Consider the following 72089-nt stretch of genomic DNA (forward strand, 5'->3'; position numbering starts at 1 on the left):
CTCAAATATATACTGACTGACCGACTGAGTGAATGTCACTGGGCTCATTTCTTCGAATACAGCCATAAACAATTAGTACTTGCCTTTCTCTGTTTGCTTGCTTTTAACGGAGAAGTAGGGCACTCAACAAAAACAAGTGAAGCTGGGAGTCAAGAAAATGAATGTCTTTTATTCAGCGTGCCCAATGTCTCTGTAAGTTGGGATATGTTACGACTCCAGTACCTGAGACTTTTATGTCTCTGAATTATCCTCTTTCCTGAAAATACTGTTAGATCCTTAACCTTACGTTTCACTCTATTTTTTAGTAAATGATTATGCCCGGACTTTATATCTGTAACCGTTATTTCAGCCAGCCACAGCCTTGCGGAAGAAACCCAACCCGCTTGCGCAAGCGCCCAGCAGCAGATAACGCAGCGCACAGGGATTTACAGTGCGCATGAGCAATTGGAAGCAGCAACGCGAGAAGTGTTGCGCAGGCGCGTTTGGCGGACTCGCTAGGTGGGCGCTCTCGGAGGCGGCGACGTAGGCCTTTGGGGAGCCAGAGAAATCGTATTCCTTTAAACCGTGAGTTTCCGACGGTTTGCTCCCTGGCGCGGGATTTTGAGGGATTAGAAACGAATTCTGGATCGTGACTCCGGTCTTTTAGCAGCGCAGTTACCCCCCTACACCCCACCCCCACTTCGGATCCCCCTGACCTGCGGCGGGAAAGTCGTGCGCCTGCGCACTAAGCATCCCGTTCGGTCTGGAGTCTGAGGGAAGAAGGTCCTTCCCCGCGGAGCTCGCAATCCGCGCTCGCCGAGGGATCCCATTCATTCCCCCTTCTCTTCCTCCGCCCGGCGCTCGTGAGCCGTGTCGTATCAGTTCTCCACCAACTTGCGTGGGGCCTTGGACAAGCCTCCTGGCGCTCCCTTTCAGCAATCAAACGATCTCCTCCTCCAGCCCTCTTCCTCAGGTCGAACCGCTCTCCCCACTAAGGCCTCTCCCCCCGCGTTCGCTGCCTCTGCAGTTCCCACCGCCGCCCTTGCCCCTGACGGCGGCTGCCGGGGAGACTCCTCTGTTAGGCACATTTCTCTTCGGCCCCCTGCCGGTGTTTCTGGGAGGTGAAAGTGGAGCCCATGGAATCCTTAGAAATGGCTCACAGTTTTCCTTCCTTTGGGGATTTGGACATACGGTGCGTTTTTAATTGTTTGCCCCTTTGGGGACAGTAGCATTTTTTAGTGCTTAGTTCACTGAGTGATTTAAACTTCTCATCTTCTCCAGTATTCCGAGTTTCACAGCTGCTTTGCTCCCCCTGTGGACATGACCCCTTAGCTGGCGTTTTGCGCCGCAGTCGCTTTGCGATGGAGGCTTCTTTAGGGATTCAGATGCAGGAGCCAACGGCTTTTTCTACTCGTGGCCGGTTTCTGGCGGATGGCTCATTAAAACATGAGCAGAATTTTAAACTACCAGGTATGTGTTCATTGCCAAAGATGTACAGGCAACAATTCTGTAATTTCGATTATTTAAAAACAAACAACAAAAAACACGTCCTGAATCTTAAAGTGAGTTGTATGTTTATATAGGAGCATTTTATGAATCAGTGAAGCTTCATAAGATCTAGATTTAGGATTGGATTGCATTTTAGAAGGAGGATTGTAGTCCAACCATGTCATTTTACAGATGAAGTTGCTACAGTCTAATATTAGTCGTTGTCTAAGAACACAAAGTTTGTTGATACCCAAACTAGAATTTCTCTTCTAGACCTGTGTTCTTATTTCTAATCACCATATTGCATTAAGCTTGAATTTAGAAATCGGCATTGGAGGGACTTTAACTTACATATTCAAAGGCAGAATTAGTTGACAAAAGTAAATGAAATGTTTGTAGCAGTAATGAAGGACTATATCTCAGTGTACATCATGAAGTGTTGCTTCACCCTTACCCAGACCTTGAAATGAGAAGGAGAGGGTCAAACAATGCCTAATCTTGTACACTGTAACACGCACCTTCATTCCTGCAGTGTGCCTGGGACATAGCAGGCATTTAATAAATATTGGTTAAATAGGAGTTCCAATTGGCTGTTGTTTTTTTTCTCTTTTCTTAAAATGTAGCTAAATGTTATTTTCTCTTTGTCTTAAGCATATTTAGTGCTTTTTCAAAAATATTAATTTTGACCTTTCGTCCATGATATATACTTATACACTACAAAATAGACTTTAACTCGACCCTAGAAAAATATGACATCCCATACTTTTGCTTTCTGACTAAGGGTAAACTCATCTTTGATGTTAAAATGAGTACCATTCCTGATGTCCCTATTTGATGAAAGCCACTATTATTCCAGTTAAAGTTTCTATGCTTAAAACTTTAGAGTTATCTTTAACTTGTGCTTTGTATTTGCTCCCCTCATCCAGTCACCCAATTTTATCTTACTTCTTTTTAGTATGTATAGTGTTGCCTCTTCCCATTCCCACTTTCACCACATTAATTCATTCCCTTACACTTTGCTCCTGAATTACAACGAAGTTTCTTACTTAAACTGCCTGCTTTCACTTCTTTTTTCATCCTCCAGTTCATTTTGTACACTGCCACTAGAATAATCTTAAAATGCCACTTTCATCCAGTTTCATGGATGCTTTCCCTCTTGCCTTCCATTTTTCTTGCAATTACCTATTTTTCATGGTTCACCTTTCCCTATGTCATCAGACACATAATACAATAACAGTCATTATATTATTATTATTCTTGTATTGTTTAGCACTCTGTGTATTCATTCTGTCTCTTCAGTTATACTATAAGGTCCTTGAAGGCAGTATCTTGTATAGCTCCTGATGTACATTGTGCATTAGGCAGAGTGTATGAATGAATGAATCTGACTTGGCTGTAGCATACGTTCGGGTAAAAATTACTATTCTAACACTCTTCTGAAAACCTGCTAGGAAATGAAGAGTGATGTGAATTTTATTCCAAATTTCCAAAGTTTGGTGGCTTTTACATGTAACAGAACATTGAGCATTATAAACAGTACCTTTGATAATTTATAAAACATGCTGAAATTTTATTCATATGGTTCTTTTTTATTTGACCCTTAATAAAAGCTAAGATTATATCAAAAACATGACTTGAATAAGGAGTAAAGCTGATGAAGTCCAGGCACATAACTGTCTCATGATCTAATATGATTTACTCTCCTTTGATGTAATAACTTTTGAATGGTGGAATTTTTTATATATCTTTGTATTCCCAGAGCCTAACATTCTTGAGCACATAGTAGGTACCTGAAAATATTAGGTTGAATGATTAGATATCATTCATCCAAAGGATATAAAGTAAAATTTTTAGTACAATGCCTGCATAGTATGACCCTTTGTTTTGGGATATTTGTCAGCTTTTTATAACTATTTTTCTGATAAAAATTATACATGCTTATTGAAGAAAATACAGAAAGTCAAAGTAAGAAAATATCCCACTGTACAGGTATTGCTACTGTTGACATTTTGTTATATTTCTTTGGTCTTCCTGTGCATACAGAGATACATTTTTTTAAAAACTGAATTAGGATCACAGCCAACTTATTTCTGATCTCCATTTTTAACTTAGCAATATATATCTTGAACATTTCTTAATGTAATTAAATACTCTGCACTTGGACTGCCTAATGTTCCACTGCATGGTATCATATAATTTATTTAATTGCCTTTTCTTATTGAACCTTTAGATTGTTTTCCATTTTTTCCTATTAAGAAAAATGCTGGTGAACAAAGTACCTGGCAAAGTATTAGCTCAAATGTTTATTCTTTCATTCTTTCAGCAGGCTTTTTTTTTTTTTAAGTATCTACCATATGCCAAGTTTAGTAAGTGATAAAGATCTTTCCAGTGAAAGAATGAAGTATAAACTGTATATATACTGAATGTCTCCTCCATACTGTTGAACTGTACTGGAAGGCTTGCTTTCATTGTGTTATGTGGATGCTCTTAGCCTACGATTCTAAAGTGGGTTATAGGTAACGTCCTGGTTTGCCTGAGACAGATCCAGTTTATACCTGTTGTCACAGTGTAATTATTAGTGCCCCCTTTCACTCTGAAGACTCTCCCAGTTTGGGCTAAATTATATGATCTCCCTAGTTATAGGAAGCATTATTTTAGGCAATACATGAAGCCCCAGAATAAGCATGACATATATTCCTGGAGGTCAATTTTACTCTGTGCTAAGTAATTGAAAACATTTCATTTGTACGATGAATATTTCTTAAATGTCTGTGTCTGTTATGTGCAGGCACCTTTCTAGGTGCTAGGTGCTAGGAATAAATCCGTTCGTAAAACAGACAAAAATCAGTGCCCTCAATCTAGTGGATAGAGATAGAAAATGAATAAATTGTATGTTCAAAAGTGATTAGTGCTGTGAAGAAAATGTAGAGGGGAAGGGGAGATAGGAGGTATTGGGAGAGGAGATTGTGATTTTAGTAAGTGTAATTGGTTGGAGAAGGCTTCAGTGTGGTAACATTTGAACTAGGACTTGAAGGTGGAGAAGGAGTGAGCTGTGCGTGTATCTGGGGAAGAGCATTCCAGACAGAGGAATCAGCAAGTACGAAGGCCCTAAGCTGGGAGTGTGCCTAGCATTTAGAAATAGCTAGGAGGTCATGTGAGTGGAAGTGGGAGAGTGATGGGAGTGAAGTCGAAGAGAGGGGTGAGGAAAGGAGGTAGTTCTTTGGCTTTTATGTGGAACAAGATGAGGGTGAAAGCAGGGAGTATAGTTAAGGATGCTGTTGCTGTAGCCAACTTGGATATATTATGTAGCAGAAAAAAAATTCACTTAAAATTTCAAAACAGAAGTGTAGACCTTCATAATATTTAATGAAGACCTAAATAATATTTTAGTTTGTGGACTTTTTTCGGGGTCTTTCCCCAGTCCTCAAAGTATATATTCATTGGTCTCTGCCTTTAGTAGTATTTTCTAGCTTTTGATATGAGTACTCTCTTTCACTGTCTACTCTCATCTCCCAATTCATAATCTGGGGATTTTTCATTCACTTTGGTTGTCAGGAAATTTTTCTGTTGTTCAGAAACATCAAAGTTGTTCTGCAGTGACAGGAAACCTTAATATAAACATAGTTTGAGTTTTGTAGAGATATGTAAGTGCATAGTAAGTGAGTGGTGGTGTGGAAGCACATTGAGCTTGCATAGTCATTCACATGGCCTTGCATTACAGTATTTTCTTACTACTTATATTTTCTTCCTGCTTATTTCTAACAGTTAACCAGCACCTCTACTACTAACTGCCAGCTCATGTTTATGCAAAGGGAAGTTCCAAAATGTGGAACTCGTAGGAAAAGCATAGAGTATTGTAGTTGGAAGGTAAAGTTCATCTAATCCAGTTCCTTTGTTTTAAGGGTTAAAAACCTGAACAGTAATGTCGTTTAATTATAGGAGTTGAATGAATCCAGACTCTTTAGATTCCAGGCTTTTTTCTGTATCAGCACTGTCCGTTAGAACTTTATGCACTAACAGAAATGTTTGTATGTTGTCACATATGGCTAATGTGACTGAGGAAGTTGATTTTTAATTTTATTTAATTTTAATTTAAATAGCCACATGAAACTATATCATCCTACTACAAAGCTTTTGGTGTAATTAATCATGTATATACAACAAAGCATGCACACAAACACTTCAATACATTTAGTAATAAAGAGACCACAAATGGTTCTTAAAATATTTTGTCATACCTAAACACCATTAATTGTAAGATACACCATTATTTTATGTACTGCTCAGAAATACTGCCAGTTATACTGTGACAGTGCTTTCCTTAACACCTAGAATTTTTTTTTATAGTTATTGGAAGAGTTCTTTTAGATGTAATTAGACAAATAATTGTATATCTCTGGGACATACATGAAATGGAAAATAAAATAAACATTTCAGATCTGTCCCTTCTGAATCACTTTTTATACTCAGACTTGTTAATATCCTATTTTTTTCCCCTCACAATATTGTTCTCATACATTAGTTTTTGTTTTTTTGGCTGCACTGGGTCTTCATTGCAGTGTGCAGGCTTCTCACGGCGGTGGCTTCTCTTGTTGCGGAGCACAGGCTGTAGACGCGTGGGCTTCGGTAGTTGCAGCATGCGGGCTCAGTAGTTGTGGCTCACGGGCTCTAGAGCGAGGCTTAGTAGTTGTGGATCACAGGCTTAGCTGCTCCACGGCATGTGGGATCTTCCCGGACCAGGGCTCAAACCCATGTCCCCTGCATTGGCAGGCAGATTCTTAACCACTGCACCACCAGGGAAGTCCCTGTTCTCAAACATTAGTGATGCAGAATTTCTTTGAAGAATTCATTTTTTAAAAAAGCCATTGTTAATGAGTTCTTAAGAACAACCCAGTTATGTGGAGCTGGCCTACATTTGATTTCTACTTCACCACCTCTACTATTCCTCCCTACAGCCATTTTGGCTCTTAAGGATTAAATGTGAATGCTCCTCTGTGATTTCTTGAATTTTCTTCAGGTCATTGACACCTGTTGTATAAGTTTTGATGCTGGCCAGCAACAGTTGTAAGTTGCATCCCAATTTCAGAGTCGTTAAAATTGTGTCTTAGAATCAAAGAAATGTAATAACAAATTGAATATATCATTGTAGTGCCTTTTCATGATACCTTTCCTATGACACTGGAATTTGAAGCTGGTTGGACTTGACACTCATTAGGAATGATTGTAATTGACTGTGGCAACTATTACTGCTAGAAAGCCAGCTTTTCCCCCAGGCCTTGGTTTTGTTTTTGAGAGAGAAGTAGTGTGGTAGCTGATGGTGAAGTGATTGCTTTTGTCTTTGGCTTCACTCTCTTGTAACTTGTAAACTTTTGCTTTTTTTTTTTTTCCTACAGCTGTCTCTGAACAACCATGATGATAGTAAGAATTCATTCATTCAACAAACATGCCAGGCAGTTTTCTAAGAGCCGAGTGCATTGTGGTGAATTATACAGACAGGGAGCCTGTACTGGTGGAGCTTATATTCTAGTGGGAGGAGGCAGACAGCAAACAAATAAATAAACAGGATAATTTTATAGTGAATAAGAATGCCAAAGACAATAAACAGGGTAATGTGGATAATGGGAGGAGCGCTAATTTAACTAGCGATGTCAGTGGAAACTGTGACAACTGAGCCAGCCATACGAAGTTATAAGGGAAGAGGATTTCAAGCAGAGGGAATAGTAAGAGCAAAAGCCCTAAAGAAATAATGTTAATAATAGTAACCACAGCAATAAGAATCACCAGTATAATTTAATATTTACAATGTGTCGGGCATTGTGTTAGTAGCTGCTCTTGTGTTGTGTATATTATTTCATTTAATCCTCACAGTATTTCAGCGGCATGGGTACTGTTATGCCCCCTTTTCTATAGATGGGGAAATTAAGGCTCACAGAGGATAAGCTGTGTGCTCTAGAAAGGTCATACCTGCTGGGTAATAGTGGAGCCAGCATTTTGATTTAGGCCTGTCATCTCCAAAACTGGTTCACAGGATTACTGTTATATTGCCTGTTATATTGAAATCCATGAAGCTTCTCCAGTTCATCTGCAAGGTAGATGGGAAGGTGAGGGTAATTTAAGTAAGTTCTTCCCATTACCTTAGATGGAGTGATGTAGTGGAAAGGCTACTGGATTAGGTCTTCTTGGCCTCTTATTTAATCTCCACCTCTTAGTATTCTTAGTATTCTTCACCTCAGATTTATCCTCCACTTGTCATCTTCCTGCTTAAAAACTTTACATGGCCTTCCTTTGCATCCTCTGCCTTTCCTTCCTCAGCCACATTGAATTTTATTATCTCTCCTACTCTCCCCTCACTCCACAATAACCCATGCCTTTTTCCTTTTCCATGTCTTTGCATACATAGTAGTTCCTTCCTAAAATGCCTTCTTGCACTTTCTCTACTTGGTGAATGCTTCAAAACACAGGTTAACAGTCACCTGAAGCCACCTGGCACCTTCAGGAGTGTTCATTCCCCTCCCCCCTTCTACCTAGTAATATGTGTATTCCTCTAATATTACAGTTAAAATCTTGTATTAAAAGTGAGCTTTTAACATCTGTCTCTTCCACTAGGCTAAGCTCCTAGAGAACAGGGGCTTCCACCACCTTTGTTCATTTGTATTTTTAATATGCCAATTGCTGGGCACTTTTAAAAACACAGTGTTTGTTAAATGAGTGAGTCTATAAACTTACCAGCAGTACCTCTGTGAAACTGGATAAGTGATTTAATTTCCCTGAATATGGATTCCTTCTCTGAAAGATCAGGATAATTATTTCTGTTCTCCCAATATCACAGTGCTGTTATGTAGATCTGAAAAGATAATATGTGTGAAGGTGCTTTGAAAATGCCTTAAAACTGTTGCATGATGCAGAATGTTATTATAACTTTAAAAGTAGCTGATGCTTGGCCTAGGTACTGTAATAAAATCTGAGGACTCTTAAGTATGTAGTTCTTTTTTGTATCCAGTAGTTTATCACATTTTGTATTATTGCCTCTCTGAATTTTAACCATGTAGGTTTTTGTAAAGAGCTTATATTTATTTAAAAGTAATGATTTTTCTGCTGTCAAGATATAGGATACTACTGGTAATTGGGACAATTTTTAAAGAATATATTTTTTAACATTCTTGAGACCTTTAGTAGACCTTCTTTCTAGAGTATACTGTGAATATTCAATATGTAAAACTTTTCCAAGCCTGTAAGATTTTGTATCTTTGGGGGAAAGAAACAGTTTTCAAGAAGATTGCATTGTGTCCTTGTCATGCCATCTAGTGATCGCAGCACAAATTGTTTAGTTATTTTTTAAATTTAGCCTCTTCATTGTGTTGTACTCTATGCAGTGACAATGTATCTATATGTTAGTATGTAATTTCAGAGTAGCAGCAATTGGGTGTGAGTGATTCAGTTACTTTGCAGTTTTGTCTGTTCGGGAGGTGTGTGAGTTAGAGCAACTTGATGGGGTTTTAGTCTTATCATGAGTTTAAAGTTTATTATAGATACTTTTATTTGTAATGTAATTACTTATGTTTTAGAAATTATTTTATTGAGATTTTTCAACCTAAGTAATTAATTGTACCTAAATTCTTTTTTCCTCGATAGGTGTTAAGAAAGATATTCAGAAGCTTTATGAAGCTGTACCACAGCTTGGTAATGTGTTTAAGATTAAGGACAAAATTGGAGAAGGTAATCTGGGGATATACTTCATTATCTTTATAAGCTTTTTTTTCCTCCTGTTTTCCTTTATATAATCTTGATTTTCATTATTATTTCTTATTGGAAAAATACCCCTTTTAAAAATACTAAGACCATGGTTATATTACTAATTATCAGCTTTTCTTTTTTCCTTGGAAAGAATCTAAGAATAAATAAATATTTACAGTAAAATGAACAGTCCTATTTTAACCTTTATAATTTTATACTATTTAAAGTATTGCTGGGGGCTTCCCTGGTGGTGCAGTGGTTGAGAATCTGCCTGCCAATGCAAGGGACACGGGTTCGAGCCCTGGTCTGGGAAGATCCCACATGCCGCAGAGCAACTAGGCCCGTGAGTCGCAACTACTGAGCCTGCGCGTCTGGAGCCTGTGCTCCGCAACAGGAGAGGCCATGACAGTGAGAGGCCTGCGCACTGCGATGAAGAGTGGCCCCCGCTCGCCACAACTAGAGAAAGCCCTCGCACAGAAACGAAGACCCAACACAGCCAAAAATTAATTAATTAATTAATTAAAAATAAAAAGGAAGATGCTTGCTTTTTTAAAAGTATTGCTATATTAATAATATATTATTAAAGATAATTATTAAAAATAAAAAGTTTAAGATTTAAGTGGGGGGATTTGATCATGGAAAGCTGAATCTTTTTTCTCTTTCTCCATTGCGTTTAGGTAGAATTGTATGTTGAACAATGGCAATTTTTCATGGCAAAATGTTGAAAATAAAGTGGTACAATATTTATAGGATAGTCAGTATTTACGTAAATACCACTGAGAGACTGGCAATCATATTGATTGAATGAAGGGTGAATCTGGCAGACAGATGTGAAGGGATTGAGAAGATAAAAGATAATAGAACTTTTTAGTGACTATACTGAGAAATAGTAAATAAAAACTTAACAGTAAAAAAAAAAACAACAAAACTTCCATTTATTCATTGCTTGCTTTTCACAATGGAAAGTGTGAGATGAGAAAAGGCTGAGTCAGCGAGGGCAGAGAGATTAGAAGATGAGATGATTTGGGATGTAAGAAGCAAATCTTTATATTTTTTTTCTTACCTTTTTTTGAACACTGACTTAGTGTTCAAAAACTTTATTCTGGAAAACTGATGTCCTCATAACAAATAGCAAACTATTCCTGGAGAGGGGGAGGAGTGGAGTGTGTTTTAAGGCTAATAAGTTTGAAAACTATAGCATGTATAGCTCCCTTTTGGTTATTTATGATGTACTTCAGTACATTAAAGTTCTAGAAATAATCTATCAATTTGCTTTAACTCAGTATTTCTCAGATTTAACTGACCACCAAATCTTATATTTTTTTCTCCTTAGTTTCATGGTGAATTTAAAAGTTTAAAAAAACTTTTTAAAATAAAAAATGAAGGTTTTTTTGCCCCCTAAGACTGTTATCATTTTTACTTCTAACAGAACTGAATCCAAGTCTTAAGAAAGTAATTTCCAATGATAATATTGTAGAAAGATACTTGGTAGATTGGGTCATACCATGGAAATATTTTATGCTAACTCAGTTAAACAGATTTACTGTATAGCTTTGCTGAATTAATATACCCCCTAAAGATGTGAGGACAGTTAAGAATGTATTAAAAATTGAAAATAAGTTGTATTTACAAAGGTGTTTGCTTTTTGTATTCAGTGTCATTAAAATATTGATGACAGATTATGATAATTTTATGGGTTCCAAACAGTTTTTAAGAATTATTTTAGCATTGTCTCATAAACATTTTTAAAAACCAAATATTGAAAAATCTAATAAATTGTTTTACAGGCACTTTCAGCTCTGTGTATTTGGCCACAACACAGTTAAAAGTAGGACCTGAAGAGAAAATTGCTCTGAAACACTTAATTCCAACAAGTCATCCTGTAAGAATTGCAGCTGAGCTTCAGTGCCTAACAGTGGCTGGGTAGGCAATTTAAAGATATTTTTAATTGAACTGCTGTATATATTTTTTAAGATTTTTAAGTAGATATCTAATAGGGATGGTGAGATTGTGGATTAAACATATTCTTCAGTCAGGTGTTTGCAGTTTGCTAGCACTTTTCCACTAATCTTGGAATGGCTAGTTAAGTTTATATTAATTTTTAAAGTGGATTTCTCCTGAGGCTCAGCTTGACTTCCTGTTCTCTTACCACTTCTTTTTCTAATCTTTCTGCCAAATCATAAACCTTGGCTTCCATGGTGTAGATATTTTTTTAAATGTGGGGAACTTATATTTCACATCTCCCCAGATATTGAGAGCCTCATCTCATATTTTATTTTGAACAACAGAATCCTCTGGCATGTCTTTCTGTTTGGTTTCTCTCTGCTAGGTCATTCCTGTCAACATAGAGACGTGATGTAGTATCTCTTATCCTCCCTGTACTGCCGTCCCCCTTCCAGCTACTCCATTATTTCTTTGCTTCCCTTCATGGCCAGACTTCTCAAAAATTACCTGCACAGACTGCACTTCCACACCCACCTTTTGCCACACACACACAGTGAGGCTGCTCTCCTCTATGCTAAATGGAAACTACTTTAGGGGCAACCATGACTTTGTTTTGCCGGTTCCTTTTTCTGTTCACATGAACTCCTGGCAGTGTTTAACATAATTGATTTGAACCATTGTCTTTTGACTTCTGTACTACCATATACTCCTTGATTTCTTCCTGCTTTATTTGGCCTTTCATTTTCAGTATCCTTTGCCAGTTCTTCCTCTTCCACCTGACCCCTAAATGTTGGAGTTCCTCAGTGCTTGATCCTGGACTTTCTTTCTCTAGACTTCTTTAGGTGGTGTCATGTATTCCACATGGCTTTAAATATATAGTAATGATTCCCATAAGTGTATATCTAACCTCAGACCTCTTAACTGCAGATTTGTATGTATCCACCTGACGATTTGATATTTCCATTTGGGTACCTAATAAACATCTCAAACCTAATATGCAAAAAACTAAATTTTAATTCACCTTCATCTGCCCCAAAAATTACCTATGGCAACAATCTGCCTTCATCTATCCATCTCAGCAAATGGTACCACAGTCTACCTAGTTACTCAAGGCAGAAACCTAGTAATCACACTCAATTTCTCCATTTCTCTCCTAGTCCACTCCATCACCATGTCCTGGCAATTCTGCCTCCAAAATATATCTAAAATCTCATCCATATCTTTGTCTTCTCAACTGCTATCTCAGTCCAAGTCTAGATTACTATAGTAGCCTGCTTCTTCTCTTCCCCTCCTAATCCCATAGTCACAAAACAGCCAGAGTGATCCTTAAAATATAAAAATATGTATGTATGTAATATAAATTGGATACTATTACTTCCACTACTTAACAGTTCTTCAGTGGTTTCCCAATGTTCTTTGAAAAAAAAATCCAACTTTATCCCATGCCAGTCTTTCCACCTCCTTCACTGTGCTCTATTTTCTTTAGCTTCTCAAATTTGTGTCAAGAGCTTTCTCACTTCAGGGCCACTACCCATACTTCTTCCCTATCCAGGAAGACCCCTCCCAGTCCTTGCATGCTAACTGCTCATCCTTCTGCTCTGAGCAAGAATGGTACCACTTCAAAGAGGTCTTCTCTGAATTAGATTCTATTTTTTATTGTCACAGCACCTTTTGATATCTTTCAAAACCCTTACCATAATTTGTCATTATTTGTTACCTGGTTTATTATCCATATTGCCCACTATTTAGGAAAGTCCATGAGGGCAGAAATCACGTTAATTTTAATTTACCTCCTCATCCTTAATGTCTAACATAGTGTCTCAAGTAACAGTGCCCACTAAATATCTATTGAATGAATAAACACGCCTATTAATTTGTTTTACCCCTCTGTTTATTACAGAAGACAAGAGGATAAGATGGCTTCTGTAAGGCATGATTACATAATACCTTCTAGTCCCCTGAATAAGATTATTCCTTTTTCCACACTTTAAATAACCCCCTCTACCACTTTTTCTTTCCTTGTTGTTCAAAAATGTGCATGCTAAAAAAAGTCTACCTGATCTTGCTTCCTTTCTAGCTCCCACACTGGTTTTTATTCTTTGACAGATATTTCAGGAAAATTATCTTTATGTTCTGTTTCCATTGTATACTATTTTCCCTCCTTAAATCCTGTTTGGCCTCTTCCTTTCCACTTAAACTGCTTTCTGAAAATTAGTTAATTTCTTTTTGCCAGTTAATTCCTCTTTGCCAGACTGAAAGCCTTCCCTCAGTCCTTATTCTAATTGACCTCCTTGTTGATCACCCCTTCCTTGAAAACTCCTCACTTGCGGATGTCCCTATCTGGGCTTTCTGCTCCTTCCTTATTTTGCCCTCCAACATGAGACTTTTCCAAGGCTCAGTTTTCTCTTCTCTAATAATTTCACAGCTTTAGGTATCATTTATCTATAATATTGTCACTGACTTACACTTGACTTCTCACTTAAAATATAGTCTTGTATCTAGATATCTCTATCAGAATGATGAGGTTTTGGTTTTTGATGCTTCTTTTCCTGTTTTCTCTACATATTTTGTTGGTATCCATGTTGTTTTAGTTTCTCAGTCTCAAAACTCTGAAAATCCAGTTTACCCTATTTTCCTCACCTTTCTCTGAGGTAGTGTAGTATAGTGGTTAAGAGTCTAGGTCTGGAGCACACTGCCTGGATTCAGATTCTGGCTCCATGACCTACTAGTTGAGTTACCTGGGGGAAGTTCCTTAACCTGTCTGTCCCTCAGTTTCCTTATATGTTAAAAAAAGGGGGGGATAGGAAATAATGGCACCATCCTTATAGGGTTGTTGTGAAAATTAAGTGAATTTGTTGATAGGTGTGAAGTGCTTAGATCAGAGCTTGGCATGTAGTGAATGTTCAATAAATATTAGCTATTATTAATTTTTACTTGATTTATTTATTACTGTTACCATCTTATCTGCTACTAAGTCTTGTTAATTCATTTTTATTATTCATCTTTTCCTTCCCATTCTGTCACCTCCTCAATTAAAATTATATCACTTTGAATTATAACCTCATAACTGATACTGTTTGTTTAAAAAAAAAAACCTTTATCTTGCATAAGTCAGTTAAATGAGTAATCTCTCCTGTATGGTGATGGTTTTAAGTTAGTTTTCTGGCATTATTTATGCATTGCTAAAACTGCATTTTTTAAAAAACTGCATAAAGTTTCAGTTCATTTGACCTTTCTTCTCAAGTTCGTTGTGCATTTTTCCACTAGGGGGCAAGACAATGTCATGGGAGTTAAATACTGCTTTAGGAAAAATGATCATGTGGTTATTGCTATGCCATATCTGGAACATGAGTCCTTTTTGGTAGGTTTTAATATTTCTTGAATTTTTATTAGCTAAATATTTCATTAAAACAATCTTATAACCTTATTCATAACTTTATTTTAGGACATTTTGAATTCTCTTTCTTTTCAAGAAGTACGGGAATATATGTTTAATCTGTTCAAAGCTTTGAAACGCATTCATCAGTTTGGTATTGTTCACCGTGATGTTAAGCCCAGCAATTTTTTATATAATAGGCGCTTGAGAAAGTAAGTATGGAAAGTTACCAGCAAATACTTAATACTTGACTGAATCTGTGCTGTGGGGTCCATCTCTTAGATGCAGAGCATCCTGTAACAGCCACACACATCTTTTTCTGTTTTAGATTTTCACTGTGGTTGAGGAAGGGAAATACACTCAAGGAGAAAAAAAAATTGTATTAGTAAAACAGTGTACGTCATGAGGTGTACCATGGCTCAGTGGAAATAGCTAAAAGAGACTTAGAAACGGTCTAGTTTTTTGTTTGTTTAACCTTATACATTTATCTCTGGGCTTCATTTTTCTTTTCTAGTAAATGAGGGGATTGGACCACATGATAGCCAATTTCATGTTTCAACACTAAAGTTTTGGTTTTTGACTATTTTTTATGCTGATTATATACGTAGAGGCATTGTAAGCTGAAAACTTAAAAACTGCTGTTTATATAATGGCTCATATTGAGTATAATAAGGATAATAGAACCATAACTTCTTTTCTTGGGCTTTTGTATTCCTGACTTTTAATTTTTTCTTTAATTAATCAGATTTTTAAACCATGATTTTAATTTATTTTTCTTTTAAACTTGTTTAATTAAAAATTATCTGCTATGGTGCCATCTCTGCCACCATCAGAGGACAAAGGATTGTGTTTACATCCTGCATTCCTTGTTGCCTTGTCTGCACAAGCCATAGGAAGAAGGGGAGAAAAGATGTTTTCTTGTGTGGGATACATCTTGCCTTAATTTTCAGTAGTTAGCTATTAAATCCTTACCTTGTCTGTAAAACTTACTTTTCTTTTTTCAAGAATGTTATAAATCCTTAATTTATCCCCCAAAGAATACAGTTTCTGTGTGAATATGGTTTGAGCATATTATGATATTAACTAAGCTTTGTTACAGAGAAGTAAAAGTGCTTATTTTTGTTTCATAGGTATGCCTTGGTAGACTTTGGTTTGGCCCAAGGAACCCACGATACGAAAATAGAGCTTCTCAAATTTGTCCAGTCTGAAGCTCAGCAGGAAAGCTGTTCACAAAATAAATCCTATGTAATCACCGGAAACAAAATTTCATTGAGCAGCCCAGCAGCACCTAAGGAGCTGGATCAGCAGCCTACCACAAAAACTGCTGTTAAAAGGCCCTACACAAGTGCACAGATTCAGATTAAACAAGGAAAAGATGGAAAGGTTCTACCTCTTTTATTTCTTAAGTACTAATACGGTTTTAGAAATGTACTCCATTCAACATGGGGAGTTATAATTCTAGGATATAATTCTAGGATAATGCAACAACAAAAAATGTTGTTTACACGTGTTATATATTAAATTGATTAGATTTCACTAAGATTTACAATGGATTGTTTTATGATTTCAAAACTGAAAATTTTGCTTGGTAGATTTATAATGTCTTTGTCATTATAATTGCATTGTATAACAAAAACGGAAAGTAATTTTCCCTGCATGTTATAAAGTTCATATTAATTACCCTTTTTAAAAGAAAGCATTAGTTACAGGGGAAAAATTCTGAAGTGTCTATCTCCATTTTAGCTGCACAGCAAAATGTAACATCCATGCAGGTGGTTTTAGAATTTTTTAGTTATATATATTTGTGGACTATGATAACATTGTATGGGGGTTAAGAGTTCTGTCTAGACTGTTTTCTCCTTTCACAGAAGTGTTTTGGTGCCTGAGAATGACTTGGATGCAGCTGTTTTTGTTTTATGTCACTTAACTCTTTCAAAACTATGGCAGAGTACAGCTGGCAGAAAGTGTTACAGATATAATCCTTATTTTCCTTGTTTTTGTTGGTATTGTAGGAGGGATCTGTAGGCCTTTCTGTCCAGCGCTCTGTTTTTGGAGAGAGAAATTTCAATATACACAGCTCCATTTCACATGAGAGCCCTGCAGTGAAAGTAAGTAATGTAGCTTAATAGTGCAATCATCAGTCAGTCGTACACTGGAGAGAATTTGGGGAATGGCTAGCTTTTATTATTAGTAAGTTTTTAAGAGTTTTGCTTTAGCAGAAGGTATTACTGCTTTGAGCATCTAGTCAATGCTTTCATTTTCTCCAGTTCTGAACTTTTCTTTTGGAATTTTTTGTCATTTTTGATTAGCTGACTATTGTTGCTCTTTCTCTAAAGGAACATTTAGGACGTTAAGGCCTTTTCTCTCATTGGCTGGAACGTGAGCTCCCAACAACTAACACATTTCTGACACACAGTTGATAGCGTAAAGATGTTTGTAAAATTTACAAAATTATCACCAATGTTAAGTGGTTTTAAATTGACTTATGATATCCTGTAGCAGCTAGATAGCATGAGGAACAAATTAAAACTGATTTTAGCCAATGTAATTGTGCAGTTTACAGTTCTGAAATGGAGTTAGACACTAGAATGTAATTGTTTTGTAACATTTCAGGAAAAGTTCTAATAAAGTGTAATTCAAATATTCACCAAACTAGGAACGGTTAGTAAATTTTTAATATGTTTATTCAACATAGTAACCTAAAAAGACCTTAAATATTTTGATAGACGAGTGTTTATTTACAATCCAACAGCACATTCAGCAGTTTTGAAAGTTATGCTTCCCCTATTGCTTTTTGCTCTACTAGCATCTCAAAGGCATCATGTTAAATGCCATGAAAATAGAGAATATGACTTTTCTTTTACAGCTTATGAAGCAGTCAAAGACTGTGGATTTACTATCTAGAAAATTAGCAACAAAAAAGAAGGCTATTTCTACAAAAGTTATGAATAGTAGTGTGATGAGGAAAACTGCCAGTTCTTGCCCAGCTAGCCTGACCTGTGACTGTTATGCAACAGATAAAGTTTGCAGTATTTGCCTTTCAAGGTAATGTGTTTTGATGGTGCTATAAAATCACCAGCATGCTGCCAGACAAGATGAGAAATTGCATTGATTTTGGTGGACAGTTGATTTGAGTGAGTGAAAGGGAAAAATGCAGTTCTGTGAACTGCATAGGCACTAATGCTGATTGGTACCTTGAAGAGCAAATGACAAGTATTGTCATATTTGTTCCCTTCACATGCAAATGCTCTTTGGAAAACACATTTACTTTTACATGCAAATAATTTTGGTAGGTGTAGGGATAGCTCTTATGAAACTTCAGAATTGCATGTTTTACTTGCTGATTTAATCTTGTTTTCTTTCTTTTTTCTTGCCTGTGTAGAATAACCTGAACCAAATACTAGAACTCTTCTCTCACTCCCACCTCCAACTCTTTGCCACATAAATTTTTTCTTCCCTTCAAGACTTTTATAAGCTTTCATGAGCCTTTCCTGATTAACTCAAGTATATAAGTGAACAGGTATCTCAGAAATTAATCACTCCAAACAGAAATAAATTTTTATACCTCAGAGTTCCCATTGTATTCTATTTTTCTGTTATGTTCTTTTTTTTTTTTTTTTTTTTTTTTTTTTTTGTTATGTTCTTATACTACCTCTTTCTATGCCTGGAAGTTACCTTACAACCCTTCTGGAATAAGGCCTGGGAACTGGTGTCGGGGGAGAGACCTATAGAAACAAAATCCAGGATTTTCATCACACTGGATTATCATTTGCTTTGTAATAACTTTTATTTATATAGATATCAAGGTAGAATTTACTGTGAACTAAATTGATAAATGTTATTTTTTGGTCTTAAATAATTAAACTTTACATAACTAGAAAAATCTTATTTCATCATCATAAGGCGGCAGCAGGTTGCACCTAGGGCAGGTACACCAGGATTCAGAGCACCAGAGGTCTTGACAAAGTGCCCCAACCAAACTACAGGTATGTTGCACTAGAAATACAGAACCCAGTTAAATTGGTTGCCGTGGGTGTATTTTATTTTATGATTTTTGTCTACTTATGATTAAATTTGAGCTCTGCTGCTTTTAACTAAGTTATGTAAGTGGTTCTAGCAGTGTGGCATTCCCATTTTTGAGATAGTGCTATTTATGAAAGCTCCTAATCCTAGTGTTTCCTTTTTTTTTTTTTTTACCCGATAGATTGCATTTTGCTTATCTGTTTACAAGACAATTTCACCAGGAATAATTTTAACATCACCTTTGTGGGGGAAAAAATTGTGTTTAGTAGTATTTGCTAACTTAAGACTTGCAACATTTTATGTTTGTCTAATACCTGAAAATTCTTCTGTGATACATATATGATTGGGTGTTTGATTAAAATTTTTTATTATTGTGAAAACAATATAATAGCATTAAAGAGATTTCTGAAAAAGAAAAAAGTCTATAGCCTGAAAGAGTTGTCATGGAACATCTTATTGAATAGATGAACCCTGCTGTTCACTTGGATTATGGGCCTTACAGAAATGTATTCATTTGTTCTGTGTTTATTCTGTGCTTGCTAATGATATAAAAAATGAATGAAACTCTGCTTACATTCTGGTCAGGACATACTCGCAAATATAAAATAACCTGTTAAGTATGGTTATAAAACTTTATACAGAGTATTTTAGGGGTATCTAACCTTATCTGAAGGGATTATGGAAGGAAGTTCATGGAAGATAGAACGTCTGAAAAGAGAATGTAAATTGGAGTGAGGGGTTTGCATGAGCAGAGGAACTCAAGAAATAGCATGGTCATACAGGAATCAATAAAAGTTTAGTGTTGCTAGAATGTATGATGAAAGTCAAGGAGTGGTGAGAAATAAACCTGGAAAAAGGTAGACGGTCTCGGATCACAGTTATATGGCTTGGACTGTACCCTGTAGGTTTTGGAAAGTTATTCAAGGGAAAGGGATGGTAATAATTGTATTCTAGAGGGGTCATTCTGGCAGGTGTGCAGAGAGGACCAGGTCCAGGTGAGAGATGATGAAAACCTGAACGAGGGCAGTAATAATACAAATGAACAGAAAAGTGAAGAATTGGGGACTTCCCTGGCGGTCCAGTGGTTAAGACTTCACCTTCCAGTGAAGGGTGTGCAGGTTCGATCCCTGGTCAGGGAGCTAGGATCCCGCATGCCTCATGGCCAAAAAAACAGAACATAGAACAGAAGCAATAGTGTAACAAATTCAATAAAAACTTTAAAAATGGTCCACATCAAAAAAATCTTTGAAAAGAAGAGCAAAGAATTGGAAAGGCAGAGCTTGATGGATAATTGGATGCGGGATTTGGGTATGAAGTGGTGGGGAAAAGGCATCCAAGATGTTTTTCATACTCCTAGATTGGGAGATTTGAATGGGTACCAGTAACCAAGGGGAGAATAAAGAGGTAACTGGTGTACAGGGAAAGATAAAGATGATTGGGGGCATAATTGGTTTGAGATATATGTGGAACATCCAGATAGAGATGTCCAACAGAATAAAAGTAAGTGAAGCACAGGGAAGTCTGGACTGGAAATACAGTTGACTGTCATCATTACTATATAAAAGGTAGCTGAAGCTGTGAAGTGTATGGGCCAATAAGGGAGAGTATATAGGGTAGAAGTTGGAACTCTGGGTAACCTCAGCCCTTAAGGCTTACAGGAAACATTGAAGGAGCAGGTGGAGGTACAAAGGGAACCAAGAAAGGCAGATGATGCAGTGGCCAAGGGAGTAGAGCCAATAACTTGATGATACTGGGAGTTCAGCCATTAGGAGAGAAGATGTCCCTAAACATTTTTCTTTTGGCCACACGGCATGTGGGATCTTAGGCATGTGGGATCTTAGTTCCCCGACCAGGGATCAGTCCCATGTCCCCTGCAGTAGATGTGCAGAGTCTTAACCACTGGACAGCCAGGGAAGTCCCCCTAAACATTTTTTTTAAAAATGAGTTTATTCTCATGAGGCTGAGCTGGTCTTAGTCATAACTGCCAGAATTCTAGAGATTGATAGTTTCTACAGCAAAAGTTAGGGTTAACATCTTGCTGAAGATGAGCTTCTAACGTTTAATGCTTTTCACTAAAGTGAAACACTTTCATTACTATGGTGTGTAACTCTTGGGGTACATCCAGATTTTTTCCTACGTAGCTACTTTGGATTTATTTTGATGTTATAAAATGTGCATTTACTTAGTGATGAGATATCCTTTTAAACTTAGCAGCTTTCATGTTACTCAAGAAAGAAAATATTGTATTTTGCATTAAGGATGTTAAACCAGGGATTCTTAACCCTGAAATCATTAAAAGCACCTGAGGAACTTTAAAAAAAAACTGATGCCTGAGCCCTACTCCAGACCAATTAAATCAGAACCTCTGAGGGGATTGGCTGGGGCATCAAAATTTTTTTAAGGCTCTTAAGAGGATTTGAATATACAGTAAAGGTTGAGAACTACTGATGTAGGAGTAAAATTAAAGTTTGTTTTCTGTTACAGCAATTGACATGTGGTCTGCAGGTGTCATATTCCTTTCTTTGCTTAGTGGACGATATCCATTTTATAAAGCAAGTGATGATTTAACCGCTTTGGCTCAAATTATGACAATTCGTGGATCCAGGGAAACTATCCAGGCTGCTAAAACTTTTGGTAAGCAGTTTTATATTATAGAACAAAACAAATACCTTTGATTTATCTCCTACAAATCACTTAATAAATTATTATGAAATTCTCTTTACAAATAAACATATTCATAATGTTCTCTGGTGTTAGATACAAAGTTTCTCAGTTGCTTGAAAATCAATTGCATTGTGTAAGAAAATAATTTATCACTTCTCTTCTCTACATGTAATCAGTTTATCTTATCAAGTGCAGAGTACTACACTTTTCCAGTATTTAGAGTTCAACTTTATAATCTTAAACAAAAGAATAAGGAATAAAATCTTAACTCCCTGTAGTTATGGTTTGACTTTATTGCATAAATATTTTACATAATATGTTTTAATTTGTTTATTGTGTATTTATTAAGCATCAGGTGCTCTTGGGCCTGCCTTAAATACTCTTAGTCTGTATTAACAAGTAAATAGTTAATTATAATACAGTGTAGTAAGGACTGCAGTAGGGGACATAATAGGATGTATGTTGTTGTCAGGTTCCTTAGGGTTAGAGTAGTGGAGAAGCGAAATGAACAGAATACCTTTACTGATGGAGTAATATTATAAGCATTTATTGGATGTGGGAAGTCATCTTAGCTACACAAGTTCTTGTACTTCAAGTCTGGGATATGCAGTGTACCTCATAGGGCACTTGAGAATTATCTCAGCCTTGCTCTTGCCAACAACTTGAACTCAAATGGCCACCTTGTATTTATTCTCCATGCACAATTATAGTTAATACTTTCCAAAGTGGGTGGGTGTAATTGAGTCAGCATGCTGCCCCAAAATATGGAACACTCCTTTGGGACAAAATTTCAGTCAGCCCACCTCAAAAGTAGCTGGGCTGCCTGTTGCCCAGCCCCAGAATCAGTGGGTCTTAATCAGGGGTGCATATCAGAATTGTCTGAGGAACTTCAAGAAATACATATGCCTGTCTCATCCCACCTATTCCTGGAAAATATGATTCAGAAAAGTATGATACCTAGAAAGCGTTGAGACTTGTTAGTTTGAAAAAACAAGTGATTTTGACCAAGAACTATTTCTGAGTAAGAACTACTGCAAAAATGATTGTCCCTCACTTGGGCACCAGTGCCGTGGTCTGATCCACCAGGAAGGCTTAGTGGCGGTTGTGGTTCTGCAACACAGTCAGTCTACGACTTGCACCTTTCTTGAAACTATAATAAGAAAATTTTATCTGAGGGTGATAGGGTGAGATATTACATATACACATGGGAAATGGAACCATGAAGCAAAGCCTTGCAAATTGTATTCTTACATGAGAATGTTTATTTTCAACTGATGGGGAAAACTATCATCTGCTATTGAATAACTTAATAAGAAGTTTATGAACATGAAATATATCGCACCCTAAACATTTTGTTGAAGAGCTCAAATCTCCCCCATTTGTAATAGTAAATGATGACCAAAAATGCAAGTGCAACATCTAACAAAAAAACATCGTAGGGCAAGCATCATGATAGCATAACAGGCAAGGGCTTTTAGAGATTTATCATTGTAATGCTTGCTCTCATATTTTAAAAAATGCTATATAGCACTTGTCTTAGTTTCATTAGTATGACTTCTGTAGTTACAGCTGGCCCTTGAAAAACATGGGTTTGAACTGCTTGGATCCACTTATTTGCAGCTATTTTTCAGTAAGTACTACAGTACTGCACGACCCACAGTTGGTTGAATTCACAGATCAGAACTGCAGATACGGAGGACAGACTATAAATTTATATGTAGATTTTTGACTGCGTGGGGTCAGCCCTCCTGACTCCCTCGATGTTCAAGGGTCAGCTGTATTGCAGTCAAATCTTACTATAACTTTGGGCTGAATACAAAAGGATTCAGAACTTCAACAGCGATGACCTTGTTCCCCTTTATGACCCAAAGAGACTTACCAGAACAGTAGGAGCACTTCTCTACTTCTCTTGTGTTGTGTGTAACCTTCCCCTCTGTCCTCAACCCCTAGACCTGGCCCCATTGTAGACTGTCATTAAGTACTCGTTAAATTAAATAAATTCAGAAGAAAAACCTTGAGCTATTCTCCTCTGGCTATAATTTTTTAGAGAGAAGAGGAATAATGAAATAGATTTAAAAGTAAAACAGGATTAACACACTATACCCCCACAAACTTAGTTTTGGGTAGTTTATTTCCTTTGTCCCCTCACTGCTTCCCCCCACCACCTTTTTTCCCACCACCTTAGTCCACCTGTCCAGCAGAGATGAGTGTATGGTGTATGTAAAAGTAACTTTTTATCATCCAGAGATAGATTGTTTTGTTAACAATCCACATCCAGAGATAGATTGTTTTGTTAACAATCCACATGCCCCAGAAAGGAATGTAAGTGCTGTGCAAACTCATTGTTTAGAGCCATTTCTATTTAATAAGGAAATACGGCAAAAGTAACAGACTATTGCCTATTTGTGTGCCTAGCTTATTTTTGCCCGTGTCTAATAATTTTGTTGGGGAATTGTTTCGAAGACATATTTTTTAAAACGAAGATCTGGTTGGTTTATTAACTGATTTAAAAACATTTATTGAGACCGTATGTGTACTAGGTTAGGTAGACTATTATTGAGTCTCTTCTCATAGAGCTTAAATTCTAATGGGGGAGAAAAAATAAACAACTACATACTGTCAGAGAGATGGGTGGTATTGTGAAAAATAAAAGGGTAAAGGGAGTGAAGAAGGCTTAGCTATTTTGAATAGGTTGGTTAAGGACTGCATCTGTAATGATGTGATATTTGAACAAAGACGTGAGAAGCAGAATAATACCTTTTTGTCTAGTCCAACAGGCATTAATTGAGAACCTAGTATGTACCTAGTATGGATGTCTAGGTTTTGGGGGTTCAAAGATAAATAAGATAGTCCCTATCTTCAGAGAGCTCATAGTCTAGCAGGTGAGACAGACATATATTTTATCAGTTACAATACAGAATAGCAAAAGTAATAATAGAAACCTTCACAGGATATAACAGAAGCTTAGAATGATCAACTCTGTGAGTGTCAGGCATCTTAGAGGTAATGCTTGAACTGAGTGGTGCCCTAAGTGGGAATATTCTGGGCACGGAGTTGTGGGGGAGGTGCAGGGCATCCTAATCAAAGACAGGAACCATGTAGTTAGAGGCATGTAGAAGCTTGGAAGGGGGAGAGGGAATGGGAGCTGCTGCTGATTAAAGATTACAGTAGAATATAATGAAGCTGGAGACTTTGACAGAGTCAAGTGAGTCCTTATTAAGTCACTGCTTTCTACTTACTATCTTTCACTTTATGATTTGACCTTCAGCTATGTAAGGTAAAACACAACTTAAATATAGCACGTGATGTTCTATCTCATATTCAGTGTAAATATATCCAAAAAGCATGCAGTTGGACTTGCATGTTTCTCATGGGAGAGACTTCTGATATATTCAAATAATATAAAATATGTATATTTTTTCTCTTTTAGGCAAATCAATATTGTGTAGCAAAGAAGTTCCAGCACAAGACTTGAGAAAACTCTGTGAGAAGCTCAGAGGTGTAAATTCTAACACTCCTAAACTAACAAGTGATATACAAGAGCTCACTTCTCAAGACCCAACTTTTTCAGAGAAGATGGACCATAAAGGTGCTCACCTCATACAAACACCTAAAGCACAGCACTCAGGGAATTCATTGTGTAAAGGGGACAGTAATGGCTGTGGGGGTAATCTTGATGAGTCTCCTACCAATCTAGAAGGCTGGGATGAGGTACCTGATGCAGCTTACGACCTGCTTGATAAACTCCTAGATCTAAATCCGGCTTCAAGAATAACAGCAGAAGAAGCTTTGTTGCATCCATTTTTCAAAGATATGGGCTTATGATTATTGTTCTTTAAAGTTTGCTGTTGTGTATTGTGAGGTGAGGTGAAAAAGAGTTATTTGTAATAGCCATAAATTCTTGATTGGAGACCCGGGCAGGGTGAATAATTTGTTTAAAAATCTCCTGACAGATTCTAAAATATGGATTAAGATTACTTAAAATGACTAGGATAGTTCTTAGACTAACAAAATGATCTTTGAGTTTGATCTACCCGAGTAGGATCAGATCTTTCATTTCCCTAATTACTTGTCACTGCCATATGCAGAAATAAGAGCAGTTTTAGCCTAGTACATAGAGGTTCAAGGTACGAGTCTTAAAATTAAGGGTTGTGACAGGAATTAAATGAGTCAAAAGACTTAGTTTACTGGTTTCTTCAAACTATCTGTACTTTTGGAAAACTACCTGGTGCTGGTACTCTAACCATTCTGTAGGTAAAGAAGATAATTTCCTTTTCTAGAGGCTTATATTATACCTTTTATGAACACTAAAACAATGAGAAAATATTGGGGGGATATTACTTAAAATTGAATTTAATTTATTCATTTTTTAAAAGTATTTTGTGAAAGCATTTTTTGTGTGAATTGCCATGTTTTTCTTAATGGTTTCTCTTGATTTTTCTGCCTTCTCTACCCCCACCTAACACATTCTCCTTGGAAATTTTATGATACTTTCCACAAAGTTTCTGGGTGCTTTGTTAAATATTGCCTGTGTTCACAGTTGAGAAATTAAAATAATGTGTTCACTGGTTGATAAAGGGAAGCTGCAGGACTAAGGTAGATATTGATAGTCCAAAATGCTTTTCTTTTTCTCTAAACATGTATGGTTTTTTCATACCATCTTAGGTAGCTGCTAAAAGGAAAAGTGAACACAGAATTGAGAATATTATTGGAGACTTTTCCTCTGCCTAGAGCCATTCTATATCCTGTTTTGACCAAGTTGGTCCTGCTCAGAGAAGGATGCTTACCTAGTGTCTTGGGGTAGGGTGGGAAGAGTTCTAATGAAGTAGGCAATGTAGAAAAGGAACTAAGATAGGGGTTTATATATTACGACATTTCAAAATGATATATATATCAATGACAGCATATCAAATTTACTATGGGAAATAAGTCTGCGAGTGTGGGTCTGCTGAGAAGTTTCCCACTTAGTAGTCATAGAGGTATAATACAGCTAAAGAAGATACAACATTCTTTTTGTTGTTTTGAGCACTGAAGTTAGTATGTCTTATCTGTACTCTGTTTGGCAAGTATTATATATATATATACCATTACCATTGATCTGCTATCTTCTCATGCTGTAATCTTTTTTTAAAAAACTTGAATGTTCTTGAATTTGTATGTTTAATAAAGTCATCCTTTTATATTTTTTATGTCAATGTCAGACTACTCATTTGAAAAATGCCCTTTTTTTAAAAAGTATTGACCACTAGGATTATTTTCCTTCTGAGACTGATGAATTCTCTCTGTTCGGCAAACAGTTGGTAGTAGATTAACAAACATTGACCTGACTCAAGTAATATATGAAAGATAGATGTATTTCTTTATAGGAATGTGGCTCACAATCAAGTTAACATATTCTCAGAAAATTAGCAGGAAGAAAAATTTACCAAAAGTGCAAGTAAGGAGACATTCTCTAAGAAAGTTTAATATTCAGGGCTGTGGTTTCAACTTTCCATTAATGTCTTTTGAATAGAAAAGTTGAAATACTCGACTTTAAGAATAGAATTTGGTTGATATGTAAGGGAAGGTAAAAGGAGCTAGTGTTTTAAAAGATATCCAGTGTTACAAGTTAGTTCTCAGGGAATTTCAATCCCACTGGAGAATGTTGCCTCAATTTTTGGTGTTTTGTAGTTAAAAATTAGGAAGGAGCTTCCCTATTCATATTCTTCAGGTTTTTCAGCCTTCTGAACACTATAACGACAGATATCTCCCTAAAAGATGATATTAATAGGCAGAATAGTCATTTCTAGGGGAAGATTGAGAAGGTAACTAGTTAATGCCATTTCCTATTACTATGGAATCTCCCAGAATATTCAGCTATTTTTCATTGTCAGCTTTTTAAAATTCTTATTGCTCAGACTCTTGAGATAAAACTTATGGGTGTTTTCATTTAATAAGCTTTAGACATTTATAACTATTAATATAACAAGCTACAAGTATTGGTTTTCAAAACAGGCTGCAGCTCTCTAGCATTTTTAATGAAACTTTTCCTTATAAGGAGATGCTTATAGTTGTCTTAATGACCTAAATAAAAATGTGGCTCAAGAATGGTTATTCCAAAGAATTAAACTTAGTTTATTCAAAATCTGAACATAAGTCATCAAGTGATGTTATTAATCTCTTACGTTCCTGGCATCAGTAACAAAATGGTGTTACAGATGTCAGAGTATTGATTGCATGAAATCTTGAAACCCACAAAACTCGTAGGCTTAGGTCTTAGTAATTTCTGCTGTTTATGTAATTTCAGCCCTACGCGTCACCGAAAAGTTATTTATCTTAAGAAACTTGTGGCCAAATTTGGCGGGTAATGCTGTCTGCCAGTGTCTGCAGATGTATTGTTTCCGCCTACAACTGTGTGTGCTGTCTGTGGTCTTTAAAGAACACTAACACCAGGCAGAAATGTCAATTCTCTGTTCAGATTTTTTTCCTATGTTCTTAGAACTGACGTTGCCATTTCCTAATTTTGTCAAATTAGGTGTTTCAACTATCTTCCTTTCTTGAAAGCTGGGTATTATCACCCATGTACTAGATAAGTAATCAGAAGTAGTTAATGCTGTGTCAAACTACAGCAGGATTTTCAACAAAGTCACCACAAAGTTCAGTGCTAAGGCAAGTATATAGTAAATAATGACATTTTAGATACCTGAAGTAAAAAGGCATGACCTTCGCAAAGCAGTTGGAAGTTGGGTGAGAAAATTATAAAAATGAAGTTCAGAAGAAAGAGATTCCAAAATAATTTGTGCTTAATCTGAGCTGCTATTTTTTTTTTCCCAGTAGAAGAAAATGAACTAAGAGAATAGAATTTCCCTATCCCTAATCTCTGTTTTGAGTACTTTAAAAAATTAGCAATGTATGTAAAAGAATTCTAGAGGAGCGAAGAACTTATTTGGAGAGCATGTACAAACCCTTTATAAGGCAAGAAAGATGACTACAAAACATGTAAATGTTATATCTTTTTGGCCGTGCTGGGCTTAGTTCCCCGATCAGGGATCTAACCCAGGCCCCCAGCCATGAAAGCACTGAGTGGTAACCACTGGACTGCCAGGGAACTCCCAAGATGTAGATGGTTTAGAATTTTGATGCACTCTGTGCAAAATGCCCATTTAAATTTAACACGACACTGACCTAGCCCTTAAGCAGATTCCATCTTGGACCCTACTGAAGTGATTCTTTGAGGAAAGCAATGGATTTACACTAGAAAATTTAATCCTATCTTATGAAGGGAAATGAAGACCAAATAGCATCTAGATTGATCTCTAGTTCTAGATTTGGAGAAGGCCAAGGTCACCCACTCTAGTAGGGAACCAAGAAGATGAACCAAGGGATAGGCTTCTGACATCCTGAAGTCAGAACAGTAATAACAACACTGTCAGCTGCAGGGGTGAGTGGCACAAATCAGAAGATGAAAGAGCCATCTGATAATTCTTTCTAATTTTTGCATACGTTTCTTGTCTACATTCTATTCATGGTGTGTCTTTATATGTGTATATTTAATTATGTATTCACCCTTTGTGTAAATTCCTTCTGTAATTTCTCTGAAGACTGTAGCATATGATCTAGAAATGACTCCAACTAGGACAAGACTAAGACAGTAAATCAGAAACAGATGTATGGCTCCGTAGCCTCACATTGTTGTTTCAGCTCTGTCCATAAGCAAAAGGAGCAGGGGGCCCGGGAATCCAGCCACCTTCGAATTTCTCTAGACACTCATCTTACTGCTTTTTTACCCGATAGAAGTTTCTCTGTTTCTTCTGGCATGTTGCTGGTCTTCCTACACACAAATGTTCTGACTGAAATCAAAACCAGCCCCACTGTATGTGTATGTATATGAGTAATCGTTAGACAAATATTATCCATGCTCCTTTACGCTTTTCCCCAACGTTAGTGAAATGAATGTCTGGTGTTCTGCGAGTGTCCTTTTTGTCATTTTCACTTTTTATTTTAAAACTCCATAAATGGGGGCTTCCCTGGTGGCGCAGTGGTTGAGAGTCCGCCTGCCGATGCAGGGGACACGGGTTCGTGCCCCGGTCCGGGAAGATCCCACATGCCGCGGAGCGGCTGGGCCCGTGAGCCATGGCGGCTGAGCCTGTGCGTCCGGAGTCTGTGCTCTGCAACGGGAGAGGTCACAACAGTGAGAGGCCCGCGTACCGCAAAAAAAAAAAAAACCTCCATAAATGGCCATATCAAATGTGTACTCCTCTTTAAAATTTCAGTCACTTTTATGTGTTAAACACCAGCATCTTTACATCTCTGTGTTGCGTATTATGAAGAAACATCTTTTTTGTTTGCCCCTGTACGGTGTGACTAGGCATTTATTGAGTGGGTGTTCAATGGATATTTGTTGAGTGCATGCATTTAATTTACACCTAATTAATTTGCTTCTTTTGGCAAAAGATATAAGCCAAAAGCCTCTCTTAAGAAGGGTGCCTATTTTCCTGTTTGGTACAACTTATTTGATAGGGAGTGACACCAAATGGTAAGAAAAATGAAATGCCTCATCCCTCCTTACATAATCTCCAGTCGACCGTCCCCTCCCACTCCCCCCCCAACAAATATGTAGTGTAAAGAAGGCATGATTTTGATGCCAGGCTTTAGGTTCAGGATAGCCCTAAAGGGGTCTTTGGACTTTTAGTTGCCTTTCCCTCCCTTAGCCCAGATGCATTCATTGTTACTAGGCTACCAGTAGTCCCACTCCTTCCTCTACAAAACCTTCCCTGATTACTCCAATCCAAAGGATCGTTTTCTCGGTTCCCTGTACCCAGATTGTAGGAGGGTAGAGACTGTTTTATGTCCCACCCACCCCCACACACACATTTCTTACCAACGCATTAGAGACTTAAGTACTCAGTCAAAACGGGTTGACGAAGGACCTGACACCAGGGGTTATTTCCAAACCCCAACAAAATAATCTCAGCCTAAAGGCAGCCACTTTCATTCTTAAACATCTACAGGATTATAACATTTTCCCGTGGTAGTCTGTCCTAAAATTTCCCAGCTTCTCACCCCCTTCCCATCCATATCATTTCTAATTTTTCTCCACTCCAATTCCCATCGCTTTGACCTCAGAGACAGAGAACAGCTGGTGGACATTCTGTTTTTAATAACCCTTAACATCCTTGTATAAGAGGCAAGTGAGCAAAAATTTTATAATTATTATAGTCATGGTTTTAGCGCCTACTGTGTGCCAAGCACCATAACAACAACAAAATCAGTTTGTTTTAATGACTTATAAGCATGTGTAAATTCCTATGGGAAATCATTATATACACACTTGATTATGCTTTGCTAATGCGATTCATCTTCATACGTGCAGGACCCTATTCATCTTGGATTTTTCTGAGGCAGCTTCTGTTACAAAAATATCAGTCCTCATTGATGTGTTCTGAGAATTCCAATATTTTCTGCATCCAAATTGCGTTGGAATGTCTTTCTAACTAGAAGTAGTGTGAAATTGTTAGAAATGCATTCTACTTTTTTTAGCTTTGAAAATGTGTCCACTATAACATATGTGGCATTTGAAGTTCTCTTCTTTGGGAACCAGCTGATGTATATATTATTGAGTATAATGGAGAGTCTTCTAATGCCTTCTGAGCACCGAATGGGGCCTTAAGTATTTTCATTGAGGTCCTCACACTTAAAAGTATAGAGGTCACAACCAGAGAACTAATGCCCTCTTACTCACCCTTTGTCGATTAAAAATAAACCCTAGGGAATTCCCTGGCGATCCAGCAGTTAGGACTCAGCACTCTCACTGCCAAGGGCCCAGGGTTCGATCCCTAGTCGGGGAACTAAGATCCCACAAGCCAAGCAGCACGGCTAACAATCCAAAAAAACCCTGCCTAAAGGCAGTATAACGTAAAGGAGTCAGCCAAGGTTGGCTTTTCCCTTTACTGAGAGTCTTGGTTTCCTCAACTGCAAAACGGGGTTGATACGCCTATCTACTGTTTGGAGGAATGAGAGCCTGCTTCCTAAGTATAAGGTTGACATAGTACACAGTTGTTCTCCTTTCTGCCCCCAATTTTCCCTTCATCTCCCCCATACAGGGGAGTAGGGCCTGAGAACATTTGTATATATTTCTTCCTTAACCTTTAAAAAAAATTAGCGCATCAGGGCTTTTATACCTTTGAATGGAAAACTGCGATAATCGGGGATGCTGTGAGCCCGACGTTATAGTAATGCTAATCTTCTATGCATTGTGATGTTCTGTCTGTCCACCAGATGGCAGGAGTTCCTCTGGCACGTCCTGTCAGCTGTCTAGACACATTCGGACTGGTGTATCAGTAAGGCTACTAAAACAGACAAGAAGGTACCCCAAAATGCTGGCCCTTACACAATCAAAACAATTTTACCAGGCAAAGGAGGAGCTAGTGATCATCTACCACACACTCATCTTTTTCAGTCACAAACTTACATGTTCTGCTCTTTCTCTCCTGGGCTTCTGTATATCCCGCTTCCTTTGCCTGGAACTCTTCTCCACCAAACCCCAGCCACCATCACCTGGATAACTCCAGTTCATCCTTCAGGGCTCAGTTCAGACATCACCACCCTTAGGAAGGCTTCCTTGACTTCTCATTCTGGGTTCAGTGTACCGTACTCTTCTTCCCTGATTCCTGGATCCTGTCACTATTCAGTACCCTGCTCAAATGTTGCCTGCTCATATAGGCCTCCCAGTTTACTTATTTATCATCTCTTCCTCTAGGCTCTAGAACAGTGCTTGGGACAAGTAGACACTCAGACCCCTATGGTAAGGAATGACTGTGCTCCCATAGCACCCTGTAGCCTCCAGTCATTCCTGTGTGGTGCTTACAGCCTATATCATCAGTCTTATCTGTATCACCTACTAGATTGTAAACATCATGACAACAAGAATCATGTCAATTTTATGCACCATCGAATCTTCAATGCCTGGCACGAAATTGGGTCTCAGTAAATCTTTGTTGAAAAATGAGCACATATAACAATAGTATACACATAGGCACACAGTATGAACAAAGTGAAGCAAACGATTTTGTTTTGTGTTTTGAAGAGCTCAGTGAAGCAGAGGAAGAGAAATGGTAGGAGGGACCTATACTAGGCCTTTTTTTTCCCCCTACAACAACATCTGTACATTCGGAGTCAGCCAGGTGGGCTTTTGACAGCTGCTGCACTAATGAATAGGTTTTATGTTGGCCTGAATTCTCTAGTGGATTTAGAATTAATGTCAAACTTTGTAGGAAGTTAAACGTGGTTTGCAGAGCAAGAGTTTGGGAGGCTGCAGAAAATTTGAAGAGGTAGAAAAGATGTTTGTGAGCAGCCATCTGGTGACCAAACAGATATGGTGATAGAAAAATACATAACAGGAAAAGTTAGATTTAGACAGTTATAGAAATTAGGCTGAGGTATAACATTCAGCAAAAGACTCAGACTTCAACATGAGAAGCACTTTTAAGGATGTGCTCTGGGTCTTGACCAGCACGTGATGCTCATGCAAATGTGTGTCAGAGGGTCCCAAGATAAAGGTAGAACCAGTTTTAGCCAGAGTCAAGAAGGGTCACTTCCATTTCCTTAAAGATCCCAATATATTATTTTTAAAAGAATGACAAGGGACTTCCCTGGTGGTGCAGTGGTTAAGAATCCGCCTGCCAATGCAGGGGACACAGGTTTGAATCCTGGTCCGGGAAGATCCCACATGCCGCAGAGCAACTAAGCCCGTGCGCCACAACTACTGAGCCCACGTGCCACAACTACTGAAGCCCGTGCACCTAGAGCCCGTGCTCCACAACAAGAGAAGCCACCGCAATGAGAAGCCCGCACACCGCAACGAAGAGTAGCCCCCGCCCGCCGCAACTAGAGAAAGCCCGCTCACAGCAACGAACACCCAACGCAGCCAAAAATAAATAAATAACTTTAAAACATAAAAATAAAAGAATGAGATGACAAAGCAGGTTTACAAAAATGATAATTTTTAAATATTTCATCTAACAAATTATCATCAACATATATAATTTACAATGTATGTTATGTATTAAGTTAAGCCACATGACATTACTGATCTTCAACCACTTTTTTGACCTAGAAAAACAACTGTTTCATATAGTTCCACTTAATACAACCTCACCTGGAGATAAATGTCAGAAATCTGAATGGGAGGCTCTGCTCTTCCTTCTCATGACTATGAGCAGTGAGTTAAATCCACACTGCCCATTCTGACTCCCCCAGTATTGACCAGAGCCTTAAGATTGAGGGCATCTCATTTGTGTGTGAGCATGAACTCTCAACTTCCAAACAAAAGCGGTCTCAGCTCTCTGACCCAGGGCTGGAGGCCGAACATCTGGCTAAAAGAAAGCTACGTTCTAGAGACGAAGCCCATGTATTCATTAAGGTTGAGGAGGTGTCTGCTGCATCTTCGTATGTCTCCAAGTGCAAATGCTGGAGGTTTCTCTGTCCCTAAGTAAGTTCCCAAGTCAAAGAAGATGCAGCTGTACCTGACCCAAAGTGGGCCTACAGAAATATTGACTGGCTCACTTCCTCCCTCAACGGGTCACCTCCTGGCTCTCTACTGCTAAAGGTGAGACTGATTGTTTACTTACTCTCCCCTACTTCAGTAGTGAAAACCGTGCTAACAACTCCTGTTCTTCCTTTCCTTTCCCACCTGTTCCCAAGCATATGCACCCCGCTCCCTCCTTAACCTCCCTGCTTCTTTAGCCTTCCCTTCCTCTGCATCCCCTTCGTCCCCGCCTCCTCCCATAACCACTGACTAAAGATATGCCAAATGATTGGTGGTAATTGAGGAAGACCCCATATCAGATTCCCCGCCCCCGTATCAGATCCTAAGCTGATCTTTCCTGACCCTGAGAGGTCATGAGGTGCACCTGGTGCTCTCAATAAAGAAGTTGTTTGGATAATCCCAATGGGACCAGATGTTTAAATTCTTCTTCTCACTCTCACCACCATAATGTGAGATGGATCCAAATATGTTGCAACAGCATGGCCTTGGGCCTGCAGCTCATGAATTATGAAACGTTGCAGCAAACTCCTTGTATGGCGATGTTATCAGCAAAGGACTCTGTCCTGTCCTTAACCCTATCAGTAAGAATTGCACACAGCTTTCTTCTTGTCTGTGCCCACAGACCTTCAGAAGTGTCTCCCTGATCATCTGCAATCTTCTCAGGAGTATAGGCAGGATTCTCCTCTAGCAAGTCCCTTTTTCCTTCCCAGGTACCGTGTTTATACAGTCCATCTAAGCAGGGCTTGGCAGTGGCACATGAGCCCCCTAACTGACGCTTCCCTAAGTGCACATTTAAAGGGTGACATGCTTGAATTGGCAGCTGGGCTGCAGTAGGTGAAAATAAGAACATTGTGTTCCTTTCCGCACGGAGTCATGCATGTATAGATTCTCCAGCATATGATGAAGTTGCAAAAAGAAGGAAAATACGGACCTTAGTTTTTTGGTTTTCCTCTGCATATAAATTTTAGGAATCTCTCCATATTGTAAAACCTCACAGCACTTTGTACGTCTTGGAGCGTGGCTTCCTTTATCCTGACTTGTATTGTCGTGATTTATATGCTTATCTTATCCTTGAGCCAGATCTTACTGATTTTCACATCCCAACCTTATTTCTTTCCCCACCCAGTGTCTAGCATAGTACTTTACACAGCGTAAGCATTCAATGACTATTTGTGGAACTGTTCAAGATGCTTTGCTTTGGAGCTGTTTTCATCCAACCCTTCCATTATCCAATTTTATTTGGAGAACATAGTATTTAAAATATTAGAAAGATGGCCGTAGGTGACTCAAGTTAGGGTGTGTGCCCGGGCCTCAACAGTTCCCTTTTCCTTTGGGAAACATCTCTAATACATGGGAGTGATCATATTAGTGTTTGGTTACCTTGCCCCCTCCCAAACACCCTACCCTAGCCAAATGATTCAGGACTTACACCTGACCAGGTGGGGGTCCCTCAAATTTTCACCTTCAGATATTTGAAACTTTAAGGGAGTAGACTTGACCTGAGTCCTATTAAAGACTGGGATCTTTTTTTTTTTTTTTTTTTAAGAAAGACTGGGATCTTAAGGGAAGATTCAAGGACTCATATCACTGGGACTGCCTTTGTTCCCACTTCATCCAAGGTCTAGTCCTTCAGCTCCTCCAATTACCTGAGCTGCCCGAACATCCTTCCAGGAAATCCTTTTTGTGCTCAAGTTGGCTAGTCAGTTTCTGTTGCACATACTCAAAGGACCTGAGCCAATACAATGATTGAAAAGGACACAAAGAAAGTCTACTAGGCTTTGAGGCCTGACCCTATCTTCCAGTTACTGTGTGACATATTGGGCTGGCCAAAAAGTTCATTCGGGTTTTTCATGTTACAGAAAACCCGAACGAACTTTTTGGGTTGCTAACGAACTTTTTGGCCAACCCATGGTACCATTCATGAACCACTGTGAACCTCGCACACTCATCTTTCTTTCTTTCTTTCTTTCTTTCTTTTTTTTTTGCGGTATGCAGGCCTCTCACTGTTGTGGCCTCTCCCGTTGCGAAGCACAGGCTCCGGACGCTCAGGCTCAGCGGCCATGGCTCACGGGCCCAGCCGCTCCGGGGCATGTGGGATCTTCCTGGACCAGGGCACGAACCCGTGTCCCCTGCATCGGCAGGCGGACTCTCAACCACTGCGCGACCAGGGAGGCCCACACACATCTTTAAATCACCAGTGATTCAAGCCAGTGCTGTTAAGAGTACATTGAAGGACGGATAGAATTGTAAGATGCAGAAATTGCAGAGGGAGAATGAAGAATAGCATGGGCAAAGACATGGGTGCAGGAGAGCAGGGGCTTATTTGGGAAGCAGAGAGAGCTCCTCGAGAACAAGTGTAGGTTTTATTATTATTTAGATCTGGCAAGAACAACCAATTAGGAGAGGACTGCCATTGAAAAGATAGTCATACTCACAGGTCCCAGGAGAAGGTGGCATGCCATACCACAGGGGGCCACACAGGGAAGACTCAGGGTTGGTCAGGAAGCAGAAGGAGCAGAGGAAAACACGTGCAAGAGCTTTTATTGTGGTTTCCATGGGGAGAAATGGGCAAGACAGAGTGAACAGGCTTGGGATTGGCAAATGTGAATAATTTCAGTGGGCTCAGGGGCACAGAGATCATTCCTAGTTGTTTGGTATTTGGCCCTGGGGTGTTTCGGGCAGAGGAATAGTAGCCCTAGGTGGGAAAGCCCAATAGAGGGGGTGGTTGGGAGTGTGGGCTCTGGATTGATTGTTCTGCCTTTGAAAGGTGCACTCAGGGGCTAGTCATTTACCACCTCTAGGAATCGGTTAGCCCTGGGAGGAGCAGTCCCTCTGGGATCAGCAAAGCCCCAGATGTCAGAGAACCAAAGAAAAAGACATGGTTGATATACAGGAAAGTAGCAGAACTTGAGAGAGGAAGTGGGAGAACGGGAGTTGGGAGTAGATCATGAGGAAAAACAGATGTTAAGCTAAGGAGTTTGGGTTTCATTCTACAAATTCTTCTGCGACACCCTGAAGGATTTTGAGCAGGGGAATGACATAAGAGCTGCGTACTAAGAATACTACTTTGTGTCTTTGGACAGAATGAGGTAGAATTTAAGGATCAGATCAACAGAACCTAGTCACTAACTGCATGCAGGGATGAGGAAAAGAGAGAAAAAATATTTCAAGCCTTTGTGATTGGAAGATATTACTACTATTAATAGATACAGGTCTCCGAGGAGAAGGCACCTCCAGTAGGAGACTGGGGAGAAATGTGGACAGAAATTATCAGACAGGTTTCAGAGATATTGAGAGGGAAATGGTACCATCTCTGTGGCCATGACCAATGAACAGTTCCCATTTATCACTGCTTTGTGTGATTATAAGGCATTGTGTGTATCTCAGCTCTCCAGCTATATCAGAAGGATCCTAAAGACTTGTGTCTTACTATCTTTGTCCCTCCCCAGGACCTAGCACAGAGCTTCACTCCCTTGGTGCCTGCTCTTTGAGAGGTTAATCTAGACTGTTTCTCAGGGGGTGTATCCGCCAAGATTTGTCCACGTGAAAAAGGAACCAGTCTGGGCTCTCTCACTACTTAGCAGGGGTCTAAATGTGTCACAGATTACACACCCAGGACACAGATAAGAGGCTTAATTCCAGTTAACTTTGACTTCCCATCTGTAAATGAAAGAGATTCCTAACTGTTCTCTAAAGTCTTTTCTGGTGCTAACATTTTGTGAATCATTTTTGAGACTTTTTTTTTTTTTTGTGGTACGCAGGCCTCTCACTGTTATGGCCTCTCCCGTTGCGGGGCACAGGCTCCGGACACGCAGGCTCAGCGGCCATGTGGGATCTTCGCAGATCAGGGCACGAACCTGTGTCCTCTGGATCGGCAGGCAGACTCTCAACCACTGTGCCACCAGGGAAGCCCTGAGACTTTTTATGCTAGAAATGTACCTAGTGGATTAGAGAAGTTGCATGCTCTGTTTTGTCAATATCAACTTTAGGCACGCCTCTTCCTTCCTGACTCTTAGCAAACCGTATTAGTCTGAGACGTAGTCAATTCTGAAGGTGTTAGTGCCTTCCTATTCCCTTCATCAACCTTTTAGTTTTGGCCTCCCTTTATCCTGGGGTAAGGATCCCCCACCAAGTTGGCCCATCTGTTGGGTTGAGTGGTTTCCAACTTCTGCTTTAAACACAATAGGCAAATTTTCAGTCACTGAATCAAATCAGGACTTCTCTGGAACGTCCTAATTCTGCTCTAAGAACGTGGATACAGGTGGGCTATTCAGTGGCAAAGGAACCATGATGAAGACAACAGCCAGGAGAAAGTCACATTTATTAAGGGCCTTCCATATGTGGCCCTCTACTGGATTCCCTGGATCCCCTTATGAACCACACTCACAGGGCCTTGAACTATTACAACACCAGATTTGTAAACATTAAGTTCAATGACTCTCTTCCCATTAGAGTATGTGCTCCATGAAGACAGGGACCGTGCTATGTCTGTCTTATTCACTTTTCTATTCTGGTTCCTCAGAGTGCCAAGAAAATGGTGGTTGCTGGGTGTACAGTAACTGGAGGAATAAATAAATGCTTTTAATCCTAATGAATTAAATTAGTTCTGCAAAGCAATAGTATTTCCATTTTACAGAACTGAGGCTTAGAGGGATTTAATGACTTGCCTGTGGTCACACGGTTAGAAAGTTGAGGAGTCGATAACTAAAGTAGGTGACTGAAGCTGGGCTCTCTCTGCCCCCATTTCATGTCCTCTATGAAAACTGCCCCGAGCAAGAGTGCCAGAGCCGTGCCCCATGTCTGTTCTTTGAAACAGAAATGGACCACAGCTAACGTAAGCAAAACAGAAATTTTCGGAATGATATCAGGGGCTCACAAAATAGACGGAGGGTTGAGAAACTGGGGCAGGGCTGGGTTTCATGTTGTAGGTGTAAGTAAAAGTTGAGTGAGGGCCTGGCATAATTTCCTCTCCAACAGTGTTTTGGGTTTTTTTTCCCCATCCTTGTCCATCACTCATCTCAACTCAGAGTCCAGGAGGGAGAGTTTAATTGGCCAGAGGAGGGCAGTTTACCTGTATTGACAGCCCCACCTAGACTGTACATAAAGAGGAGAGAAAATTCGCAAAATAAGACTCCAAGTGATCTTACTAGAAAAGGGTAGGAGCTTGTGCTGGGCCTCCAGAAGTATAGCAAGCATCCACTACACACTGTTACATGGAGGGCTACCAGTGTCCTGAACCAGAAATGAGCTAGCCCCTCAAGCCACTACTCGTCCCTCTGCTCCTCCAGGAGAGATTAATGGAGGAGGGGAAGGGAGGTGAAGGAGTCTATCACAAAGCCATGTTTGAATACCAGCTGGGCTCTTCCTCAGAAATTCCTAAAGTGTTGAAGAAAGTGAGAACTCACTTGTCTCAACCAACACGCCCCCAACTTACCCCCAGCCAGACCTGGCCTGGCTGGCTTCGTTTGTTACTTCTGTTGTTATTCACACCTTCCTGTGGGATCATTTTAAATCCCTGTTTCCTGACGATCCAACATCCTTCTTCAATCAACCGGCAGGGGGTGAAGCCTGCCAAAACCTCAGGTAGCAGCCCTGCCCATCACCATTTTCAGTAACATCCTGTGTTCACATCTTTCCTGTTCAGCTCCAAATGCCAGTTTAGTTTATGAAAATTTCCATGGCCTCCTGCTGAGCTAATATTCACATATCCCAGCCCATAGGCACAGGGACCTTGGTCAGATTATATTTCTTTCACACTGGACTCTAGCCCCCGATGTGTGCTCGGCACCATTATTACCTTACACAGGACACTTAAGGTTGGCAGTGAGCTCTGACTTCAGAAGCATCCCAACAACCCTATTTGGAAGGTGGGGTATATATTAGGAACCCAGAGAGGTCAGGGAGCACTGTTATACAGTACGATTGCGGTAGAGCCAGTACTGAACCCCAAGGCTTCTGGCCCAGGCTCCTAGGCTTCCTCATTTAAAAAGCTGCTAAATCAGGTCAGTGAGAGACTTATAATCCTGCTGCAACGCACCAGAGGGCCCATAATTCTACAGTTACTACCAAGCCCTGAATCATCTGCAGAAGTAATTGGTCCAGAATTTTCCCTCAGCAAATACCTATTATGGTGTCAGGCTCTGAACTAAGCAATTTACATACATCCCTTTCAGTGCTCACAATTACCTTGGTATTTATCAGGAGCCCCATTTCACAGAGGCTCAAAGATGTTAAGTCATTTGTCTCAAGTTCATACAGGTAGTAAGTGGGAGAACCAAGATTCAGACCCAGTAACCTGGCTCCAGAACCCCTGTGTTTTTCCACTGCGATTAAATTCATAACTATCTCCCATAGATGTTTTCTCTCTTCCTGTGACAACCACACACACACACACACACACACACATGCACACGCACACACATACACCACAGCCTCTCCCCAGAGATCTCTCTAGGAGTCTCCCTGTACTTTATTTTAAATAGCTTTATTAAAGTATAATTTACATACTATAAAATTCACCACCATAAGTGTACAGTTTGATAATTAAAGTAACTTTAAACAATCATGCAATCATCACAGTTATCATAAAATCCAGTTTAAGAATTCTTCCATTGCACCAAAAATTTCCCTCTTATTCTTACACAATCAATCCCATTCCCACTTTTACTCCTCTGACTTGCTTTCTGTCTCTATACTTTTGCCTTTTCTACAAACTTCATATAAATGAAATCATACAAAATGTCTACTGTGTCTGACTTTTTCTACTTTGCATGTTTCTGAAGCTCATCCATGTCATTGCATGTTTTTCAGTAGTTCATTCCTTTTTATTGCTAAGTAGTATTCCATTGTATGGATGTACTAGATTTTGTTTATCTATTATATATCAGTTGATGGACATTTGGATTATGCCCAGCTTGGGGTGTAGGGGAGGGAAAAATAATTTTCCTTCTACCCTTCTGAGTTCTTGGCTGAGACCTCTGTAATGAAAGCCAGATTAATTTTTTTTTTTTTTTTTTTGGCCACACCAGTGTGGCTTGTGGGATTTTAGTTCCCCGACCAGGGATTGAATCTGGGCCCTCGGCAGTGAGAGTGTGGAGTCCTAATCACTGGGCTGCCAGGGAATTCCCAGACAGATTTTTTTTTTAAAAAAGGAAGTGTATTAACATGTATACCTTCAAGTACATATGGGAGATATCCAGGAATAAAATAAGTAACTCCCTTAGGTGGCCTAAGCTACTAGCTTAAATACCATCTTCAGCTAAAGACAAAAGAGAATTGTGTATGGGAGGCTGGTAGTGGAGTTATGAGAGGTTACCAAGAAGAGCAAGGTAAAAAGGGTAATGGAGCCCCATTTAAGTCAGTGTTTTCTCCATTGTTTAGATTCTCTTGTGATTTAGAATCATCCTTTTCTTTACAGAGAGGGAGACAATGTTACAAATGGAGACTTCCTTCATAAATGTAAATTTCACTTGCAAAACAGTAACTTCTACTCTGTTTTCAGAGCTTCTCCTGTGTCTGATGTTTCTCAAAATAATCCTTATGCCAAAAATGTATATTTTGGGGTGGCATATTTTGCTACCCTTTGAGGGTTCTTATAAATAATGCAGCTATGGACATTTGCATATGTTTATACAGATATATATCTTCAGTCCTCTTCAGTAAATACTTAGGAATGAAACTGCTAGGTCATATGGTAAATATGTAGTTAACAGTTTGAGAAACTGCTAAACTGTTATCCAAATTAGGTATACCATTTTATATTCCCAAAGGCAATGTATGAGAGTTCCAGTTTCTCCACATCCTTGTCAATATTTGACATTGTCGGTCTTTTATTATAGCCATTCTAGTGGCGGGTGGGAGTGGTTCAGTGTAGTTTTAATTTGCATTTCCTTATGACTAATGATGTTGAGCATCTTTTCATATGCTTACAACCATTTGTATATCTGCTTTGGCGAAATGCCTACTCAAGTCTTTTGCTCATGTTAAAAAAAAATCAATTTGTTTATCTTCTTATTGAGTTATAAGAGTTCTTTATATAGTCTGGATATGACTCCTTTATCAGATGTATGATTTCAAATATTTTCTCCCAGTCTGTGGCTTGCCTTTTCATTTTTTGCATGGTATCTTCTGAAAAGCAAAAGTTTTTTTATTTGATGAAGTCCAATTTATCAAAATTTTATAATTCATGTTTTTGGTGTCATATCTAATAAATCTGTGCCTAATCCATGTTCAAAAAGGCTTTTTCCTATGTTTTCTCCTAGAAATTTTATAATTTTAACTCTTCCATTTTGTTCTATATTCATTTTGAGTTAATTTTTGCATATGATGTGAGGTAAGGATATACGTTCTTTTTTTTTTGCAAATGGATATCCAATTGTTCCAGCATCATTTATAGAAAAGACTATTGCATTGCCTTGACAGCTTTGTCAAAATCAACTGACCATAAATGTAAGTGTTTATTTCTGGAATCTATTCTGTCCCATTGATCTAGGTACCTATCTTTTGGTCAATGTCTTGATTACTATAGCTTTATAATAAATCCTCCAACTTTGTTCTTCTTTTTCAAAATTATTTTGATTTATCTAGCTCCTTTGCATTTTCATATGAATTTTAGGATCATCTTACCAAATCCTACCCCAAAGAGAGTTGCTGGGACTTTGATATGGATTGTGTTGAAACTATAGATCAATTTGGGGACAATTCCTCTGTTAACAACATTGAATTTTCCAATCCATGAACATAGTACATGTCTCTATTTGTTAAGATCTTCTTTAATTTCTCTCAGCAATGTTTTGAGGTTTTCAGTGTACAGGTCTTGCACTCGTTTCATTTCATTAAGTATTATATTCTTTTTTATGCTACTGTGAATGGAATTATTTTCTTAATTTCATTTTTTGATTATTTGTTAATAGTGTAACCCACAACACTAAACTTGCTTATTGGTTCCAGTAGACATTTTTTTTAAAATTAATTACTTTTATTTTTGGCTGCATTGGGTCTTTGTTGCTGCGCTGCACACTGGCTTTCTCTAGTTGTGGTGAGAGGGGGCTACTCTTCGCTGTGGTGCACGGGCTTCTCATTGCAGTGGCTTCTCTTCTTGCGGAGCTGGGCTCAGTAGTTGTGGCACGCGGGCTCTAGAACACAGGCTCAGTAGTTGTGGTGCACGGGCTTTGTTGCTCCACGGCATGTGGGATCTTCCCAGACCACGGCTCAAACCTGTGTCCCCTACACTGGCAGGCAGATTCTTAACCACTGTGCCACCAGGGAAGTCCCTCCAGTAGACTTTCATATGTTCCTTAGGCTTTTCTACAAACAAGATCTTGTCATCTACAAATAAAGACCGTTTTACTTCTTCCTCTCAAATGTGTATGTCCTTAATGTCTTTTTCTTGCCCAATTGTTCTGCCTAGGACTCCTGTATAAAATTGAATAGAAGTAGTGAAAGCAAACATTCTTGCCTCTTTCTGTCCTGTCCTTTTGACAGATCCTGGATGTTCTCTTTTCAAGGGAGCCCTGATGTCTCTTCCAGAAGGAGGAGGTATTGCAGATACCCAGGATCTCACAGTGTAGCACCTTTATAGCAGTGGCCTGAGACTCTCACGTTATCTAGCTTCTCCCCAGTGCTGCCCCTTTCTTAAAGCCCAGGTTCCTGGCCCCACAGCCAGTCCTGTGCCCAAAGTCTTTCTGCTTCCTTAGGGTCTCCCCTCAGCATCTCCTCCTGCCTTCTTGGATCCATGCTTAAAAGACTTTAGAAACTTCTAAGACACCCATATTTCTCTCTCAAAGGTCCCTTTGGAGCAGCCTCATCCTTTCAGCACCAGAGTTTTAGTACGTCTGATAAGTGACACCAGTCTTTTTGGCTCCCATCCATGGAAATTCAGTGAGGGGGAATTGAAAATCAACTGAAGTGCTTGGAACTCTGATGAAAGATCTCCCTAAAGCCCCAAAGGAGCTGAGGATGCGTCTCAGGAGAAGACTCTGACAGCTGAGGCCCTCCTAAGCACTGTGGGGTCCTGCAGTGAGCTCCTCTCTAAGCTCCAGCTACCTGTGCTCTCTTCTCTCCCATGCTCTTCAAAGCACTTGCTAAACTCCAAACAGCCTAATCCCTCTAAAGCCCCATAAACTCACCATGTTCATCTCAGGGTCTTTGGTTATGCTGCCCCTCCCTCCCGGAATGCCTTCCCACTTTCCTCTCCCTATCCATAGTCTGCCCATCCTTCAGCACCTGTGTCCAGTTCTCCCCCTTCCACAAAACTTTTCCTGATCATTCTGGCCCTTAGGGATCGCTCTACTTCACCACAGCAGTACTCAACTGCCACCCAACTTAGCACATGATCACAGCAGGTTTACACCATGTAATTAGTAGGGATTTTCCCAGACCACTTGAATGTAAGAAACTTCACATTTATTTGTTCTAAATCATGACCTCTGGCTTGGCCACACTCACCAACACTGATGAGAAATCCAGTATTGGCCATCAACAGGGTTGTCTCCTCCTCTTTGAGGTTTAGGTAGTGGCTGAGGGGACAAGACTTCAATATACCTCATCCTTGCTAAGTCACTACCTACACCCCAGACCCATTAATTAGGCAGCGGGAGCCAAATTCAGCTGCCATGCTGAGCCCAGTGGAAACACCCAGTGTCTTGTTGACCAATTGACAGAGAGGGTAGACTAGCTTCTCTCCTGCCGCAGTCAGAACAAATCTCCGACTTGTTCATTGTGTCCTCCCTCCCTACAGAGAAGTCTCCCAGCTCTCCTCAACATCCCACAGCACCCAGCTGTGGGATGGCTAACCTTGTCCCACGTGATTACAGAAGTGGGCAGAGCCAGCTGCAGCCCCTTCTAGCCCAGCAGGCGGGGCAGGGGTAGTGGTAGACCCAGAGGTCTGCAGGCACTGCCAGACCCCTACCCCAGCAGCCCCTGCCTCCCCAAGGCTGCCCTGGCACCTTGAACAACCCCATCCTTGACCTTGGAGCCCGAAATTGTCTCACGGTTCATGCTCTTTCTGCCTGAAGGGTGCGTGCCTGTCTCACTGCTTTGCCAGCATTTCCAGAGCATGCAGAGTGCCATGAATTAATTACAAAAGTTACTTTTCTCCAGTCAATTGAAGTCAGCCTGGCACAAGTCCCTCATTCTCCTTTGTCAATGAGGGAAAGAGTCAGTTGTTCACCCAGCTTTGTCTTGCAGCAAGGCAGCCCTTTCTCTGCCCTTCCTCTCTCCCTCAGAAGTCCTGATTGTGCCTTTCATTTGACCCTGCTATGAAATGCGTGGAAAATCTGCTTTTTTCTACCATTCCTTTCTGCCCAAGTGAGGCCACTCCAGGATAGGTTAGAATAGGGACAGGGAAGGAGGAGGTAATTCCAACAGTTTGCAATCGGCAGCTCATTCGTTGGGTGTTATTTTACTTCTGGGCAAGAACGATCAAAATAACACCCCTGGGGAGTCTCCAAAAGCCCAGGCACTGCAGGTTGCCGCACTACCCTGAGCAGGAGGGCAGGATGTGGTCTGGTCACTGCCTCAGGCACTCACCATCGTCACCATCAGGAGCTGTTGGAGAAGAGTGCCCTGCGGGTCCTTGACAGAGTGAGGTTATTCTCTCCAATTTTTAAAACACCTCCTCGAACTTGTTTCTTCCTGCCTGGGTACCTCCACCTTTCAGTCCCTTAACTCAGCAACATCCTCTATCCACTTCCGCTACTGCCCCTGGATTATCCCCTGCAAGACTCAGTGTGAAATTCACTTCTACCTGGAGGTCTCGTTCTTCCCACCTCATCCAGTTCAGTTCCCTACAGGTTTATTTTTCAGCACCCAGGTGTTCTGTGTGATTTCTTTTGCATGTGTCAGCTGGGACTTTCAAAGGATCTGAAATCCTATCTCTTAGTTTAAAATTCCCTAAAGCCAGAGAGTGCGGCTTTCCTCACCCTCCACAGTGCCTCTTTCAGAACTTGGCCCGTAGTATATTAACCAGGTCCAACAAAGCCTCACATGTGTCTCCCAGCCAAACCCCAGGACATCTGAAGGACAAACTCCAGAGTGGCTCCTTGGACCTGGTAGACATGCTACCCTCCCAGTACCTCATAATTGCCAGGTCCCTTGATGCCTTCCCCTGCATGTAGACCAAGGTGTGTTCATTGAGGTTAACAGGTTGATTTTCTGTTTGTACTCCCTTAACCCAAAGAAAAGGCTTGGTAGAAAAGCAAGTAGAAATTCATAAAGGGGAGTTATTTCACAGCTGGTCTTTCTGAGCCCTTGAGACACACCAGTAGATGGCTGGGGTCTCAGAGTCTGCAATTTAAAGGTGATACTGACTAGTTACCTTTAAGAGTCAGTGGTAGATCCTTGCTGCTGAAAATGTGGTCCTTGGACAAATAGCATCAGCCTCACCTGGGAGTTTTTAAGAAATGCAGACTTTTAAGCCCCACCCAGACCTACTGAGTCAGAATCTGCATTTTAGCAAGATCCCTTGGTGACTGGTATATACAGTGTATACCGTATACCAGTTGTATATGCAGTGTATACTCCTTCCCCTGTATTAATGTTTGCACTGGGACATGAGCTTAAACTCAGACATTGTGGACTTGTGGTCACCCTCCCTCTAAGGGAGATGGTGCGGGGAGCACCTAAAAGGGGTAGAAGGGAAGTTTGAGCAGCCACGGCTCAAACTGGGCCCTGGTTTGGGAAGGCTATGATCGCAAGAGCCTGTCTTTCGGTCCCCGGCTCTCCCAATAGGCAAATATCTCATAACTGAACTGTTTGCTATGCTGGTTGGTTTTGTTTGTTGCTAGAAGGGAGCAGGGTGTGTCCATGGGAGCAAGGAGGAGGCGTCAGTAGCCTGTGGAGCTGGTTGGTCCGTGCTCACCCGTACATCTACCACCTCGTACAGAGGCCTCCCCATCAGTAACCTTAGTTTCTATAAATGTTCTCTTCCTACATCCTGTTTCTGCTTTTTCTACTGCTTCTTCTTTTTTTTTTGGCTTGCGGGATCTTAGTTCCCCAACGAGGCAGGGAGTGAACCCTGCGTGGAAGCGCAGAGCCCTAACCGCTAGACCACCAGGGAAGTCCCTGCTTTTTCTACTTCTTGATATTTTGGCTTTTTATCCTGTTCCAGACCCTTAGTTTGCTTCCTGGCCTCCAATCTGACTCTTCTATTAACCTTTAAGCCTTCTACAGATAGTCCTTTTAGCACCTTCTGTGTACTAAGGCAAGCACCATTTATTCAAAATGAATCCAAGACACAATCCCTGCTTCCTAGGGCTTACATCATTGTAAGCATTTTAAGTATGCCAGTGGCTGTGCTAAGAGCTTCACTTACATAATCTAATTTAATTTTCACAAGCATATCTTTGAGGTTGTCCCCACTTTCTAGTTGAAGAAGCTGAACTCCAAGAGTCAAGGTATTTCCCCAAGGTCACAGCTAATTAGTGGCACAGGCAGGATTTAAGCCCAAGTCTGATTGCTTCAAGTCTCCTAAACTGGATATAAAAGACTATCTTCTTTGTTACTGCATCTCCAGTGCTCAGGACAATGCCTGGCATGTGTCACACAATCAACATTTGTGGAAGGAAGAATACTGTTTTGAACCATCTGTTGGGCTCCACCCTTCAACCACAGAGCCCTTCAAGCCCAGGTCCCTCAGCACCTCTGGGCATTACAGTCTTCCTGATGCACAAACCCCCAGCCCAGCATCCAGGGCCCTCCCGGATTTACCTCTGCCTCTCAGGGACACGCAGGCAGACCAGAAAACTGGAGTTAATCCAAGATTTTTACCTAAAAACACCAAAATTATGTTATCCTGAAGCTTTATAATTTGTACAGCAGATAATAAAAATGTTGAAGAAATTTAAGTAGATGGATATGGCACAACCTCTACTCTCCTGGCATTTTCTCGGCTGCTGTATTATACCAGCTGCCTCCCACTAGAGCTAGAGGTGAAAACTTGGTGTCTACCCCTCTTCCAAGCTACCTCCTGCTTAACCTGGACAAGTTAAGTTAATCCTCCGTGGCATGGATCATAAGATTTTACCTTTCCTATTTATTCCTCTAAAGGGAAAAAGCACAATATAGGCCACAGAGAATGGTTTAGGTTTCCTGTAGTGCAGATGAGAATTTTATTGTGATTATATGGTGGTTTGTTGTTTTTTTTCCTGTGTTCCTTGTGGGCAGCAAAAAAAAGTCCTGGAGGCTAAAATGGATTGAAATGGTTTTAGACAAGCTAAGTTAGAATCCTTCTTCTGTTAGGCCTTTCAGAAAGTTTTTCAGGACTGGGAAATACAGAGCAGAGATTAGTCCCATCTTATAGACTAGGAAACTGAGACAGAGAAAAGTCAGTGAGGGACCTAGAGTCATAGGAGTGGTTAGTGCAGGAATGAGACAGGACACAGAGGCCTTGACATACTTTACACCTCCCACAACACCACGTGCTGTCTCCTGAATTGAATACTTTGATCCTCTCTATTATAAGAAGACTCAAATGAAATATATCTGTATCTATACATTTTCATATCCTATGCTTTTCTTTCTTTCTTTTTTTTTTTTTTTTTTTTTGGCCACTCTAGAAGTGTTACTATTTTTCATGAATTCCAATTAATGTTAAGGTTGGAGGGGTCATAATTAAAACCTTGAGTTTTAGAGTCAGGAAAGTCTGTCCATACCTGGACAAGTTAATCAACCTCAGCTTCCTGGCCCATAAAGAACTGATTTATCCCTCCTTTATTGGCACATGCCATAAGGAATTAAGTATGTGATTCATGTAGAGCACTTGGTAGAGTGCCTGGCATACCGTAAGCACTCAGTAAGTGTTAGTTGATATAACTGTTCTTAAAGCTATTATTCTGTGAGGCCATCTTTAGTTGGTTAGCAAGGCTTGAAATGAGTTTCTCAGGCAGCTTCCTGAGGAGTCCTCCTTGTTTGCTGAACCAGTAAGGCTAGCCCTTGCAGAATCCAGTTCCATGCAGATATTGTTTGTCAATTTTTTCTTGACCTATTTTCTGTCTATAGCTTCTAGCTTCAGGATTGCAACCACATCCTTTTAAGTCTTTACACTCATTACAGACATGACTTTCAAAACTGAGATTTTAGTTGATTGCATGAAGATGATATTAGGTCATGGAACAGACCCCCCCACACACACGTTATTATGATTTCCTGATAACTCAGATCTGAAATGCCCATGGCTGAGGGTGTAGAGAAGTTAGGTCAGGTAGAGGAGGTCCAAGCCAAAGAATTCATATCCCTTTTGAAAGAGAGATCTTGCTTCCTTCAGCCTCTACAGCAAAAATTGCATCCTAGGCATCAATTTATCTGAGACATGTTGCAATAGAGGGGTTTAATGTGTATCAACTATGTTAGATTCAAAACTATTTGCATCTCTGGGAATTTTTCAAGTCTAAAGAAAGAATTCTCCAGGAATAGACTTGCTTCAATGTGTCATTTGAGAAATTTTGCAAGATATCCATGTCAATTGACATTGGTTTTTTGGATACAGAATGATAAACATGGCTACTTCATAGTTCTCATCTGAAGCACATCTCAAGCTTGGCCATTCAGATTTGCAAACCTGTTGCAAAATAAAACATCTGATTTTTCACTCCTGTTTGGCTGCCTTCCATTCATTTATTTGATAAACATTTATGGGTCCCCTCCTCTGTGCTAGCCACTGTTCAGTATGCTAGAGATAATGTTGAACAAAGTGTTATTTCCCCCACTCTAGTGAGAGAAGACACCCAATAGAGCAAACAAATTCATAAACAAGAAAACTATCAGACAGTGAGGAGCTACACAGAGAATTAGAATAGGGGGATTCAATAGAGAGTAACTGGGTGACTGCTTTATATCGAGCTGTCAGCAAAGCATTCTCCGAGGAAGCAAATGACAAGAAGAACCTGCCTGGAAGGGGAGAAAAAAAAATCTAAATCCAAGGCTCTAGGACTTGAATGAATTTGACATTTTATCTTTGCTCTCCTCTATTCTACACTTAAGCTGTAAACTCCAAGTAGTCAAGAAGTAGATGATCCATTTTTATGATAAGAAAGTGATTTCTTCAACTAACCTGTTACCTCCTTTAGTCTTGTTAAAACTTTGTAAAGTGTGAGTCAGAGTGTTTCAGGAAATTTCTACAACCTCTACTTTGATGAATGCAACCACTGTACCCGGTTGTTCAAGTAGAAACCTGGGGTTCATTCAAGGCTTTGTTTGGTAAGCTGGCTTTTTTTTATATACTTTTTTTTTTCTAGCTGGAAAAATACAGCTAAAAGTGCTCACATTACCTGACTTAGCCTAATTTCTTCTTTTCTTTCAGTATTAAGCTTAGACATCCCCGCACTCAGAGAGTGTGTATTGGTTAGGGAAAGCGAGGCTAGGTTACAACAAATTCCAAACTGCAATCTTTCTGTGGCTCTCCTCCAAGTGGTGACTCAGGGATTCACATTCCTTTCATCTCATATTGCTGCCATCTGGATTCACCAAAAAAGTGAAATTAAGAAACTGGACGATTACACAATGAATTTTATGGTCAGACCTGAGAGTAACATACATCATTTCTACTCTATCCTATTAGCTAGAATCCAGTCATGTGGCCCCAACCTGAAAAGGACTCCCAAAGGGATCTAGGAAATGTGCTTGGAAAAGAGATGAATGGCACGAGATTTGGTGAATTCTGGGTTAGGTTCCCTTCTTTGTGTGTAGCACAATGTCTGACTTGCAGTAGGCACTAAATAAATGATCGGTTGGATGGAAGGAAGGATGGATGTATTGTAACCTGAGGTCTTATAGTTAGTAAAAGAGTGGACTAAAATGAATATGTGTTGAATTAATTAGCTAATTAATAGAAAATTCCATATTAATTCACCATATGCCCAAGAATTATAGGAAGAAACCAAAACCATACTGTTCAAAAATAGACTAGGTCAGGGATTCCTAGGAAATTCTTTGTATTATTTCATATTATTTCAACATACAACCTACTAGCCAAAGTCACTCCAACTCTCCTCCCCTCTGAACCCTCTGGCAATCACTCTGTAGTTGTTTCAAATACTGGGAAATTATTCTGAAGGCAGCATGGTCTATCGATGGCATTGACTTTGGCTCCCCTCACCATCACTCTCAGTGTTGCCATAAGCTCGTTTTTAAGTCCCTGAAGTTGGCTGCCCTTGAAATGAAATGGGAAAACCTGAGTTTGCGGGCCAGTTTGGTTCCCAGCCCAGTTCTCCAGCCAAAGAGAGTGAACAATCCTGTGTTTGTGGCACCCTGAGCCTGCAGTGACCTTCCAGGCCAGCAAGGATGCCGGAGGGAGCATACATTCTCTGAAATGACAGTAGAGGAAGAACCAACCCATTGCCCAAGGACTGATGAATAGGCCCCTCTTTTCCCCTGGGACAGCCTCTGCAAGGCCCCATGCAGGGCTTAACTCTTTGCTATCTTGAACTCTATACCTAGAGTCTCATCTATCCTCTTAGCTGAAAACTAATCAGCCTGAAAATAAATAATAATTAGTCCCCAGTGCTAACTACAGCCAGTTACGTTTTTGAGTAATGATTTCGTTAATGTATTTCTCCATCACTATATCAGAGGGCAAGGACAACGTCTGCTTTATCACTTTATTCCCTAGTATCTAGCACAGTGCATGGCAAAGAGTAGGTACTATGGACGTTTATTAAATGCAGAATGACTATGGGCAAACCTTGTCTCAAAGCTTAGGCTCTCGTGTTGCTTTGATTTAGCACCATCTGCCCCAAGAGTAATGATTTTCATTTCTCATTATAAACACAAAATGTACACTAAGCGGCTTCTGCTGTTTGTTTTTGACTCAGTGAATCTCAGAACCATCAGGGCAGAAGCGTGGGGTCAGCACCTTCAGCAACTTTCAATGTTGGGCTGGTGGTGAAAACTTCTTGGCTTTCAAATTGTTCATATATACACATATCCTGGATATAATGACCAGTAGGATTGCTCCAGAAATCCAGGGGGCAAATACTGTCATATTTAGTTTTTTCACACAAAACAAGTGGCTTAATTTCCCATCATTTAATAGATTGTGGGATTAGCAAAAAGTCCAGCATCTCTGTCATGGGGCTGTCTCCCACCCCATGACTCGTCCAAACTCTTGAAGACTCTTTTTGGGTTTTTTTAGGATTTATTTTATTTTATTTTATTTTATTTATTTTTGGCTGTGCCACGGGGCATGTGGGATCTTTATTCCCTGACCAGGGATTGAATCTGTGCCCCCTGCATTGGGAGTGCAGAGTTTGAGGACTCTTTTTGGATTAAAGAGGGGTCAGCCTGACTTCTACATGCCAGTGGAAGAAATGTCACTGATTGCCGCCTCGTGGCTGTGGAAGATGCCCCGCACGAGCCTTTGGATGATGTTGTGCAGGGCTCTGCACAAGCTGCTGAAGATCTGTGTGGGAAGGAGATTCCTGAGACCTCATGCTCAGCCCAGCTGAGACTGTCCCTTGCTTAGGTTCCCAGAATTGCAGCTCTTAGTGCTAATTTTCAGTCCCTTATGTGATCTTTCCCCAAAGATCCAGTCACCTGAGAGGGCTGCATCAGATTTTATCAGGCTGTCCAGCTCTGCAGACCCCAAACTTCCATAAACTTTCCATCTCCAGGGACCACGCCACCGTAGGTCTGGCAACCTTTCCTTTTCAACCCTTGAAATACAAAAGGTCTTCATTTCCAGCAAACAGGGTTACCCATCACTTCTTATGTTTGGGCATCCTGATGGCCTCTAAGGGGCCCTATTGCCCTCAGATGGAGGGAGCTACTGCAGTACCTCAGAACAGGTCACCCACCCAGACTTTCTGATTTCTTTCTTGGTAGAAAAGAGAGGCAGGAGGAAGAGATGGAGTAGGGGGAGAAGAATGAGAACACTACCACAGAAGCTAAGTATCAGCAGATCATTCCACTACACAGTTCTTCACACATTGACTGCATAGACAAATTCCCCACTTTGAGCAGAAGGCAGGTTTCCTTCTCTAATTTGTACATATTCCAACATTTATGATACAAATTTACAACCAGGAAGAAAACTGAGAGATCGTCCTGTTGAGTTGTCTGGCTTCAAGGTGCCAAATCTTCACTGGACATTACAGGAAAATAATTGAAATTTTAATGCAAAATAATATTTCACGTGATGGAATGGACAGGCTCCTGGGGTAGAATAACAGTGTGCTTGGCGGAGGTTGTCAATTTTTTTCTTTTTAGAATAAGAGTTTTATTCTGGTGGGAGGACAACTCCTTCACAGACACAGCAGCATGTACCGGCTCTTGAGTCTGACACGGGGCTCCTTTTCAGGGCCTGTGGCGTGTCCTCCAGGCCCTACTGCCGTCTTAAAGATATCACCAGCCACCTAATTGCAGCTGTCAGCATCTGGCTACAGTCGGGGAAGCAAGTACTGATTCAAAAGGCGTGATCCAGAGCACTATGACCATCAGTAGTGGGTTTGAAAGGAAAACATCAAACCATGCGGAGGTGGGAGAAGTTGTCACAACTTGTTAATTTATGAGACCAAACTTTAAGACCAATGAAAATACCCCCAAACATCCTACACTCCGTGAGGCTGCTGTGAGAAACAAATGAATCAAGTGAAGAATCAAGCATAGAAGCCTTCCAATGTCACAGACCAGGCCCCCAGTTGTGCCTTGAGCCCTAAGACAGCGGCCGCCAGCCTTTCTGGCACCAGGGACCGGTTTTATGGGAGACAATTTTTCCACGGACGGCATTGGGTCATGGTTCAGACGGTAATGTGAGCGATGGGGAGAGGCAGCTGAAGCTTTGCTCGCCCGCCCCGCTGCTCCCCTCCTGCTGTGCGGCCCGGTTCCTGACAGGCCAGGCCAGGGGGTTGGGGATCCCTGCCCTAAGACATCAGAGCATGAGACCCCTGCGAGGGAGAGTGACTCAGTTTCACAAATTAAGAGCCTGTGAGCTAAACCAACTCTGTTTCCCCAGGAACGTGCCTCATTGCTGACTCACACAGGTGAGTTATCATGGGGTTTCTTCTTGCATGGTTTGCTTCTGTAACAACCATTTCAGAAGTTAAACAACAGCTGCTACCTGTTTCCTCTTTCAATCCTGCATTTTCACAGGCAGGAGCCACTGGCCTTCCTGAGGATTTGCAAAGGGGAATTCCATTGTGAAGGAGCTGTCACCATTCTCCTTCAGTTGGTTAAATATGATTCTATTCAATTCCATTGCAAAGCAGGCATGGAGCATCTGGTGTGTGCACACACTGGCACCGCTGGGGCGGCCAGGACAAGTAGGATGCTGCCAGCACCCAGGTAGAGCACATCATCAAGCAGGGGCCACGGATAGGTAGAGAACAGAGGAGGGGGTGATACTTTTTGTACCGGGTGAGTCAGGGAAGGCGGGAGTAAAGGTGATGTTTGAGCTGGGTCTTGAAGGATGAGTTGGTCTTTTGGGCAAGATAGGAAAGGACCCATCAGCTGTTGCAGAGGATTAACAAAGACCTCAGCAGTGTGTGAGGTCTACGGGGAGCCGGGTGTGTGGTGGGCAGGAGGTGGGGCAGATACTAGAACAATGTTAGGAAGCAGGGGTCCGGGCGTGGAGGAGCTTGGATCTTTGTGCGGTGCTGAGGCTTCAGACAGAAGCTCGCTAAAATGGGCCAAAACCTCGTTGCCCTCCAACATAGCACCCGGAGCGCCTGGCTCTCACAGGATGCTGGTTCAGGATGGAAGTTATTTCCTTGAGGCTTTGCCGCTGGTGCCAGAAATTCCCAGCATTCCACTCACTCCTCAGAGGCCTTCTGGAAATGTGCACAAACCTGTTCCCTGAAGGGGGTAATAGATGAATGCCCTGACCCTGTCCCCTTGCACTCACTGCCAACTACATCTCAATCAGTCACATTTCTGGAACTCAAAGGCAGGCTCTGGGGCTGGGCTGCCCAGTTTCCAAGCCCAGCTCTGCCACTTGCAGCCATGGAGCGTGGGGCAAGTTACCGAAGCAGCGAGGCACCAGTGTGTGAGGCTCTGCAGGTGGAGATTCCTGGCAGGGAGCAGCACACCTGGGCACATCTGCATGCCTTTGCCCTTGGGCACCATTTCCCACCCCCTGCCCCCTCGCAGCAGACCACCCTAGAACAGTGCTGATGAACAGAAATATAATGTGAGCCACATATGTAATTAAAATTTTTTCTTGATTACAAAAAAGTAAAAGGAAATTAAGAATATATTTTATTTCACCAAATACATCCAAAACATTGTCATTTTTAACTTGTGATGAATATAAAAATTATTAGGGAAATATCTTACAATCTTTTTTGGGTACTAAGTCTTTATTTATTCATTTGTTTGTCTATTTATTTTTAGCTGTGCCATGCAGCTTGCAAGTCCCCGACCAATGATTGAAGCCTGGCCACGGCAGTGAAAGCGCCGTTACCACTAGACCGCCAGGGAACTCTGGGTTACTAAGTCTTTAAAATCCAGTGTGTAGTTATTCTTACAGCACATCTCAACTTGGAATAGCCACATTTCGAGTGACTATTAAGTAGCTCAATGGTCCCTCCTGGCTAGAGGCTACCATATTGGATAGTACAGCTTTAGAACAATGGCCCACATAACTGGACTGAAATAATAGCAATAGTTAATATTTCTTGACTGCCAGCTGAGAGACCTTGGGCAAATTACTAAACCTGTGCCTATGTCCTCTGTAAGACAGAAGAAATAATACAACATAACACCTAACATTGTGTTGGGGGCCTTAAGTTGGAACACATATCTGAAACCCTGAATGTGATTATCATTTCCTCTTTACCTTTGTGCTTGTAATTTTCTCAGCCCAAAATGCCCTGTCTTTTCCACCTGCAAATCCTTACTCGTTCGTTAAGACCTTGTTCAAATGTCACCTCCTCTGGGAAGACTACCCACCTTGCCTCTTAGTTAGCATCAGCTGCTCCTTGTTCTGGACCAACTTAGCACATTTTCAGACCTCTCTAATGGTGCTTCTTACCTTGCTTTGTGATTGTTTTCCTAGTTGTGTTCCAGGTGAATCTGGAAGGAATTACTGCATCTCATTCATTGAAGATGCAGATTTTCAACTTTTTAGCATCTCTGAAATCAGGATGCATTTATATTACAATTGGCAGTGTTTTTTCCTCTCTTAGTGAGGTTTAAAAAAAGGATCAATGGCGTGATTGCAATATATAACAGATTTGATACATTTTTTTATTTTATATTTTATTTATTTTCATCATTATTATCATTATTATTATTATTATTGGTTGTGTCGGGCCTTTGTTGCGGCGCGCAGCCTTCTCTCTAGTTGTGGTGTGTGGGTTTTCTCTCTCTAGTTAGGGTGCACGGGCTCCAGGGCACATGGGCTCTGTAGTTGTGGCGCACGGGCTCTCTAGTTTGCGGCACCTGGGCTCTCTAGTTGAGGCACGCGAGCTCAGCACTTGCGGTGCACAGGCTTAGTTGTCCCAGGGCATGTGGGATCTTAGTTCCCTGACCAGGGGTGGAATCCCTGTCCCCTGCATTGGAAGGAGGATTCTTTACCCCTGGACCACCAGGGAAGTCCTAGATTTGATACATTTTAGTATTTGCCTTTGTGAACCCCTGGGCAGTGGGCTCAATTAATGCAATAAATGTGTCAAATGTTCTGACAACACTAATAAAAGTTTATTGCAATTACCACATGTGTAAATTATTTGGCTAGCTGCCTCTGCTCCATTCTGAATGGTAACCTCTCCAAGGGCAGAGACTGTGGGCTCTTTCATAGTAATGGGCTGGACACCTTGTGAGAGGCCAAAATGTAATACCTGGTTTTTGAGGAAAATGTGTCCTTGAGTTACATGCTAGGAAAGAAATCCCACCTTCCCACTACAGCATGATTTAAAATTTTCTTCACCAAAATATCTGATTACTGCATCAGGAAGCAGAGCGATCCAGCTAGAGTGTCGGGTTGAGAAATGCACACTTGTGGGACCAGAGGGGGAGAGAGAGCATTTCCCCTCAAAGCTGCATGTTTCCTCAGAAACTCCGTAGGGCCCCAAGCAGATTATCTTTCAAAGGACTCATTACAAGGAAAGAAGAGCTTTTAAATTCCAAGTGTTTTAACAAAGTCTTTTCTACCTAACGTCAAATTGTGCTGTCTCTCCCCAATTCATAAAATGATACACAAATTTTTTAAATGCCAAAAAACCCTCTTATCAAGAGAGCTCCAACTATAGCCAAATACCAATCATTAGAGGGATAAAAAATAACGCTTCATCCAAAAAAAGCCAAAGGAGTGGGGCGGGTAGGGGAATAAGGACCATCTTATGAGTGGTGATGCCCAGGCAATACCCCATCAGAAACAAGGAATTTAGAAAGACCCAAATATGAAATGTCTGGAATGTACACAGAGTTCCTATAAGCAAATATTGACTTGTAAGACTTTGAGCTTACCTCAGAGCTGTTGTTTGAAGGTGTACCTCGATTCTTCCTTGCTGAGTGGCTTGGAGTTCCTATCAGGTAAAAAAAAAAAAAAAAAAGGACTCACTCTATTTAGGGATTTTACCCAATTAAATACACACAGAGACACCATCCCTCAAACTATCACCACCCCTCCTTAGGGGAAATCGCATCTGTTCTATCTTTGACAAACAGTGCAAACACTTTCACTCAACTAAGGGTGTATGGTTTTACCTTTTTTATTTATATTTTTCGGCCTGTAAAGAAAACGTGGCTTTACAAATTCAGCTAACATAAATTGCTTCCTGACTTACTAAAGTCTCAGATGGGCTCAGGGTTTAGAGTTCCAGGGCTGGGCCTGGCTAGATTTGGGCTGCAGGGTCTCCTGGGAGCACTGGTTAAACTGGGTCTCTCTGGAGGTTCCTGCATCCTGGATTTGAAAAGGAACCAATCACACACTCTTTAACTTCCTGTTTTCCCTTCTCTTCCTTCTCTCCTCAAGTTCAGTTTAAAAGAAATTACTCTGGCTGATGGACCTAAAATGGTCAGCAAGTAGATGATCACCAGGTCCTTCTTGTGAATACTCCCACTGTTCTCCTTTCTTCGCCCATATTAACATGTGCCCATATTAATAAGCGGCCCATACCCACCTTCTTCCTGGAGAAGATTCCTGCTGTGGGACTGAAGCCCTCCTAAATCTGCATACTAATGGGTTAGGCAGCTGCAAGACATGTTAATGTAATGCCACTCCCCTTGCTGAGCTCTGAGAAGAGTTCGCGGCCCCCATTCAGCAGGTACCCTCAGTCCTGTAAAGAGACACAATTTCACTAGGGTAGGGCCTATAACAGGTGTACGAACAGAGCCCTTGACAGGAGGAACGAAGAGCTCTTAACAGTCTACATAGTAACTAGCCATCAAGTGCTTGCTACATGCAGGCACCTTTCACACAGGATTTCCTTTCGTCCTTATGTAAGGGCCAGTTGCCAAGTCTGACTCCCAAGAAAGGCAGACTCAGCTGACACGGTGTTCAGCAGCCCTCTCTTAACCAGCTCTCTTGATCAATTCCTTTCCCCTTAGTTCAGCTGAAACAAAACCAGGATTTTTTTCTCCCTCACAAATAATTTTACTGGAACTAAGGAGGAAGCTAAGGAGGGAGATACAAAAACACAGAAGCAGATGAGTTTACAGAGACAGATTTCTTATCTGGCAGAGCTTCCCGGGGAATCGGCTTCCTCTTTCTACCCGCACCCTCCATAAAAAAAGGCCCTGATCCTTTGTGTACAGTGAGATAAACACATTTCCAAAGGGGGATGGGCCCCTCTCTTCTAGAGATATTTCTTTCCCTTCATCCTGCTCCGCCCTCTCCCCCAAGGCCCTGACACCAATTAAGAAGAACATGATCACCATTAATACATTAAAAAACCCCAAAAAACCTAGTAGTGCTATGAACCCAAATTGAAAAACGTACAACAACAAAAAAACTGACATGTCATCGTCAAACATACTGAGGTCATAAAAGCTAAGGAAAGAGAACAGTTCCAAAATGAGAGACTGAAGAGAGGTTACACCAACATATAATGCATGATTCTGGACTGGATCCTTTGGTTTTAAAGATTATTATTGGCAAAGATTGACTGGAGTCCAAGGATTAGATAGTAGTATTGGACCAATGTTAATTTCCTGATTTTAATAGTTATATTGTGGTTATTCAGGCAAATGTTTTTGCTTATAGGAAATACATACTAAAGGATTCAGTGCTGATAGGGTATCGTTTCAGCAACCGACTCTCAAATGGTGCAGGAAATAAATGTTCTTTGTGCTCTACAACTTTTTTAAAGTTTGAGATTGTTTAAAAAAAATCTTTTTTAACTACTCTATATCCAGCAATTCCATTTTTAGGAGCCTTTTCCAAAGATATACTGCTGAAAATACAGAAAGAAAGGAAAGAATAGAGGGAAGGAAGGAGGGGGGAAGGGAGGGAGGCAGGAAGGAAGGAAGGAACGAAGAAGGAGTACAAAGCTATTACTTTTGCCAACAAAGATAAAACAACTCAAATATCCATCATTAAAGGATTGGCTGAGTAAATTCAACCAATCTAAAAAGAAAAAAGAAATATCTCTATATATCACTATGGAGTGACCGCCAAGATATAGTAAGCAAAAAGAGCAGAGTAAATTGTGTATATATAATTGACCCTTGAACTACACGGGTTTGAACTGCGAGGATCCACTTATACACTGGTGTACTACACAGTCCCTGGTTGGTTGAATCTGCTTATGAGGGATGAGGATCCTGGGGGCCGACTGTAAAGTTATATGCAGATCTCCCACTGCGGGGAGGGTGGGCACCCCTAACCTCCTTGTTGTTCAAGGGTCAACTGTATGTCTAAGAAAAGGAAATATGTATCTGTGTGAGTGTGTGTGTATATGTAACTTTTTTTTTTTTTTTTTTGCATTATGCAGGCCTCTCACTGCTGTGGCCTCTCCTGTTGCGGAGCACAGGCTCCAGACGCGCAGGCTCAGCGGCCACGGCTCACAGGCCCAGCCGTTCCGCAGCATGTGGGATCTTCCCGGACCGGGGCACGAACCCGTGTCCCCTGCATCGGCAGGCACACTCTCAACCACTGCACCACCAGGGAAGCCCTATGTAACATTTTAAAAACAAGCAATAGAAGAATAAATCATAAAATTTAAAAACAAATGATTACTTATAAGATGTAGGAAGAAATAGGGTTGAAGAAGATATGAAATAGAAGCCAAACTACTTTAAATATATTTGGTTTTATAGACTTGGCCTTCAAACCATGTAAATGTTTTATAAAATTATGTGTCAAAAAAGTAATCCTGGAAAATAAAATGAAACAAATTATCCTAAATGTCAATACAGTTTACATAACCACAGGCAGAAAAACTATTCCATGGACTTGAAAACTTCAGCTTGACTTCAGGTCCCTAGGGAGATGCATCCTAGGGACAAATAGAGCTACAAGAAAAAAAACAAAACCCACTTAAACTCTTTTCAGGAGTCATACTATTGGTGGAAATGTTGGTGGTTTTTCTGAGACGTGTGTGTGTGTGTGTGTGTGTGTGTGTGTGTGTTGTATGACAGAACAAATGCATAATTATGTGATAATTCCCAGTGTCTTTGAAAACTAGGATTCTCAACTTTGGGAGAGAGGAGATACAGGATTGAAGACATTAAGCAAAATCTATGTAATCCTGAACTTGAATTGGAAGTATCGATATGAACTCATAAAATTTATGACTTTAAGTAATGAATATATTTTCTAGCTCCATCTGCTAAAAAGGCCTAGAAACAAGTAACCAGTTATGACAGAGCACCCCTGTGCCCAGAGTGAGCTCCAGAAACACCATTTCCCACTGAAAGGAGCAAGGTTTCTTGGAGAAACAGTTGATTTCAGAATTAGAGCAGGAAATGCACATGATGTGGCTGGAGCATCTTGTCATATACCAGATTGAAAGTTATCAAAGATTAGTAGGATTTCATCAAAGGACTGGAGAATCTACCTTAAGAGCTTCCCACTGGCCAAAGATGGGACAGTTTGAAAATCAATAAAGATAGTAACTGCGATAGATTGAAATGCATCAAATGTTTAAATTCACGAATTCATGTTGATTCTAAAGGGATAATAATTGGTCACACTTGTAGAAGCCTGGTGACTCAATTCTTTTCTTTTTTACCACTGCTAAATAAGGGGGAAAATCAAGAATTTATCTTACCTTTCCTACACGGACAATTGCACTGGTTAACCAAATACTAGAAAAGTTTCTCTTCTCTTTATAGAAATATTACAGCTAATAAATGAAGAAGTAATAGTAGAGTATCATCGTCACCATTTTGGAACTTCTAATGAATTAAGGGATCTAGGAATTGATTGTCAATAGCTGCTAGTATCGCAAAAAGAGAGAAACCAGATATTATGGGTTTCCTGATGGAAGAATACAGCATCTATAAAGCAGTCCAACCAAAAACAAAAATCAGACCTGAAGCTGATCAAGCCCAAGGTCCAACTACCAACTGACAGGAAAACCAGAAGGCAAAGAACCGTGTACAGTGACACCGTTGCGTGAAGTCAGAAGACTCTAGACTGGAGAAACTGTACATAGTTAACAAGCAGTTTCTTTAAGGGAAGAGAGAAACAGAGACGGAGAGGGAGAGGGAGAGAGAGAGGGAGAGGAAGGGACAGAATGAGAAGGCAAGGGGGAAATAAATAGATCAAGAGAAACATAATGAGACATAGCAACCAGTCACAATGTGTAGACCTTATTTGGGTTCTGAATCAAATCAGGAAACTTTAAAAATAAATTATGACACTTTGGAAACAATTTAAAATTTGAACACTGGCTAGATATTTGATGATATTAAGAACTTATTGCTACTTTTTAGACGTGATAATGGTATTGTAGCCATGTTTTTTGTTTTAGAGATTCATACAGAACTGCTTATGGAGGAAATGCTAAGATCCTGGAATTTGCTTCGAAATGATTCAGATGGGGTGGAGGAAGTGAGTGGGGTGTATATAACACAGTACATGAGTTCATAGATGTTGAAACTGAGTGATACGTACTTTTTACATGCCTGACATCTTCTTGTATATTCTCTCCATCTTTGTACACACTTGGAATTTTCCATAATAAAAAGTTAGAAAAGAAAACCTACTATATACCAGGGACTAGGCTGGCATTAACACACCTAAGTCATGAATTGGCATCAGGAAAAACAGAACTTTTCCTTCATGTCTTGCACATGTGGGAAGGGAGAAGAATTTGGTGGCAACGCCCTTAACTCTCCCCTTACTTGATGAGATGAATATGCAGTTTCCTTTGCCAAATTGGAAATTGAGAGCAGAATGCAACCCTGTCTAAACTGCTCCTCCGAGGAGCTCATTGAAGGCCAGAACCATTACTCAGGGTCCAGCTGCACTGCATTCTCATCCACCCAGAAACACATGCAGATATGTGCGAGATCAAAATAGGCCCACATGTGGGTTTTAACAAAGAAAACCAGACAAAGCCCCACAGAGCGTCTGACCTCTCCCTTGGCCTCTGGGCCTTCCATGGAAATGTGAACTTTCCTTTGCCACTCAGATGACACCCTTTGGCCGTTAACAACAGTCCTATAGAGACTGGGCAGTGCCCTTTGGCTGCATCAAGGGCAGGGGGCCCAGTGCTGTAAATTACTGGCATTCACACCACAATTTCCCCTTATTTCTGGGACCCACCCTATTTGGAGTTTAGCTCCCTCTGGTCCTTGAGGGTAAAAACATAAATTCAGCTGGACATTCCCCAGTCCCGCGTGGTGACCTTTACTGTACATGCCTGACATGTTTTCCCAAGGGATCAGAGAAAATGTCTTCATCAGAGAGAGACATGCGATGTCACGGGAAGGCCTGGCAGAGGACCAGACCCGCACACAGGTCTCCTTGGGCTTGTACTTGCTTTGCATTTAGCTTGCAGTGAGGGGACACTCCCATCGGGATCCATATGACTGCCTAACCCATTCAAGCACTAACTGAGCCTCTGAGCGTTAGAAACTCTGGAAAATGCAAGGGCAAACAAGACAGTCTTTGCCCTTCGATTTAAGTCATGGTACAATCAGACCATGACCGAGAAGTTTAGAGGAGGGAGAGACAATTTCCACCTGCAGTGGTAAGTTGCAGGAGGTGAGGTGTGAAGCAGACCTTAAAAATAATAAAATTTCTAATTTCAATGTTCAAGAGACTGGGGGTGGGGTGTGAGGAGAACAGAAGATTCCAAGTGGAGGGAATGTCTTGAACAAAGTCATGCATATAGTAAATTATAAAATCTTCTGCAAGTTTAATGAGTAAAACCATGGTGGTAAGGAACCTCCATAGATGCAAGGAGGGCTGTCGGACCTCAGGAGCTATTGTGGCCTACTTTATTTCCTTGTGGTTATTCACTTGTCTTTCAGAATGCCGGTTATCTTCTTTGCAAAGAAAGAGGAAAAGCACAGGGGTTAAAGTAGTTGACTACTGCTTGATAATACGTGCACCAGATTAACCAATCCTGAAAGTAGAATTTGAGGATTGGGTCAAAGTGATGTGGGGTGCAGCCTGGCTTATTGATACCAAAGAGGCTGTCTGCTAACCTCTTGAATCCAGCTTTTCCAATCTCATGTTGGATCAAATAACTCACCAATCTCTTGGTAAACAATGGAAGATCCACATGGTCGGTTTTTATGAACCTCGGCACTATGAACATTTGGACTGGATAATTCTTTTTTGTGGGGACCTCTACTGTGCATTGCAGAATGTTTAGCAACGTCCCATGCTTCTATCAACCAGACACCAGTAGCACTGACCCCCCAAGCTGTGACAACTAAGACTGTCTCCAGACATTTCCCAATGTCCTGGGGCGGGGGGGTGAAAAATTGTCCCAAGCTGAGAACCACTATATCATATGAAGAAACCACAATCATATTCAAAGCTTACGTTTATTGGGTATTTATTACATGCTAGGCTCTTTATTAAGTGTTTTCATACATTAACTCATTTAGTCCTCACAGTACCTTGATGAAGTATAGGTACAATTATTATTCACATTTGACAGATAAAGAAATTGGGGGTCAGCAGTGTTTATCAATTTACCCAAACTCACACTCCTCACGAGTAGCCAATTCAGGATCTAACCTAAACACTTAGACCTGACACCCACCGTCTGAGCCAGCAGGTTATACCCTGGAGTCCCCAGGCCTCTCCTGGTAGGGTAAACCACATAGTGTGGGCACCAACAATACAGAAGCCCCTGCCAGCAGTCCCAATTTAATTGCTGGGAATCAGACTCAGCAGGCCCCCAGGGTGGTGCACACGTTGCTCAGGATAAGATCTGGGAGCCCTGCTCCCTGCCACTCCCTGAGGACCAAGCGGCTGGCCTGTATCCTACACTGACAACATCCCTTCTGGAACAGCTGCTACCCCTGTTAATGCCCCATGATCATACCCCTTTGCTTTTCATTTGCCACCTTCTTAATGGAGAACTAGTCTCCCTTTGGCTTCAACGTGGAGGAAATTTATCCAGAAGGGACAAAAATTATCCTTTAGGGCAAGAACATCAAGGTTGGTTACACAGTCTTCAGTGGCCATTATACTTGCCTCCCAACATAAGTTTCCCCTCCCTCAGTAGCTGTGCTGATTGTCATTTAGGTATTCACACCACCCCCATGAAGCCTTGATTTTAGGCAATACGTAGGTGACTATTCTGAAAACATTCACAGATCCTAGTTCCGCTAGGTACTAGATGTGTGAACTTGCTCAAATGTATCGCCTGTTTGAGCATCAATTTCCTCATCTATGTAACAGTATATGTGTTTTTAAAAGGCTGTCATGCAGAACTATCATAGGGATTAGAAATAATATATTCTATAAAGTTCCGAGTACACTATAATGCTTTTTAGTGCTATTATGCTTATTCTCGGTCATTAATCTCCTCACAGGAATTGGTTTGCCACGTTGCTTCTTAGTGTAATTTACAGTCAGCTGAGAGTAAAAGGAATGCACGGATGAGCATTCTGATGGCAGATGAGGCTGGGAAAAGATGCAGAGCACAAGTGCCAGGGGGCAGCCTGGACTGAGGGGTGGCAAAGATCAAAACTTTACAGGTACTAAAAGAATGCCCGGAAGTTTCCTGCTTCTGCATTTCTGACAACATGGTGCCATGGTTGTATTTGTAGGAACCAACTGCTGGAGAAACACTTTAGGGTGGGATAGGGTGGGATAGGGTTTTTAGTGTCCCTCAGGTCATACTGTGCATGTTCCGCTGACATGTTCTCATCCTGGAACCCTGCTCCTGTGTGCTCAGCACCCACAAACCCACAGGAAAATGATGCTCAGCTCTCTGAGAGACCCAGACATTTCCTATTTCAATCCTAGTTCATTAACTTGGTTCCCAGTACATGAACTTTTATGGCTTGATCTTCATTGAGTTGTGAGCCAGGGCCAGTCCAGCACGGTCTTGGAATTGAACTTCCCATTGCCTTATATCAATTTCTGAAGTACCAATTCACTTATTTCCTTTCAGTCTGTATCCAGGTATTTGACAAGGAATACATTACAGACTCAATGAAGAAGCTGTGTGCCCCACAAGAAGAGTCACTCCAAAGTGCTGTGGAGAAAATAGGACCAAGATGTTGTCTCATACACTCACAGGAGGTTGCCAGAGACATCCCTGAGTTCCCAGTTCTGAACCACTCTCTGTGTACCCAAAGCCCTGCATCACAAAGGCTGTATTTAGAAAGCAGAGATTTACAATTGGCACTTTTCTGTAAACACGTAGATTTAATTCCAATTTTACAGCTCAGCTACTCCCTGTAACACACAGTCCATAAAGCATGTGCAATGTTGTGCGAAATCTATTACCATTTACATTCCCTGCCCTCCAGCAGGTAAGATGGATCAAGGAACTTGGCCAGAGTCCTGGAGAAAGAGCCAGGATTAAATAGAAACCACAAAAACTACAGCAATATAACAAGAACCCCGAATGGGACATGCAGAGAACAGGAAAATCCTAAACACAAGTCCCCTAAGTGAAGAGGATCCAGGTCACAACGGGGCAAGATCAAGGAGACAGGAGAACTTGGGGGCCTCCCTTAGGTGACCAGATCAATGTTCAGCCCTACCTCACACCCTACATTTTATGTAAATTTGTTTTTCCAACACTCCATCAAAAACCACTTCCATTTGGTACTCAGCAGTGGATGTAAATGTCCACTGCTTCATGTCATCCAAATTTCACCAGCAGTAACCTGTACCCTGGGACATTTCTCCCAACACTGACCTTGGTCAGTGCCCTGGGTACTGTTGATATGGAGACTGCACCCAACATGGTTTCACAGCTCAGCAGCCCCACCCACAACCCCTCAGGTAGGCTGACCCCAGAAAGCATAGGGGTGGCAGAATCCTTTGGCTCTAGAGTCAGTTCACTCCTCCCAGGAGTAAGCTCGGGTTTGTTGAGGCCTCAAGCTCCTATCATTTCTGGCCCTTTAAAACAAATGGAACATTACAAATACAAAATCAGGTACAGGGCCTTGGGAAGGGTCTGTTCAAGAAAAAGTCCCTCAAGCTTAAACCTATCTTTGCAATACACCCACTTTTGCCCCTCGCTGTGCTCTGACCACACGAGAAGATCTTTGATGGCTCCTGTCTGGTGGTAGGAAGCAAGGCTTGACCTAATTTCCCTGGCACACAGTGATGTCTAATTGTTGAGTTTCAAGTTCAGGGTGGAAATCAGAAAGCTCAGAGTAAGAAATAAAAGGAAACTGGGCAATGCTGAGGACTATTAATAGACTGAAGCACTGGGTTAATCAATTCCAAAGTAATCATTTAAGAAGGTCATTTTATCATAGAGAGTGAAGTAAGTCAGAAAGAGAAAAACAAATACCGTATGCTAACACATATATATGGAATCTAAAAAAACAAAAAAAGTGGTTATGAAGAACCTAGGGGCAGGACAGGAATAAAGATGCAGACGTAGCGAATGGACTTGAGGACATGGGGAGGGGGAAGGGTAAGCTGGGACGAAGTGAGAGAGTGGCATGGACACATATACACTACCAAATGTAAAATAGATAGCTAGTGGGAAGCAGCCGCATAGCACAGCGAGATCAGCTCAGTGCTTTGTGACCGCCTAGAGGGGTGGGATATGGAGGGTGGGAGGGAGACGCAAGAGGGAGGGGACATGGGGATATATGTATATGTATAGCTGATTCGCTTTGTTATACAGCAGAAGCTAACACACCATTGTAAAGCAATTATACTCCAATAAAGATGTTAAAACAAAAAGGTCATTTTAGAAATTTATTATGCAGAGTATTTACTGTTCTAAATAAACTTACGAGATATTGTTTACTAGCATATAGCATTTTACAGTTAGAGATTTATGTTGTTGCTGTTGTTATTCTTCAATCCCATAAAACCCTGGAGACACAGATCACCCATTGCCTTGAAACCCGACATCCAAGAAATTGAGCTATTACTGAGCCACACACCAAGAAATGCTACCACATTCTGCCTTTGCCTTTAGACCTGGCCTGGCTGCCAATAGGGCAAGTGTATGGCATGAAGCACATCTCGTCTCCTGCTTAGGTTTGATCCTTTGGCTACTGAAGCTACTGTGATGTGATGAGCAGAAGAAGGAAACATTTCAGGATCCATAGTGAATTGAACCAAATGAGCCAAGTAGCCACATCCTGCAGGAACAAACAGTCCCCAGGCCACCATAGGGGATGGAATCTAAGCCTACAAAAGTAGAAGCAGCCCCTTAGACCAATACAGGTCTTGCAAACAGGGGCTTTAGCCCAGATCCCCAAGCAACCTTCATTTGCACTCAGCATCTCCAGGTCAGGTGACTACACATCAGGCTCAGCTGGAAGGACCCCAACCCAGCAGTAAGACCTGCAGCCACATATATTCTTTAATCCAGGTCTTTAATCCAAGACCTGGATTAAAGAATATGTCCTCTGGATGTCACAGCCTTTGTTATTGGAAACCCCAGGCCAGAGAGGGAACTGAAACTACTAATCAGGGACACAGCAGCATGTCAGGAAACCTGTGTGACCTTGGGAGCAGTAGAGTAAGGTTCCAGTTGGGAGGAAACTCAGGCCAGTAAGGGGAGGGCAGTGGGGAAGACAGACACACCCAACGGAAGGAAGGAACCGAGATAGAGCCAGCCAGTTACCCTTGGCTCCAGGTCCTAAGGAGTCAGTGTCTCTTTGGTGGCCAGAAACAGTTCCCTGAGGGCTGGAGCTGGGCTGCCATCCAGCTTCAAGCTACCCAGGAAAGCAGGGGAGGCTGGGACCATCCTTCTGACCCCTGTTGACTGGAAGGGAATAAAAACGTTCTAAGGAGGTCTCTGCTCATATCAAATCTTCTCACTTTGGAAACTTCCTGCTGGCATTTCCTGGTTGTGTCTGGCTCCTTTCACCAGACTGGAAGGTCCCTGGGAGAACATGTCTTATCGAAATGATAATAGCTTCCTCTCATTGAGCTCTTACTGTGTGCTAGGAATTGTTTCAGGTATTTTTACCTTAAATTGTCTCACTTCACCCTCCCAATGCCATTTTATACCTCAGGAACTCATGGCTCAGACCATATTTATTTGCCTAAGATCACACAGCTAATTAAGCAGTGTGACTGGAACACAAGCCCAGGATGTCAGATTCTAAAGCCATTTACTAAATATTTGTCAAATTCATTGAACTAGTTCCTACTGGATATGAAATATGAATATAGCTAACTCCTGATTTGCACCTATTAAAATAATCCTAAAGCAATTAATCAAAAATTCATCAACATTTGACCTCAGAGTATACTTTCATCCATATATTTGAACCATATGTTTGAACATGAGTGTATTTGTTATTCTAGGAGTTTACAACTCTAAGTAATGAAGATACTCAGTAGAAGAGCTCAAAATTGTAAGTTTTCTGACTCCGATTTTCCTGCTAGAACTTCTCTCTACACAGAGATCAGTCTTAGGCCTGCTTCTCCTCTCCATCTCAGTTCTCTCCACTTTTTATTTCCAGACCTGAGCTCCCCAGAACTTCTAGATTCACACATTCTACAGCTTATTTGACATCTGCACTTAGTTAACAGGCATTCAGGACAGCATCCACAGTAGAACCCTGTGTTCTATCACCTTCCCAAACTGTTCTCCCAGTCTTCACCATCTCAGGAATGATATCACCATCCCCCGCAACTGCTCAAATCAAAACTTAGAAGTCATCCCTGATTCCTTTTTCTCTCCCTCCACATCCCATCCATTGCTGATTCTCGTTGGTTCGTCCTCCGACATACATCCTGTGTCTCATCTAAGCTGTCATGTTTAGTGGATTCACAGAAGCCTCAGCCTTCTCATCAACCAAGTGGGCAGCCCAGCTATTTTATTTTCTTAATTTATATTTTGGTTATCAAACTGTTAAGAGAAATCCTAATGTCTTCTTCCAGGGATAGCCTTGCTCGGGAGAGGGGAATGGTCCTTTCCAGTTCTGTGATTCTGATATAAAATTTGAGATGCCATTCATTCCATCACCAAAATATTTCCTGGTATATCCACCAATTCAGTATAACAAAATTCCCCTCCTGGGAAAATCATTTACCTATTTTAAGTGAGGTGTGTTTCTTTGCCTTTCTGATGACAACTGTTTAAAAAATAATAAAACTTTAGAAAGATAATATAGGTTTATCATTTTTACATAAAAACAAGAGCCAAACGTTAACTCACTTGACAAGAATGTATTTTTTCTAAATGACAAAGATGGTCTCAAAGTAAACTGGGCAATCACCAACTCCCTTAGCAGCATTAAATAAATTCCTCTTCTCTGAAGTATCAGGAACTGTTTATTTCTCCATGCCCTCAAAGGCAATCTGGATTTTCAGTTAGCCCTCACAGAGGTGGACTGAAATGAGAGCTGTAGTCGCTGGTAGATTAATTATGATTTTTTTTCAAGTATTTTGAATATACTCTTCCAGTTATGCAATCAGCCTTAAAAAGCAGATCTTAAAATCTTGGAGTCTATTACACTTTGGGTCTGTTTATATAACAGAGAGAGAGAGAGTGTGTGTGTGTGTGTGTGTATGTGTGTGTGTGTGTAAGTGTGTAATCTTGCCCAGGATTCCTTAGAGATCTGCTGCTGGTCTGTGTGAACTGACGGGCCCCAAGCAACACTGTAGAAATACAGATAGCACAGCTCCAAGGCTGTGGTCTTTCATATACATTCCTGGGAAATGTAATCCGTGTGGTTTCCAATCTCATTTCTCTTAGGATACAGATATGAGTAAATTTTACTTTGAAAAGAACTTGTGCACTTTTGTTTACGTTAAGACTAATTTCAGATACATAAAGAAAGTAGAGCCATTTGGGATCAATATTTACAAAATCTAAATCTCCATTATGCTGCATCAGACTTAATTAGTGCTTAGATTCTAACTTAACTGTGACAGGCTTCCTTCTGTTTACATTTCTGAAATTAAACATCACCTCCTCAGTGGTCCCTCTTGAAGAAGGACAGCTGGCTTGAAGTTAGTTTTTGTTCCCACTCCCTCCTTCCTTACCTTTTTCTCCTCATAGATTAAACAAACAAACAAAAACATGGATCTGCTCCCAGCCCAGCTTTTAAGGAAATATAAGCTTTTATTGACAATTAAATTAAACATATATATATCTTCAGTCTATTTAATTCAAAATTTGCAGGAGTGGATGGGGCAGTGGGTGGGGGATGTCATAGAGTGGCTTATAATTTAATTCTACCCCATTAGTAATGGAGAATACTTCCTGGTTGTTTTTCTGTCAGTTACACAAGAAGCTACCAATTAATGGTTTAAACTTTAAAAACAACAGAAGCAATTAACTCATACTCCATGCCTTTCCATTAGACAGCTCTTGTTTAACTAAGGCTACCTACAAAAATACTGTAAGAAAAGTAGATCTCTCACTGGGATTCTGGGCCCATCATTTGGTATGTTATGAGACACCATCTTCTTAGATTAGATGGGGTGTGATGGGTTAGGGCTCTATTCAACTTCCTGGATAACTGAGAGGGGTAATTCTAACTGAGGAGAGAATTTGATTTCCAATCTCAGTGTGCTAAGTATGGAGATATTGATAATTCCCTAAAAAGAAAAACCAGTTTGAAGCAACTTGGAGTCATGGTTAATAGAGCAGAATGCATCTTTGGTCAGATACAATGAAGGGAGAGAAAGAAGGCAGTCTGAAATTGTAGGTATAGGTTAAACTCCCTGTGGTTAGGTGGCTTTTTAGGGCCGTGACTTTGGGTTTACATGACTCACTATCAAGTGGGAAAGAAGGTGTCGACTAAATCACAAACTGAAGGCAATAAAGCTGAAACCTTAAGGTTCCAATATGCATAAGTTAGTGTCAACCTTTCTCCCACAGATCATGAGTCCAGACCCCTTTTATTTTCTTTATTAAATCTTAAATATTTTTGTGCTTTGTTTTAGCCACAGAGTTGCCGTGAAGCCTAGTGGTTCCATCAGAGGAGGCAATGGGCATATTGGTTAAAATCAGAAACTTAAGTTTGAACCTGTTTTCATGACTTTCCAGGTTACGTAAACTCTTTGAGCTTCAACTTCCTCTTTTTTAAAATAGAGGTGATAACTCTGTGCCTACCTTGTAGACTTAAATGCCTGACACATACAAGAAAGAATGCAGTGAATGGTAGATGTACAAGTGTGACTTGAAAGTACTCTTTCTCCCTCCAATCAGTTCTTCAGTTAACAGCTATAGAATTGTCTGAGAACACCTAGAGAGAAGATTGGGACACAGAGAGAAGCAGCAGCTAGAAGAGCTCATTCAAACCCAGAGGCGGAGCATGGCACGGTCTCATTCAGACCCTCCTGTGGTTTCCTGCCACACCTAGAGTAAAAGCAAAGTCTTCAAAGGCCTTGGTGATCTGCACTACCCCCTCAGCCTCTCTGACCTCACATCCTCCCACCCTGTCTCCCTCACTCCCTCTATGCTAGCTACATTTTTCTCCTTGCTGTGGTTCCTCAAACATGCCAAGCATCCTTTCTGCCTTGGGGCCTTTGCACCTGCTGTTCCCTTGGCCTGAAACTCTTGCTTCAGATATCTGCTGGCTTGCACCCTCACTGCCTTCAGTTTTCTTCTTAAATGCCTCTCAAGAAAGGCCTTCCCCCACCACTTTAGCAAAAAAAAAAAAAAAAAAGAAAGAAAGAAAAAGAAAGCACCTCCATTCCCTTACCCCATTTTCCATGACATTAATAACTACCTAATATTAAAATATGCATATTTACGTATTAATTTGTCTCCTCCTCTAGAATTTAAGCTTCACTGGGGCAGTATCTATTTTATTTGCTACTGTATTCCCAGAGCCTGGAATCAAGCATGACACATAGTAGGTGCTCAATAAATATCTGTGAACTGAATAAGTGAACACCAG

At 40.6% G+C, this 72089-nt stretch overlaps 1 protein-coding gene across 2 annotated transcripts; it reads left to right on the forward strand.

The window, feature by feature from the left end:
• The first annotated feature begins 454 nt into the window (after positions 1-454).
• CDC7 (cell division cycle 7) lies at positions 455-26395 on the forward strand. 2 transcript variants are annotated; one of them, XM_032607053.1, is made up of 12 exons: positions 455-564; positions 1261-1449; positions 9100-9183; positions 10989-11124; positions 14413-14506; positions 14591-14733; positions 15652-15904; positions 16534-16629; positions 17388-17566; positions 18425-18507; positions 21029-21178; positions 24639-26395. In XM_032607053.1, the coding sequence occupies exons 2-12, from the start codon at positions 1341-1343 to the stop codon at positions 25031-25033; spliced, it is 1722 nt and encodes a 573-aa protein (XP_032462944.1). In that variant the 5' UTR covers positions 455-564; positions 1261-1340; the 3' UTR covers positions 25034-26395. The 2 variants fall into 2 exon arrangements, with proteins under 2 accessions (XP_032462944.1, XP_032462951.1); XM_032607060.1 differs by lacking the exon at positions 16534-16629.
• Positions 26396-72089: the final 45694 nt, after the last annotated feature.

Source organism: Phocoena sinus, chromosome 1 (assembly GCF_008692025.1).
Source record: "Phocoena sinus isolate mPhoSin1 chromosome 1, mPhoSin1.pri, whole genome shotgun sequence".
NCBI classification, from domain to species: Eukaryota; Metazoa; Chordata; class Mammalia; order Artiodactyla; family Phocoenidae; genus Phocoena; species Phocoena sinus.

What these genes read in the sequence shown, in the direction of transcription:
- CDC7 (XM_032607053.1), top strand. Translation starts at nt 1,341, where the DNA reads ATGGAGGCTTCTTTAGGGATTCAGATGCAGGAGCCAACGGCTTTTTCT. An exon ending in TATAATAGGCGCTTGAGAAA is followed by an intron (nt 14,734 to 15,651) that starts GTAAGTATGGAA and finishes TTTGTTTCATAG; the next exon opens with GTATGCCTTGGTAGACTTTG. An exon ending in ATGAGAGCCCTGCAGTGAAA is followed by an intron (nt 16,630 to 17,387) that starts GTAAGTAATGTA and finishes TTTCTTTTACAG; the next exon opens with CTTATGAAGCAGTCAAAGAC.